The 72,089-nt window shown below is 38.9% G+C and overlaps 1 protein-coding gene and 1 long non-coding RNA gene across 2 annotated transcripts; both read right to left on the minus strand.

Annotated features, from left to right (window-relative positions):
- Positions 1 to 26,560: 26,560 nt before the first annotated feature.
- LOC121389221 (histamine H2 receptor-like) lies at positions 26,561 to 49,545 on the minus strand. Its single transcript, XM_041520823.1, has 4 exons — positions 49,299 to 49,545; positions 29,249 to 29,323; positions 28,204 to 28,721; positions 26,561 to 26,812 (listed from the first exon to the last, which is right to left on the minus strand). The coding sequence occupies exons 1-4, from the start codon at positions 49,543 to 49,545 to the stop codon at positions 26,561 to 26,563; spliced, it is 1,092 nt and encodes a 363-aa protein (XP_041376757.1).
- Positions 49,546 to 59,054: 9,509 nt separating this feature from the next.
- LOC121388577 lies at positions 59,055 to 61,122 on the minus strand. The gene is made up of 2 exons (XR_005959985.1): positions 61,024 to 61,122; positions 59,055 to 59,289 (listed from the first exon to the last, which is right to left on the minus strand). It is a non-coding gene; the product is annotated as an uncharacterized LOC121388577 (long non-coding RNA).
- Positions 61,123 to 72,089: the final 10,967 nt, after the last annotated feature.

Below are 72,089 nucleotides of genomic sequence, written 5' to 3' on the forward strand. Positions count from 1 at the left end.
TAAAAGATCCCTTGCTGCTAATTGGAAAGAGTAGCCCATGTAGTGGCGACAGCGGGTTTCCTCTCAAAATCTGTGTGGTCCATAACCATATGTCTGACGCCATATAACAGTAAATAAAATGTGTTGAGTTCGTCGTTAAAACATTTCTTTCTTTCAATCTATTGTGTTATTATTCATACTACAAGCTGCGGGACATGGTAAAGTGCATGGTCGCCTGGTCTAGGATCGATCCCCGTCGGTGGGCCCATTGGGCTATTTCTCGTCCCAGCCAGCGCACTGCGACTGGTAAATCAAAGGCCGTGGTGTGTGTTACCCTGTCTGTATGGTGGTGCATATAAAAGCTCCCTTGCTACTAATGAAAAAATATAGCGGGTTTCCTCTCTAAAACTATGTCAGAATTACCAAATCTTTGACATCCAATAGCCGATGATCAATAAATCAATGTGCGCTAGTGGTGTCGTTAAACAAAACAGGACTGGGACGTAGCCCACTGGTAAAGCGCCCCCAAGATGCGCGGTCGGTGTGGGATCGATCCCCGTCGGTGGGTGCATTTGGGCTATTTCTCGTTCCAGCCAGTGCACCACGACTGGTATATCAAAGGCCGTGGTATGTGTTATCCTGTCTGTGGGATGGTGCATATAAAAGATCCCTTGCTATTAATGAAAAAAAATGTAGTGGGTTTCCTGTTTAAGACTATATGTCGAAATTATCAAATGTTTGACATCCAATAGCCGATGATGAATAAATCAATGTGCTCTAGTGGTGTTGTTAAACAAAACAAACTTCTTCTTTTTAAACAAAACAAACTTTACAATGTTAGAGTGAGAAACAGTGTACGATGATACCACACACTATCATACACACACATTCATATTCATAATATAGGGGCGGGATGTAGCCCAGTGGTAAAGCGCTCGCTCGATGCGCGGTCGGTCTGGGATCGATCCCCGTCGGTGGGCCCATTGGGCTATAATCTCGTTTCAGCCAGTGCATCACGACTGGCATATCAAAGGCTGTGGTATGTACTACCCTGTCTGTGGGTTGGTGCATATAAAAGATCCCTTGCTACTAATCGAAAAGAGTAGCCAATGAAGTGACGACAGCGGGTTTCCTCTCTCAATATCCATGTGGTCCTTAACCATATGTCCGACGCCATATGACCGTAAATAAAATGTGTTGAGTGCGTCGTTAAATAAAACATTTCCTTCCTTCCTTTCATATTCATATAGAAACGTACATACACGCATTCGATATATTGTCTTATTGTTCGTACTATAAACAATGTCCTTCATTCTCTATTGGTTTTATATAGGATTGGTCTGTTTTCAAAGTTACTCGAAATAATTGCTACACAAATACCAGAGTATTGTGATAAAATAAAAGCCCATTACCCAAATCAAATAAAGTATATCTTTAAAACGATGTATGTAAGTAGACGGAATTGTACAACGCAATATTATGTGAACAATGTCACTAAAAATGAAAAATCAATTACCTAATTAAATGAAATATATATTAGCTGTCAATAGCAATTCACTATACAATTCTAGAACAGACCTTCGACTTTGTTGTGCGATCCTGACTTAATCGATTCTAAAATTACGATTTTCAGTAGTTACATAGAGAATTCTAGTACATTGATTTTCATGTGAAAATTGCCGCAGAAAGCTGTTGTAATAACTATTATTAAACATTCCTCAAAAATAGCTTTTACGTAACTCTATTATTTTTATTTTTTACGAAAATATTCTAAACTTAGTATGTCACTTTTTTTCAAATGGAATTAAAGGAACATTCCTGAGTTTGCTTCAATTTTTAACATGTTATCGACTAACAGAGATTTTTTGACGACTGTAATTTCATATCAAATATATTTTTTCTGCATAAAATATTAGTGGGTGTATGTTAAACGTTTTTCTGGTCGTTCTAATATTTGTACTAGGTTAAATTTAATTTTATTTCCTAAAACCGATTGTTTTTTTCGTACGTACGAAATTATGTGAAGACAAAATTCAGTTTTGGTTTCTTACAAATATTAAGATGATCAGAAACACATTGAATATACACACTGATATTCTAAACAAGAAAATATATTTAATATGTAAGTTTAATCGTAGAACTATTTTATTAGTCGGAAAAATCATAATGCAGCAAACTCAGGAATGTCCATTTAAGAATTGCGAAAAACATAATTCTGTTTCGCAGTATATAATATTTGTTCCTTCTATTAAGTCTGTCGTAGATGGATGCAGACTGACGTACAACGACGCAAACAAAAGAACAATGTTTCTATAGCCTACAATGTCAATGAGTTATATAGAGAATACTATATGAGCGACCGTCAGATACCGTTTATCTTACAACGAGTTGCTTAAAAGCGAGTTAGATACGTTTTTAAACGACGAGTTGTAAGATAAATTGTATCTAACGAACAAAAAAATAGTATCCTATTTCTTGCATATCTTCAGAAATCTGTTTTAAAATAAAGTTAAACGCCTTTTCCGACTAAAACCTATGTATACGGCCCTAGCGCTTACAGTTAACTTGTGCGTCACAGACAAGTCAATTTCAAGCTAACGTATACGTCACAGAGTGATCGATTCGACTGTGCTTTTGTTTTCATTGGATGGTATGGCATTGATGACCTGGTGATCACCTAGCAGCAGCCAGTCGTATGTCTATAAAATGTTATCGCAGGTATGTGTCTTAACACTATAAGTGTTAACAAAAATAGCGAATGATGTTCTCACCAACGGACCCGTGTGTTAGAAAAAAATACTTTTTATATGTTCTAGATTAGTGATAGACAGCACAGCGAAGAATGGCGTGTCATGGGAACAAATATTCGTAATATTATTAATGATGATGATGATGATGATGATGATGATAATCATGATCATCATGATGATCATCATGATGATGACGATGATGATGATGATGATGATGATAATGGTGATGATGATGATGATGGTGATGATGGTGGTGGTGATGGTGATGATGATGATGATGATAGTGATGATGATGATGATGATGGTGATGATAATGATGGTGATGATGATGCTGGTGATGATGATGATGATGATGGTGATGGTGGTGGTGATGATGATGATGATGATGGTGATAATAATAATAAACATTTTGTTGATAATGACGATGATAATGATTATAATCATGAAGGTAGTGGTAAAAAAACAGTTTGTTTTGTTTAACGACACCACTAGAGAACATTAATTATTAAAAACAACACATATTCAAGATAGTATAGTTACAAGCATCAATCTCTTCGGGGATGAACCCTTTTCCTGAACCAATATCCCAGATAGCCGAATGCGTGGTGCATGCCCTGGAAGGCGTGCTTGGACTTTGAATTGGATCCAAACACGAAAATCAAGCGAAAATGGAAGAATTTCATTTCATTTCCACCTATTTTCGTGCTTATATCCACTTAAGGTTCAAGCACGCTGTCCTGGGCACACACACCTCAGCAATTTGGGCTGTTTGTCTAGGACAGTGGGTTAGTTGTTAGTAGTTAGTGAGAGAAGAAGGTGTAGTCTTCGTACACCTACCCATTGAGTCGTTAAAACTCGCTCTGGATGAGAGCCGGTACCGGGCTGCGAACCCTGTACTTACCAGCTTTACGTCCGATGGCTTAACCACGATACAACCGAGGCCGGTGGAAGAATGAATTCCTTCCTAGTACCGACCTTGAGCTGCATTAATCCAAATATCTAATGTTGAATCAAATATCGTGTTTATAGTAAATCAAATGCCGTGCTTTGCTATTGACCTCAGTCAATTAGTTACCGACCTTGTTATGCCCTTTGTTCCGCCGTGTGCCTAAGTGATAAGTATACGTTTGGATAAAAACTTTCGATTTCAAACATTTCGCGTACTTTAATTAGCCAAATGACTACGGTATGCTTGCACTTCAAAACTTCGTCCGTCCTACAATGGAGGCGATAATTACTGCTAACATTGGGAAATCACGTTAAGAAAGAGGTAGGAATATGGGTACAAACATCATCTAATGAAAGTAACACTATGCATTAAAGGAACTGCTAATGCACTGTCAGGTGTGTTCAAATATTATATCTGAACGTAAGTGAAGATACACTAACTCTTGTGGAGAAGTATTTTAGTAGACCCACTGTTTGCCAATACATTTATTGAATAAATATTGTAAAGGAAAAAAGAAAAAAGATACACTAACAAATCTAAAATAATTTCTTTTTTTCTTTCTTTTTTTGTTGTTGAAATAATCTTTATTGAATAAATATTGTAAAAAAAAAAAAAAAAAAAAAAAAAAAGATACACTAACACAAATCAAAAATACCTTCTTTTTTCCTTTTTTAAAATAATCTTTATTGTTCTAGAAGAAAGAAAGAAATGTTTTATTTAACGACGCACTCAACACATTTTATGGTTAAAGACCACACAGATTTTGAGAGGAAACCCGCTGTCGCCACTACATGGGCTACGCTTTCCGATTAGCAGCAAAGTATCTTTTATTTGCGCTTCCCACAGGCAGGATAGCACAAACCATAGCCTTTGTTGAACCAGTTATGGATCACTGGTCGGTGCAAGTGGTTTACACCTACCCATTGAGCCTTGCGGAGCACTCACTTGGGGTTTGGAGTCGGTATCTGGATTAAAAATCCCATGCCTCGACTGGGATCCGAACCCAGTACCTACCAGCCTGTAGACCGATGGCCTAACCACGACGCCAGCGAGGCCGGTTTGTGATTACTAAGCTAGTGTTCTATAGATATTTCTATGTTGATACCAGATCCTGTCCATGACATGTATACATGTAGTAGGCCTAATTGTGTATTTGTACTGTCGTCTTCGTGCGCATTATGGGGTGCGGTGTAGCTCAGTCGGTTGAATGCTCGCTTGAGGTGCTTGCGTCGCAGGATCGAACTACGTAGGTGGATCCATTCAGCTGATTGGATTTTTCTCGTTCCCACCAGCACACCACAAGTGGACAAATGCCGGAGGTATGTGCTTTCCTGTCTGTGGGAAGTGCATATAAAAGATCCTTTGCTGCATTAGGGAACATGTAGCGGGTTTCCTCTGATGACTACGCAGTCTAATTAAAATTAGCTCCACTGGTTAATAACTACTTCCTGTGGATCTAACAGCAGCCCGTTGGAGCTCATGTCCAGTTGACCTTTCGTTCGACCAATCAAAACCTTACTTGCAGAATCATGCCAGAGACGTGAAAAGAATTTGAAAACTTTCGGAATTATGCCGAGGGTATACGAAATGATTCTGGTGAATTACGAAGTATGTCGGAAACTAATTTCAATATAAAATTTTGATGTTCAACTTTCGTTTCAAGACGGAAAAAACGTGTTATTACAGCCATAAAATAGATTAATTCTAGTACAAAATTCAGAGTTTATTACTGGACTTTCCCCCCGTTTTTTAAATGTTGAAATAGGCCAACAAGTTCGCCTATTGCTTAAGCGGCAGTCTAATTGAATTGGAGTTCGGCTATATAAACCACGGTCGTAACAGCTGAAGACTGCGTATGTAAACCCAATGCAAAACGGTTATGATTATTATTTAATCCCGGTGCCATAGAAATGAATCAACGTTCGGCCATAGTGTTAAAATAACTATTGTGACGGTACATGCTCCTAATTTCTTTTCGCCTGTGGCGATATTAATTGTTTTAGAGGACCGTGTGCAGTTCCAAATGCACTTAGCCCAGATGGGCAACTTGTAACGTGTTACCTTTGCGCGACGGTCGTCGAGCGTCTAATACACACCCAGCGCAGGTGTGGAGGCCATGTGGCCAGTAGTTACGTAATAACTCCGGTAGTGCTGTTTATGGCCAGGGGATTGCTCGCGGAATGGCGACAGCCAGTCTGACGATCAGAGAAAAATATACCGACTCTGGGAGAGGTGGAAATATCAGATGATACGTGAGGTACCGCCTTGTACCCCCAGGCGATATTCGCTGTCTCTGAGAGTTTTGAATAAATAGCTAGGGTTTTAGAGATATCGGGGAGAAACATATTGGAAGGCACCAGGGAACGTTAGTCCGTTTGGACTTGGGAACTATCATTTCTGCTCTGCTGTGTAACCTTGATGTGATTGATGTGACTTTAAATATTTTAATACTGTATTATACCAATATTATTTAGACGGTGCTGCCGGTCATCTGACGCAGTAATCTGTAGGCTCACTGTCCTAATTAATTATAAAAAGCTTAACCAGTCATCCTAGAGGACCTAGGTAAACTGTAGGTTATTGTCTTTATTGTTATAGGTACCAGTATTAAGTCTGTATTACAAGGTTATTGAATGAGTAGTTAGGGTAAATTAAAAATTAACCAGTTAGGAATAGAGTTGTAATTCCTTTATTAATTAAGTTCCCCTGGAAGCGTTTCTCAATTATCACACGTGTGGGTGTTGTGTCACGGTGAAGTGATTAGCATATTGTATAAACTAGACACATAGAGATTAACTAATTAAGTGATCAGTTCTGGGTTGTTATTATTTGTTGTTGTTAATTAACTACTGCGGCAGTACATTTGTCAGCGTAGGTTAATACAGATTCCAAAGTGTATTGTGTTTTTGTTGTGTTTTCTAGTGAACTAAACGTGCTATATTACATATACTTTATATAAGATCGTATCTCTGATCATACCTAGACGAGCCACAAGCGGGTATAACTGCCTGTTACAGAGAGATCTAATAGATATACAGTTAGGAGAGATATTTGGACAATCGTGTTTCATTCAGTTACGGGTATTATAGGATCCCCGTGACAACTATCATTATGTTAAACACCAGTAATTTAAAATGTACTAAGGCCTCAAACTTTCTTTTCATACAATTTAAAAGATACGCCCATAAAATAAATAATATGGTGGTATATTTAGGATATACTGGTACACATTTGTTTTTCTTACTTTTAAAGAAACTGAACTTCGACTTATATCTCGAAATCTTGACTTTTTTTTGTCGAATGCTTAACTTATTATTTTGAAATGTCGGCATATTATCACAAGATTTTAACTTATAATATCAAGCTCACGACCTGTTATCGTGACTATATGCCACTGAAGGTACGTACGCATTGACAAGAGGTAAGTATAGGATTTGACAATATAATTGGAGAGCTCAAGATAATAGGTTCAGCCCTCAACATCAATGTAATAAGTCGAGATCTCAACATAAGGTCCACTTTCCATTAAGGTAATCTGCGCGTGGAAACGTGCATTTTCATATCTACATTTTCGATATTTGACGTCATCAAAGTATTTTTAAGCCACGAGTAAACATCGATCGACGTGGGCGGTTTTCTGCGCATGCCGAATGCACACTCGTCTTATTATCTCGAGCTCTCGACTTATTATCTTGAGCGCATTGTTGATTATCTATATATTATCTACTTTATTAGATATATATATATATATTGCAGTTGAGCAGTCGTCTAACCCGGCCAGTACGTATTGATATGGTTCGCGGTACGGCGGCCGGATAAATAGTCTCGCCAGATAATTTTAGAATTTGTATGTTCCCAAATAACGTTATAAAAAGCGAAGTGTGATTGGTCGATATTTAATCGATATTTTAAGTATTATTTACAGACGAAATGTCACCTGGACATGGGAGTCCATGCAATGCTGTTAGATCTACTGGTAGACTATTAGAGCTCATTTTAATCAGATTGATGACTACGAGTCAGAATTACGAAATGTTTGACATCCAATAGCCGATGATTAATTAATCAAAGTGTTCCAGTGGTGTCGTTAAACAAAACAGACTTTGTTACACATTGTACTTTATCTGAGTGATGTTTAACAAATTTTGAAATAGTGTAGGTGTACGAGTCGCTATATTTTTTTTTCCATTAGTAGCAAGGGATCTTTTATATGCACCATCCCACAGGCAGGATAGCACATACCACAGCCTCTGATATACCAGTCGTGGTGTACTGGCTGGAACGAGAAATAGCCCAATGGGCCCACCGACAGAGATCGATCCCAAACCGAACGCGCATCAAGCGAGCGCTTTACCACTAAGCTAACCCCCCCCCCCCCCCACACACACACACACACACATGCTAAATAAAACAGTTGTAAAGAAAGTTAAATTTTCCAACTAAAATGTGTGCACGTCGCTAGCTCTTGAAGTTAGCTATGAGCAGTTTTACGCTAACGTATACTACTATTATCCTGTTCAATTATTTAGACCCAAAGTTTTTTGCAAATGTTACGTTTATTTCCTATTCGATATTTGTTTACTTTGCATTTACATGAAAACAAACCCAAACCCTGACAGGTTTTATATACAAATCATCATATAACATGCACGAAGTTGACTTAATTCCATTTTTTTTAAATCTCTGTGTTCGGAATGCACGTTATTTCTCCTATAAATAACTAAGGTCATTTGCATATCAAAACATTGGGATCTGAGGCTACGTGAAGGCCATTATAGCTTGTTTCACTAAATCAAGGTTATTATTGTTTTGCAGTGTGTAACAGCATTGTCTAATCTTTCCGTTAAACATAGATGTAAACAAACAGAACATGTAACCCTTTCTTGTAGGTGCATTATATTTAATAAATTTAGCTAATGTAGTATGTCCCCTGTGTGTGCTGTAACCTCACCGTGGTGCAGGGGTGTAACATTCTCTTTGAGAATGGCCAATACAGCACAAATTGAAGTTTAGTGTAAAATTCGGTGTCCGTAAAATTCTGTGATATTTGTATTTGTATCTTTGCACAGTTCTTTACACTGTTTTTGTTTAAACCTTGAATTTTTATATTGATGTTGATCATCACTTTATTTATTTGCATTACCATAGTTTGACACCCAATAGCCGATGTATTTTTCGTGCTGGTGTGTCGTTAAACATTCATTCATTCATTCATTCTAATGTATTATGTATTTTTATTTTATTATATCAATTATATATTAGCATACCATACCTAACCTAACACAACTGAGGTGTAGCACAGTAATAAACACAAATCACCTCACACACCGCAGGAATGTGCTTTCCAAATTTATAAATACATTTAATGCAGGGCCGGACCCAGAAGACCGGGGGGGGGGGGGGGGGGCATAAAATGTTAAAGGCCACCAACATCAAATAATAATAAAAATGTTATTTAATTTGCCTCTAAATTGGGAACTCATACGTATATATATATATATATATATATATATATATATATATATATATATATATATATATATAGTATTTATGGTGGTGTTGGGTGGGGTGTTACATTTGTAATGCGAAAAACCAAAGGGTTATTGTTCGGACTCGTATGGGTTCAATCACTTTTTCATCCCGCAGACACAGCCCTGAATGTCCAAAATACGATAGCATTGCTTGGTCAATAACATCATTATTTCGATCTATGACTGCACGTGCTATTGTAGCGATTTGTAAACCATGTAAAATACAAGTTAGGTAGGGTATATAAATTCATTGAAAATGTATTAGTCGACATTCTTGTTATTGTTATTTGAGGAAAAATATGGGTAAATCGAAAAACACTTCAGTTGATGTAAAATCGTGTATTAAGAACGTTTTCGATTATTGTGAAGATGAATATCAGCGCGGTAGACCTAGGTATGCTTCTTATTGAATTGTCGATCGAGTTGCCGCTGCACTTAAAGTTTCGGTTTCAACAGTAAAAAGAACTGTGACAAATCTAAGCTCTACGAATCCGAGCACAGAAATCACTGTTAAAAAACGCGACCGAAAACTTATCGATTTATTTGATAAAGATGTTATTAGACGACGAGTATACAGATTTTATAGAGAGGGCGAATTACCTACATTACATAAGATTAACGTGGCTTTAAGGGAGGAATGTGGAATCAACATATCCATATCAACTTTACGAAGAACACTCCATGACCTCGATTTTAAATACCAACATATGTCTACAACCGGAAAAGTGATTTTTGAGGACGCCAATATATCAGACAGGAGACTGTCTTATCTCCATGAAATATCCAGTTTACGAGAACAGGGGTATTTAATAGTGTATCAAGATGAGACCTGGGTGAATGTCAACCACACAACATCCCACCACTGGACAGATATCCACCCGGGCACAAGTACCGCCAATCACCTGCCGAAATCAGACGCTGCTGATAGAGTTCCTAAACTCTGTTCGGTGACTGGGAAGGGAAAAAGACTTATTATTTGTCATGCTGTCTGTCATAAATATGGATTGATAGATGGCTGTGAATTGATCTTTGAGGCTAAAAAACACAGACGGAGACTATCATGGTGAGATGAATCATGACAATTTCATCAAATGGTTTGAAGAACAACTTATGCCTTCTCTACCAGAACCTTCTGTTATCGTGATGGATAACGCAAGCTACCACAACAAATTAACTGAGATTACACGATGGCCTGCACTAAACGCTAAAAAGGAAGAAATTCAGTCGTGGCTACGAAACAAAAATATACCTTTTGAGAGTAACATGACAAAGCCAGTTCTTTATGAAATTGTGAAAAGTAACAAATGTGCACAGCAATTTGTTACTGATGATATTGCTGAACGCCATGGGCACTTGTGTCTAAGACTGACGCCAAGACATTCTGAACTCAATCCGATAGAACTGATCTGGAGTCAAGTCAAAGGGCACATAGTTCGTCATAATGATGGTAAAATGACCACGGTGCGGAGAGAACTTGCACATGCATTGAACTCTGTCACACCTACACACTTCTCTGACGCAGTTAAACATGTAATAAAGATCGAAGAAGATTTTAGAAAACAAAATAGTTTTATAAGAAATAAAATACCCCCTGTGATAGTCCCCCTTAACGAAGATAGTGATGAAGAAATGAGTTCGTCGACTGATTAAGTTATTTCTCCATACCCATCAGGAGTATTACTTTAATGTATGCATGAACTCTTTAACACCAAAAACAATTTATTTCCATATCATTCACTATCAAACAACCTAACAACCTATAAACTAATCGACTAGAAATGCATATAGACTACACATACATACGAGAGAAATGTTTATTTAACGACACACTCAACGCATTTGATATACGTTTATGTGGCGTCAGACAAAACGGTTAAGGAGCATTATGACAGTGAGAAAGAAACTCGCTACCGCCACATGGGCCACTGTTTCCGATAAGCAATTTTGATAAGCAATAAGGGACGTTTTATATGCACCATCCCATAGACAGGATAGCACATACCACAGCCTTTATACATCAGTTGTGGTGCACAGGCTGGAACTAGACACAACCCAATGGGTCCACCATGTGGGATCGATCAGTCGACCTACCATGAGCGAACGCTTTACCTCTGAGCTATGTCCCGCTCCATATACAAAAGAAGCCTTAAGTGGGGTTGGGGTTGTGCAGAGGGTCACACCTCCACCATTCGCATGCATACCATATTCTTCTCTCTCTCTCCCTATAACCATATAACCATAGATTAAAATATGTTGAGTGCGTCGTTACATAAATGACGTCTCTCTCTCTCTCTCTCTCTCTCTCTCTCTCTCTCTCTCTCTCTCTCTCTCTCTCTCTCTCTCTCTCTCTCTCTGTATGTATGTCTCTCCCTTCAGCGCGCGCGCTTGTGTATTCCACAATATAATTATAATATTTGATACATATTTTTTTTTCAAACTGAGATTTTGTCACTTGAACTCCCCACCTGAATCCGCGCCTGCTTTATGTTTACAGATATTTTCTTAAATATAGGTCATACTACGAGTTGTGCGTATAGGACGATAGAACCGAACATTAGTTTGAAACGCACTATAGAATGATGCTTTTGATATGCAAATGACCTTAGTTATTTATAGGAGAAATAACGTGCATTCCGAACACACAGAGATTCTTAAAAAGTGGAATTAAGTCAACTTCGTGCATTTTATATGATGATTTGTATATAAAACCTGTCGGGGTTTGGGTTTGTTTTCATGTAAATGCAAAGAAAACAAATATTGAATAGGAAATAAACGTAACATTTGCAAAAAACTTTGGGTCTAAATAATTGAACAGGATAATAGTACACGTACATGCATCAGCTTGGAAATAGCAATCTCTTTATTTATCATTTTCCTTTCTACAAGTCAAGCCTTTTAAATTCTACGATTAATCGCTGCTCGTCCCGGCTACCTGGTATATTCCTATACACGGGGATGTGGTTTACAATATTCCATACTCATTAGGCGACATTCGTTATCGATTCAACGCCCACCATCGATGACGAAAAAGTCATGATATATATCTGAAGACAAATTTCAGTGGAGGGATTTTCTTGTTGTTGACCATCGCTCTATCTGTACCATTATGATCCTTAATAAGGACACTAATAAGCGCTTTCAGCAGTATAATATAAGTTGTAGAAGCATCACGAGGGGTATATGGCTTTTTATGTACCCTCTGAGTGTTCTTTTACCCCGAGCCGAAGGCGAGGGTGTAAAAGAGCACACAGAGGCTACATAAAAAGCCATATACCCCGAGAGTTGCTTCTACAACGAATTTATCTTGCCGACATGTTAAACCATATAGCCAAATAATCAAAATAACGCCAGAAAATAATTGTTAACAATTTATTAACGGAGCCGTACCACGCGGACGCGAACGAAACCACTTGCCAGTGACGAAAAATAGTTCCGTCGATAAACGAGTTTTTAACTTCAAATGTTTGTAATACGAAATTGTCTGAAACAGATATTAATAAAAAAAATAAAAAACACTTTTTTTTAATTAGAAATGTATGTAGTAAAAAAATAAAAATATTAAAAAAAACAAAAAACAACAACAACTGTTGCTAATCGCGCATTAATACAATAACACCATGACCGTAATTAGGTGGCCGAGTTCAACATTGCAGCTTTTAAAAGTATTGAAATAGTGTATTTTATAGTAAAAATAAAATTAATTATGTATACTTGGTTGATTATCAATGTTATTTATAATCTAATTATTGCTTTAGCATTAACTGGGGCGGCTGGAAACTGTTGGAAATTACAGACGGGGTATAAGAGAATTTGGCTCCGCCCACAGGGGGATAAGGGATTTGTCCAACGGCAAACAACCAATGGGATTAAAGAATTTTACATGAAGGCGAGATAATATATATTGTTAGTCCCACCTATGTATTAGTCAGAAACATTAGTAAGTGACGTCATTTTGTGACACATGCGTACGTCCTCTTATTCCGTAAACGTCAATTAAAGAAGACGAATAATAAAATGTGCGTAGGTTCAGACAGTTGGGGGTTTTTTTTCCGCTAATGCATTTGCAAACCATTTTCACAGGTTCACGAAAGGGTTATATGCATTCGATTTAAAGGCGCAGACCCTAGTTTTAACCCGTAAAAAAATTGACACTTAGTTTAGTTAATTTACAAACCTGTAACTCAATTGGATAAAGTTAAAATAGAGCGAAAGAATAGTCTGTGACGTTAAAACGGGAAATATCCTTAAAAATAGACTAGAACTCGAATCAACAAACCGCTACTTCTCAGACGCACGTGTGTTTTTAAAAATATGAAAAATGCTATTTTTTGGTATTAGAAACACCAGGATGACCAGAAACAAGGAAATGGATAATCTAAAGAATAAAATATAAGTAATATGTGAGTTCAGTGATCATAAACGGCTCTAATAGTGAAAAATATGCTGTAGTGTTTGAAAACTAGGATCTGTCCCTTTAATGGCAGCGTAAATTTAAAAAAAAAAAAAAAAAAAAAAATCAGTCTAGCGAACGTTAGCGAAAAGCGATTGACTTAAATAAAGTGGTAATCCGGTTTCCTATATAGCGTAAAAACCAGTCTAGCAAGCATTAGCGACAAACCGCTGGCTGAACTTAATTAACTGGTGATGCATGCTCTCTTTGTCGTATTCTTGGATTATATGAAGACAGATGAATGCATGTAAAACTGAAGTTTGTTGTGTTTAACAACACCACTAGAGTACGTTGGTTTATTAAACATTGGATGTCAGAAATTAGATAATACTTAGTTTTTATTAGTAGCACTTTTTATAAGCACTTTCCCACAAACAGGACAGCACATATCACGGCCTTTGATATACTAGTTGTGGTGCACTGGTTGGAAAGGATAAACCTAATGAGATTATTACGTAATATGTGTCAGTGTGTGTGTGCGTGTGTGTGTGTGTGAGTGTGTATGTGCGTGTGTGTGTATGTGCGTGTGTGTATGTACGTGTGTGTGCGTGTGTGTGTGTGTGCGGGTCTGTGTGTGCGTGTGCATGTGTGTATGCGTGTGCATGTGTGTGTGAGCGTGTGTGTATGTGCGTGTGCGTATGTGTGTGCGTGCGTGTGTGTGTGTATGTGCGTGTATATGTATGTGTGTGTGTGCGCGCGTGTGTGTGTGTGTGTGCGTGTGTGTGTGTGTGTGTGTGTGTGTGTGTGTGTGTGTGTGTTTATTTTTTTAGGGGAGGGGAGGTCAAACGAAAGTCTTATTAGGGCTGAAAACTCAGGATAGTCTCTTGAAGTTTAAGTTTCCCTCGCAATACTTTTATAAAACTATGCTTAATATTTAATTTTATACTAGCCAGGCACGGCGGAAGCAAGGAGACATTGGGGGTCTGACTGAGATCGAGGGGGCAAAGCGCCCTAGTTTCTAGGTGGTTTGGGGGTATGCTCCCCTGATTCGGAATTATTTGGGAGGCTAGAGCCTCACCCCCACCCACCCCCACCCCCACCCCCCACCCCGCATCACCCTTTGTTCGCCGTTCCTACTACTTCAAACAACCTTGTACATATGAGTAGCCAAAGCAAAAACAAAAGAACAAAAAAGCAAAAAACAACAAAAAACCCAAAAACAACAGCAGTTCCTTTTGTTGTTTAATATACAGTTAAACTTTATTTTGTTTAACGAAAGACACACTAGAGCATTGGTTAATAAATCACCGGTTGTTGGATGTCAAACTTTTGATGATTCTGACTCGTAATCTTCCGAGAAATCCCGCTACATTTTTTCCATTAGTAGCAAAGGATCATTTATGTGTACATTACCACAGAAAGGGCGGTACATACCACAGCCGTTGATATACTAGTGGCGGATTATTGGTTGCCCAATGATTCCATCGAGGAGATTCGATCCTACGACCCAAGTACTTCAGGTGAGCGCTCTACCGACCGAGCTAAATCGGGCTCATGTATCAGGGCTCGAAATTACGCGTTGCATCCAGTGTAGACGGGTGGGGGTGGCGGGACGTAGCCCAGTGGTAAAGCGTCGGCTCGATGCGCGGTCGGTCTGGGATCGATCCCCGTCGATGGGCCCATTTGGGTATATCAAAGGCCTTGGTATGTAGTACCCTGTCTGTGGGATGGTTCATATAAAAGATCCCTTGCTGCTAATCGAAAAGAGTAGCCCATGAAGTGGCGACAGCCTGTTTCCTCTCTCAATATCTGCGTGGTCCTTAATCATATGTCTGACGCCATATAACCGTAAATTAAATGTGTAGAGTGCGTCGTTAAATAAAACATTTCCTTCCTTCCTTCCATAATAACCGTAAATAAAATGTGTTGAGTGTGTCATTAAATAAAACATTTCCTTCCAGTGTAGACGAGATTTAAATAACTGAGGGAACAACAGTTGGTCCAGTGAATTGGATGGATCTGCTGATCCATCGTACCTCAGGCGAGTGCTATACCGCTGAGCTAGAAAACTGAACGGAACCCATTTCGAATTGTCCACACCATTAGGTCATGCCTCGGAAACCACGCCATAATGCGCCTGAAAATAAAATACATTCATTGAAGAAAAAAAAAGTGACTTTATCTTGCCTTATTGCACTAATCTATTTTAAGACGCATATAAACTGGATGCGGCGCATGCGTGCGGTCGGGCTAAAAAAAAGTCAAAATACATTAATTTCAATGAGAGCTTCGATGCGTACGATGCATGCGTGCGTCTGCAAAACCTTTGCGGCCAGCCGGAACGCAGTTGGCGTATATGTCCTAAACGCAAGCCGCATACGCATCACTGATGCCATCAGACGCAATAGTCGGAATGTACGAACCTTAAAAGTAATATCTCTATTTGGCGGAGATTTTAAGAGATTATGACAAGTTTAAACACTGTCATCAGACTTATATGTCTGATGTTTTGTTTTATCTTTTGCTGTTATTATTTTCTCTTCTTTTTTTCATCTTTTTTATAACTTTTCTTTTTCCTTTAAAGACACTAAAGCATGGTACCCATAAATTCTGTTACAAGTCGCAGGTCACCGCAGATCGCAGACAAAAGTCAACAAAGATAAGAAAAAGTAAAACTCTGTATATAAAGAATACTATTACATGAGTGGCCGTTCAAGTTCAAGTTCTTTATTGCTTTACAATGGAAAGCTTTATAATAAAAACAGAAAATTATAATAAATACATATTTACAATATTCGATAGTGGTGGGGCGCGCTTCAGATACCATTTATCTTACAACGGGTTGTTTTAAAATGTATCTAACGAACGGACGTTTCAGGTTAACTTATATGTCACAGATATATTGATTTTGATCATGCTTTTGTCATTGGATGCTATGGCTGCAGCGACCGGGTTATTATTTGGCTAGTAGCCAATCGTATGTTTTTACATCGATAACACACACATGTGTGTTACAGGTATGTGTTATCATAAATAAATTAAAAATGATGTTCTCACCTTCGAGTGTTTACGAAATACACTTCACGATGGTATGGAAACATAATAATGGAGACGTGTCGTTATCCCGTTCGAGAAATGATCATCTGAGATGCTTTCCGTTATCATACTCGTCGTATCAACATAACGCTGTGCTTCGAATCGGGATCGGGAAACAAGTGGAACGTAGATGGCGAAAAGACGATCCATTTTTATTTTTTTTAAATGAAGGTGGATCTGTTGGTAGAGTTGGTACTGGAATACTAAATAAATAAGCCTAATTCAGATAAAATAAAACTGAACGGTTTGACAATCAGGTCAAAATGAAATATCGAGACTCCAGAGCCTGATTCTCGTAAGTCGACTACGAGAACGGAGACCATTACTCCCAAATTGATGACGTAGACCACAAATGTCGGTTATATCTTATTAGATCGGTTCTCGGACGGGATATCTGCGACTCTCAGCGGTGATCTGCCGCTTATTACAAGTTTTTTTTTAAAAGGGACATTCCTGAGTTTGCTGCATTGTAAGATGTTTCCTACTAATAAAATATTTCTACAATTAAACTTACATATTAAATATATTTTCTTGTTTAGAATATCAGTGTCTGTATATTCAATGTGTTTCTGGTCGTCTTAACATTTGTAAGAAGCCCAAACTGGATTTTGTTTTCAAATAATTTCGTACGTACGAAAAAATAATATTTTAGGAAATAAATGAAATTTAACCTAGTACAAATATTAGAATGATCAGAAACACGTTTAATATACAGCCACTAATATTTTATGCAGAAAAATATATTTGATATGTAATTACAATCGTCGATAACTTCTTAAAAATTACAGCAAACTCAGGAATGTCCCTTTAATAGAAACCAGATTTAAGACAAACTTTGAAAACAAAATGTCCTGTGTCTTCAGACCCTTGTAAATGTCCAAAGGAATGACTAATTTGGGTACTGTGTTCACAATGATGGATTTGAAACTGTCCGCTTCATATTAATGTAAGTGACAATTTTAAACAAAAATAAAAGCATGTTAACATTAAAAATGCATTTATTTCACTCAAACAAATTATGCCTTCACAAATGAAAAAAAATCTAACAACAGAGCAGAAGGAATATTGCTTCACACGAAAGAAAACGTTGACTAATAAAATACTGAAGTCCTATCCTTCACCGAACTGTTCTATACGACAGGAGGGACGGGGCGTGACTCCGTGGGTGAGGCACGCCTCGGGTGGGGGGGGGAGAGAGAGAGAGAGAGAGAGAGAGAGGGGGGGGGACGAGACAGAGAGAGAGACGGGGAATGAGACACACAGATAACATCATGGAAATTACTGTCCTGAGAGAGATGGTGGTGAGGGATAAAAGGAGAGAACTCGAGGAGTTAAAGTTTGTTTTGTTCAACGATACCAGTAGAGCACATCGATTTATTAATCATCGGATATTATATTGGATGTCAAACATTTGTTAATTTTTGACACGTAGTCGTCAGGGAAACCACACTACGTTTTTTTCTTTTCCATTAGCAGCCTGTGATATTTTATATGAAATTTTCCACAGACAGGACACCACATACCATACAGTTGATAAACCAGTCGTCAGGCACTGGGTGGAACGCAAATAAAGCAGTTAGAAGATGGGTCCATACATGAAGAATTAAACCGAAACAGATATGGAGTTGGAGAGGCAGACAGATAAAGAGAATGAATGAATGAATGAATGAATGAATGAATGAATGTTTAACGATGTCCCAGCACAAAAATACGCTTCGGCTATTGTGTGTCAAGTAATAGTAAGTATATGATTATGAATTTATTAGAGACAGACAAAGAGACAGGTGTTTCGAACCGCGTGTTCGACAGTACACGGTCTTAACTACCGGTTAAGTGGACTATAAGATTTTGTCCATTGCACACCACGACTGGTATATCAAAGGCCGTGGTATGTGCTATCCTGCCTGTGGGAAGGATAAAAGATCCCATGCTACTAATGGAAAAATTAATCGGGTTTCCTCTCTAAGACTATATTTTAGAAGCAGCACTAAGATTGATCAATGTTTGACATCCCATAGTCGATGATTAATAAACCAGTGTACTCTAGTGGTGTTGTTAAACAAAATAAACACTACGCCCTCGAGGTCCGTACTCTCGGGCATCTGCTAACAAGACTTTGACATCTGCTAACAAGTCCAAGAGTTCATTAACCAACTAATTGATCCCTTGTGATAATAATGTTATGTTATTCTAGCAATCTTTAAAGTATATTTTTGTAGCATTGGCTGCAGGTCTGTTACACCCTTCTGTACGCCCTTCCGTACTTCCGCCTTCCAGAAAGAAAGTCAGCTGCGGCTATTCTGCATCATACTTCCTGTATTGCAACTGCATACATACATACATACATGCATACATCCATACATCCATACATCCATATATACATACGTACATCTTTTTTTATGGATGACTCGATAGATCAGAACGTATCGTGGTTAGTCTAAAATTTGCGGGCGATTCGGTGCCACAGGTTCGAGTCCCAGCAACGGCATGAGACAATTTGTGAGGCCAGAAACTATTTAATTATCCCCTATGCCAGTGCGTTAATATCTATGTATGTAATAGTCAACCTCAACATACATACAATATATGGATATTCAGACATCAATACATACATATTTATTTACATATACATATAATGAAGGAAAGAAGGACATGTTTTTATTTAACGGCGCACTCAACACATTTTATTTACGGATATATGGCGTCAGACATATGGTTAAGGACCACACAGATATTGAGACAGGAAACTCACTGTTGCCACTTCATAGGCTACTCTTTTCTATTTGCAGCAAGGGATATGTTATATGCACCATCCCACAGACAGTATAGCACATACCACGGCCGTTGATATACCAGTCGTGGTGCACAGGCTGGACCGAGAAATAGTTAATAGTCAACTTCGACATACATACAATATATAAATATCCATACATCAATGCATACATACTTACACACACACACACACACACACACACACACACACACACACACGCATATAACCATTCCCCACAGCTAATATACCTTACAATTTTGGCAATTGTAAATTGTAAATCCCCTACCTTTTTTGAAGAGTATATATATATATATATATACTGACGGAAAACACAAACGCAAGTCCAATTTTGGTAATATAACCTTTTTATCCGTATACCATATGTAGTAACATTTGACATATAGCTACCTCGTTGTACTGTCCAAAGAATCCCTAGTTAAAATTGGCCCAAACGTGAGGACGCACAAAGCTGAATGGGTTTTTTACCGATTTGTCAGGAAAGCGTCCATCCGGGCCACTGTCACGTGCTATGAACACTATAACAAATCGAAGTTTTGAACAGTACACATCGAGTGCACAACATTTCATTTCAACACGATTGAAAAAAAAATGCAGCGAATGTTACAAGTTGATATGTGTAGGGCCATTGCTTTAATTATGCATGGGCAATCGCAACGTCGCGTCGCTCAGCAATTTGGGGTACATGCATTAACGATAGCTCGTTTAGTTGGGCGTCACGGAGACAGGAAGAGTAGCCGACCGTCCCAGGAGCGGACGTCTGCGCGTTACTATGCCGCGTCAAGACAGATGTATACGTCTCGCACACCTCCGTGACGGATTTCAGACGGCTACGGAGAAAGCGAATCAGGTTGTAGGCACTCATGGTCGTCCAGTGTGTCCACGAACGGTTTGGAATCGGTTGCGGGAGATCAACTTAAGGCCAAGACGTCCCTACGTTGGTCCGCAACTTACTCCCAGGCGACGTCAACGTCGATTACAATGTTTGCGTGATCATGCACCAAATCGGTTTCACTTAGCCCGCTGGAGACGTGTGTTATTCACTAACGAATCTCGGTTCTCGCCTTACTGGTCAGATGGCCGACAACGTGTTTTTTTATCCGTCGAGGTGAGCGATATTCAGATGCGTGCGTTAAGAAAAACAACAGGGTAATCTTACAACCGTAAAATATTGGGATCAGGTCAGCAGGCCTCACGTCCTTTCACTTATCCATACGCGTAACCTTACGTTGCAGTAGGATAATGCGAGGCCGCATGTTGCGACGGTTTGTCTTTAACTTCCTCAACGAAAACCATGTCCAGTGCTCGATTGGCTACCCTACAGTCCAGATTTGAACCCGATTGCGCATTTGTGGGACGAGCTGGACAGGAGGGCCAGGAAGCACGTCAACGTCCTCACGCAGTTCCTTCTTCATGAGTGGAATAACATCCCACAAAGGACCGTAAATAACTTGATTGGGTTAATGGTAAGGAAAATTCGTGCAGCGACTGCAGCCCGGGGTTGGCACGCATGCTAATTATTTGGATCAGGAAATGGCGTAGAGTATACACATGTCAACGTTTTCCATACAAAACGTGTCATAATTTATTCAGTAATGAAGACAAAACCTAAAACTCCAAACAAATAATCATCAATAAAACATTTGAAATATTTACCACCAAAAACAAACTTGCGTTTCTTTTTTCCGTCAGTATAATTATATATATATATATATATATATATATATATATATATATATATATATATATATATATATATTAAAAGTGAAAATGTGTTTTGTTCGACGATACCACTAGAGCACCTTTATTCATTACTCATTGTGAAATCGATGTCAGACATTTGATAAGTTTGAGAGAGAGAGAGAGAGAGAGAGAGAGAGAGAGAGAGAGAGAGAGAGAGAGAGAGAGAGAGAGAGAGAGAGAGAGAGTGAGTTTTGATATATGAGAGCGAAGCGGGAGAGAGCATGAGCGTGTGTGAGAAAGAATGAGGAAGAGACAGAGACAGGACAGAGAGAAAAGAAAAAGATGAGACAAATAGATAACGAGAGAGAGACTTTAAAATACCAATACTTACATGATAACGAAGTTAAAGGTCGCAGTTATGACGTCATAATTGATTGTTACGTATGCTTGTCAACGGACTCTCAGCAACGTACAATACGTGTACGCTTATCAGCGCTGGCTTAGTATCGAACGCTTAGCAACACAGCATGTAACTGCTGTTTATTGTGACCTTTACTTGCAGAATCTTATATCATTTTTTATTTTTTATTTTTTTTGATAGAAAGAAAGAAAGAAATGTTTTATTTAACGACGCACTCAACACATTTTATTTACGGTTATATGGCGTCAGACATATGGTTAAGGACCACACAGATTTTGAGAGGAAACCCGCTGTCGCCACTACATGGGCTACTCTTCCGATTAGCAGCAAGGGATTTTTTATTTGCGCTTCCCACAGGCAGGATAGCACAAACCATGGCCTTTGTTGAACCAGTTATGGATCACTGGTCGGTGCAAGTGGTTTACACCTACCCATTGAGCCTTGTGGAGCACTGACTCAGGGTTTGGAGTTGGTATCTGGATTACAAATCCCATGCCTCGACTGGGATCCGAACCCAGTACCTACCAGCCTGTAGACCGATGGCCTAACCACGTGTCCAGAGCTAATGCAACCAATATTTGGGAAAGTGCATGCAAAAGATCCCTTGCTGCTAATGGATAAGCCGATGATTAATAAATATTTGTTCACTAGTAGTATCGTCAACCAAACAAACTCTGACTTTTAGGGGAACTGTAAATGTAGAACATAGCCCTATGGTATGCATTTTGCCCACAACTGTTAAATTGTGGTGCGACTTCGAAACCAAATGTGAAGGTATATTTGTAACTCGATGAAAATATTTAAATAATTTAAATAATACATACAGGATATTTCATGTTTTTTTGTCAAATATGATTTATATCTCATTGAGTGAAGTTTGCAATCACATCTCACTTACACGACGAGTGTGATATGATTGAAAACTTCACGAGATGAGATATAAATCATATTTGACAAAAGACATGAAATATTCTATTTGTTATATAACTACCTTTAATTTACCTTTGTTTTTCAAATGCCATCAGCAAAATAGTACCGGTTTTCTTATTGTGAAGAAAAAACTTTCTACAGTGACGATAACACATTTGAGAGTGAAATTTTCACTCTAAAATGTGTTATTTTCACTGAGTGACTGATAGCACTTTTATTTCACTGATATTTTGAGATATTTCACTAAATGTTATATAATAAATGCCATAATTAATCGATAGTCTACCTCCCACATGTTAACACGAGTATAATCCCTCATCCGATAATACACACACTTTAAAGGGACAGACCCTAGTTTCAACCTGTGAAAATTAACACTAAGTTTAGTTAAAGGGACAGACCCTAGTTTCAGCCTGTGAAAATTAACACGAAGTTTAGTTAAAGGGACAGACCCTAGTTTCAGCCGGTGAAAATTAACACTAAGTTTAGTTAAAGGGACAGACCCTAGTTTCAACCTGTGAAAATTAACACGAAGTTTAGTTAAAGGGACAGACCCTAGTTTCAACCTGTGAAAATTAACACGAAGTTTAGTTAAAGGGACAGACCCTAGTTTCAACCTGTGAAAATTAACACGAAGTTTAGTTAAAGGGACAGACCCTAGTTTCAACCTGTGAAAATTAACACGAAGTTTAGTTAAAGGGACAGACCCTAGTTTCAACCTGTGAAAATTAACACGAAGTTTAGTTAAAGGGACAGACCCTAGTTTCAACCTGTGAAAATTAACACGAAGTTTAGTTAAAGGGACAGACCCTAGTTTCAACCTGTGAAAATTAACACGAAGTTTAGTTAAAGGGACAGACCCTAGTTTCAACCTGTGAAAATTAACACGAAGTTTAGTTAAAGGGACAGACCCTAGTTTCAACCTGTGAAAATTAACACGAAGTTTAGTTAAAGGGACAGACCCTAGTTTCAACCTGTGAAAATTAACACGAAGTTTAGTTAAAGGGACAGACCCTAGTTTCAACCTGTGAAAATTAACACGAAGTTTAGTTAAAGGGACAGACCCTAGTTTCAACCTGTGAAAATTAACACTAAGTTTAGTTAAAGGGACAGACCCTAGTTTCAACCTGTGAAAATTAACACGAAGTTTAGTTAATCTACAAACCTGTGACACATTTGGATAAAGTTACAATTGTGTGAAACATGAGTCTGTGACTTTGAAATGGTGAAATACCTTCTGAAAATAGACTTAAACTCGAATCCATAAATGTTACTTCTCAGATGCACGTGCGTTTTTAAAAATATGTGAAATGCATTTTGTGATATTAGAAACACTGGGATGACCAAATCCACTTCGAATGTATGGAAATTGATAATCTAAATAATAAAATCTAAGTAAAGTATGATTTTAGTTATCAAAAACGGCTATAATAGTCCCTTTATGGCCAGGCGATGTTAACGGACAAACATATGAGAGAGCAGTAACAATATTAACATCTACGACAAGTACGTGTAATATCATTGTATTAATAGTTAGTCTCATATTACGATCCGTTTCAATCCCAACAATCCCTTTGCTGCACAAATCTGTACGATGCGAGGTAGAACTTCAGTTTCTCATTCTGTTTTCGCTTAGCAATATTCCTTCTGCTCCAGCACAGTACAGTTACATGTCAGTTATTTAGGGGCCGTTCACAATTATCAATGTTCACGAGCATACGAATCGTACGTTATGTGGAATGGGGTTACTGTTGACGTATGCTTTTAAAGAAACACAATATATATATATATATATACACACACACACGCACGCACACATCTTTGGAAATAAATTAAGCACCAACAAGTTTTGTCCATATTTTAACTTATTCTTCGCAAGTAATTGAGAACATTTTGTGGATTCAAAAAGGTTCTGCGTATACAGATGATACTGAAAGAGACAGCAAGTGACACTGTCGTTACATCAATATTTAATGTATTCTAGTGTGTGTGTGTGTGGGGGGGGGGGGGGGGGGGGGGGGGGGGGTAAAAAAATTCCGGGAAAGATTATAGAAACATAAAGAAAATCTCTTCTTAACCGTTTAAGGAGTTTTAGACTACTAACTACTCAGTTGCCCCCCCCCCCCCCCCCCAAAAAAAAATAATAATAATAATAATAATATTAATAATAATAATAATCCTAGCTACGGCCCTGAATACAGAATATGTAAAAAAAAAATATATATATATCGGTATCTGGTTTAAACCAGTTTCGGCACAGGCAACCACGCCTTTTTCGCTGCAATACAATTCCGGTGGTGCTTAATTTATTTTCATTTATTACATTTGATAAAAATATTCTTTACAAAATCAACATTTTTTATGTGCGTTCTTTAGGAGTAGAAGTAAAGGGTACACAAAAAAATAAAAAAACGAAAAAATATACAAAGCATACTTTTTGTACGCGCTTGAAAATATTGAAAATTATGAACGGTTCCATAGATAAATATTACACATTTCAAAAAATAGCATTTCCACATTCTACAGCAGTTTTAGTCTTTCAACCCTATTTTACACATATACTTTTTCAATTAAAAGTATGGCATGAGATCTATATAACAAAGGCCATTCTACGTAACAAACCTGTAGAGGGTGGCCTGTACCATTATAAAGCCTTTATATATGTGAGGGTGGAAATATGTGTTATAACAGGTGGTTCGTACGGAAGCGTATTAGTGCCACTACACCTTATAACATAACTGTTACTTGCTAACATATATGATGGCACGAATACGCTTCCGTAGGTTCGTATAAAGCGTGTCGTTTGTAGAAGGCTTGACACCAAATCACGTGAATTTTGTTTTGTTTTGAAACTCATGACACACATTTTATAATGCATTTGCACGAAACTCTCAACAGTATATCAAAAAGGTAATGATACATACTGTATGTGTCTGTATGCTCGCGTGTGAGGCTGTGTGTGCGTGAGTGCGTGCGTTTGAGGATGTCTATCCGTGAGTTGAGTGTGTGAGGCTGTGTGTGTGAGAGTGCATTCGTGTGAGGCTGTCTGTGCATGACTGCGAGTATGCGAGGCTTTGCGTGCGCGATTGCTTCCTTGTGTGTGCGTGCGTGTGTGTGTCTCTGTGTGTGTGCGTGCGTGCGAGTGTTTACGCACGTATGTTTGCATTGATTTCATTTTAACTTTGTTTTGTGCTTATATCTAATTAACATTCAAGGACGCTGGCATGGGCACACACCTCAGATATCTTGGTGGTTTGTCAAGAACAAAGGGTAAATGTGCACTTATTAACAATAAGTGAGAGAGAAGTCGAAGTAGCGATTGTACTGATCCCAATAGCAAATAAAATCCATCCCGGTAGGAGCCGATAGCGGGATGCGAACCAAGTACCAACCAGTCTTTAAGTTCGATGGCTTAATCACACCTCCGTAGCCGGTGCGTTTGAGTGTGTGTGTGTGTGTGTGTGTGTGAGAGAGAGAGAGAGAGAGAGAGAGAGAGAGAGAGAAGAGTTGGAGCCATCCTGCTGTGCTGGAGAGAGAGAGAGAGAGAGGAGAGATAGAGAGAGAGAGAGAGCTATGTGTGTGTGTGTGTGTTTGAGAGAGAGAGAGAGAGAGAGAGAGAGAGAGAGAGAGAGAGAGAGAGAGAGAGAGAGAGAGAGAGAGAGAGAGAGAGAGAGAGAGAGAGAGAGAGAGATGTGTGTGTGTGTGTGTTTGAGGAGAGAGAGAGAGACAGACAGACAGACATACAGACAGATAGACAGAGAGAGAAAGAACCAGACAGACAAAGAGAGACAGACAGACAGTCAGACAGACAGACGGACAGACAGAGTACAGATAGGCAGTTTTTTTTCTGTTTGAGAGACAGACAGACAGACGGATATAAAGACAGACAGAGTGTGTATATATGTGTGTTATTTTATGTGCTGTATATAATATCATGTGTGTTGTATATGCGTCTATGTATATAGTTTTGTGTTATCACAATATGGTGTGTGCCTGTGTGTTGTCATGTGTCCTTATCTTTGTCTAGTATCCTACAATTGTCAGTTTTTCACAGTTTCGTCTCTATCAATGTAGCTCACTTGAGTTGTGGACCTGGCTGGAGCATGGCTGGAGAAGTTGGACGGAACGACGGCGTTCTTACACTGCAGGATGTTGATCAGGCCGTGGCGGTATTCCCTGCTGAAGATTAAGTACAGCACTGGGTTGGAGGTCGTGCTGAGGGCCACAAACAGCTGCTTCAGAACGTTCGATGTGCCGCCCGCAGCTGTAGAGTCGTCGGTGCCCGTTATTTCCTGGAAAACAGCAACGGTTACAGTAAGCCTAATGCGAGTGGGTATATATACTATAATACTATCAAATTATCTGACTGATATTCTGTGTAATTTGTTTATTTATTTTTATTTATGCCTGACAAATGAAAAACAACATCAGTTACATTAATGCGGGTGGATATACTACAATACCATTAATTCATCTGACATAATCTGTGTATGTTTGGGGGGTGGGGGTGGGGGGTTTATGTATGGGGTTTGGGGGGTGGGGGGTGGGGGTTGTGTTTTTATTTTTGTTGTTGTTGTGTTTTTTGTGGTACTTATGCATATTATTGTACCCAACCATTTAGTTATAATATATTCACTATGTTATGCAAATGTCAGTTTATTCCGTAGACAGTGCAAACAAGTTAACTTCTGTTCACACCAGGTAGACAAGCATACAGGAGGGCAGAAAGCAGACAGGATGAAGCCGCCAAAGACAGACATATAAGCAGGTACTTAGTTATATGCACTTTCCTACAGACAGGATAGTACATACTACGTACCTCTCCCTTTGATATACCAGTAGTGGGGCACCTGCTAGGGTAGGGGAAAACATAAGCTCCGCCGAAGAGGTTCGATCCTACGACCTTACCACCTCGGGCGAGCAATCTACCGTCTGAGTTAAATCCCGCCCCCTTGGTTTGTTAGTGTTAACTATGAAGTCCGATCATGTACGTGGGGTGTGTGTGTGTGTGTGTGTGTGCGTGTGTGTCTGTGTGAGTCTGTGTGTGTGTCTGTGTGAGTCTGTGTCTGTGTGTGTGTGCGTGTGTGTGTGCGTGCGTGCGTGCGTGTGTGTATGTCTGTGTGTGTGTCTGTGCGTGCGTGTCTGTGTCTGTGTCCGTGTCTGTGCCCGTGTCTGTATGTCTGTGTCCGTGTCCGTGTCTGTGTGTGTGTGTGTGTGTGTGTGTGTGTGTGTGTGTCTGTGTGTGTGTCTGTGTATGTGTGTGTATGTATGTGTGTGTGTGTCTGTGTGTGTGTCTGTGCGTGCGTGTCTGTTTCTGTGTGTGTATATGCGTGTGTGTATGTGCGTGCGTGTCTGTGTCTGTGTCCGTGTCTGTGTGTCTGTGTCTGTGTCCGTGTCTGTGTATGTGTGTGTGTGTCTGTGCCTGTGTCTGTGTGTGTATGTGTGTGTGTGTGTGTGTCTGTGTGTGTGTCTGTGTGTGTGTGTCTGTGCGTGCGTGTCTGTGTATGTGTGTGTATGTGTGTGTGTGTGTCTGTGTGTGTGTCTGTGCGTGCGTGTCTGTGTGTGTCTGTGTCTGTGTCCGTGTCCGTGTCTGTGTCTGTGTGCGTTTCTGTGTGCGTGCGTGCGTGTGTGTGTGTGTGCGTGCGTGTGTATGTGAATGTGTGTTTCGAAACACTTGACTTACCTCCATAGTGAATAGTACAAAGAAGGGCAGCCACAACAGCGCGAACACCGCCGTGACCGTTATGAGCATGCGCAGCACATTGACGGTCGCCTTGGAGACGACGGACGTGACGCTCTGACCCATGCTCGACTCTCGCGTGACCTTCTTCAGAAACGCCACGACTCTGACGTAGTTGATGATGATGAGTGCCAGTGGCAGGAAGTAGCACAACGCCACCACGCACGAGGCGTAGATCAGTTCAAAGTTCTCCTCGATCCCGTGCGAGCCGCACGCGACCTCCGTCTCGTTGTCGTCTGCGTCGAACTTGTGGTACGTGCTGTACTCGTAGATCTGGGGTCCGGTCATCGCCATGCTTATCATCCACACCAGCCCCACCAGCAAGACGGCCTGCATCTGTGTGAGGATCTTCTGATACACGATGGCCACGTGGCGGTCGAACGACATCACCACCATCGTCGTTATCGAGCACGTGATGGTCAAGAGAGGGCCAGACATGATGATCTTGCAGCCAATGTTACCTGTGGAGGGGTGAAATGAGACATGACTTTTATGAAAGATTACTATCCTAGATATGATGATTTTGCAGACAATGTTACCTGTGGAGGGGGAAATGAGACATTACTTTTATGAAAGATTACTATCCTAGATATGATGATTTTGCAGACAATGTTACCTGTGGAGGGGGAAAATGAGACATTACTTTTATTGAAGGGTTTGGTCTAGCCATGATGATCTTGTAGCCTATGTTATCTGTAGTGGGAGAAAATGAGACATTACTTTTATTGAAGGGTTTGGTCTAGCCATGATGATCTTGTAGCCTATGTTATCTGTAGAGGGAGAACATGAGACTACTTTTGGTCTAGTCATGACGATCTTGTAGCCTATGTTATCTGTGGAGGGAGAAAATGAGACATTACTTTTATTGAAGGGTTTGGTCTAGACATGACGATCTTGCAGTCTATGTTACCTGTGGAGGGAGAAAATGAGACATTACTATTATGAAAGATTACTATCCTAGATACGATGATCGTGCAGCCTATGTTACCTGTGGAGGACGAACATGAGATTACTTTTATTGAAGGGTTTGGTCTAGACATGACGATCTTGTAGCCTATGTTACCTGTGGAGGGAGAAAATGAGACATTACTATTATGAAAGATTACTATCCTAGATACGATGATCGTGCAGCCTATGTTACCTGTGGAGGACGAACATGAGACATTACTTTTATTGAAGGGTTTGGTCTAGTCATGACGATCTTGCAGCCTATGTTACCTGTGGAGGGAGAAAAGGTGAAACAATATTGTTTTTACGAAAGAGATTCTTCTAGATATGGTCATCTTACAGGTAATGTTGCCTGTGGATGGGAGAAATAGAACATTATTTTTAGAAAAGAGATTGTGTTCTAGTTCTTTCCATCAGGGAACGTCATTCTCGTACTATGATGTTTACTACAAGTTATTTATTTCTGAGCCGATTGTTCCCTAAATTACACATAAAAATAGTGTGTGGGGTCTTTTATGAGGATAGGCATTTGTTATTAGTACTGCTACTGTTGTGTTTTGCTCTCCCCCTCTCTCTCTCTCTCTCTCTCTCTCTCTCTCTCTCTCTCTCGCTCTCTCTCTCTCTCTCTCTCTCTCTCTCTCTCTCTCTCTCTCTCTCTCTCTCTCTCTCTCTCTGTGTGTGTTTCTCTCTCCTTCTTCTCTCTCTATCTGTGTATGTGTGTGTGTGTGTCTCTCTCTCTTTCTTATCTCTCTCTCTCTCTCTCTCTCTCTCTCTCTCTCTCTCTCTCTCTCTCTCTCTCTCTCTCTCTCTCTCTCTCTCTCTCTCTCTCTCTCTCTCAAATAACGTCATTAACAATTGGAACAGGCGAAGTTGATGATGCAAGGGTCTTCAGTTAGATTATAGCCAGGTTTTTTTTTCAAGAAATACCAAATATACAGTTAGTTCCGTAGTAAAACGATTCAGTTTACAATGGACATAACCATATTGAGATTTTAGATTTGCGGGTGTTATTGTCTATTTGATGTTTCGTTGTTAACCTCAGGTTAACGCCTTCTGTCAAAAATAACATTTGCGGGATCAAATACACCCGCAAATCTAAAAACTCCATATGGTTATCTCCTAATTAGTAAATCAATTTGCTGTAGTGGTGTTAAAGAAAACAAACTATTTTTACATGCAAACGGTACTGTTGCGATCTGGAACTTTACACACTTCCAAGAGTTCGATTTATTTGTACAGAATATTCTTAATTAAGACAAGAGTATTGAAGATAATGCGTAAAAATAAAGAAGCCTGAATTACACAGCAATGCCGCTGACATGTTTGACATTTATTTCAATAATGACATTTTATTCGGTTTTATTTTTAGTCACAGACCGACAGACTAACGGACAGATGATTGACAGATATGTGGTTATTGTTTTTAACGTTCGTTCGCGAGTTTTTCTCTCCGTCTGAAATAATAACCGACAACTGAATATTTCAGCATTAGTCAATACGCAATAGGGGTTGGGATTACAACAGGAGTTGTAACAATGTACCAGGTTATTATTCTGGTAGTAGATAACATTAAAAATTTAAGCGAATACAGGTTATTATTAATACAAAGTCGGCTTATTACTAGAAGTGGTCTTTTATACAGGGCATTAATATAATTAGGTTGCATCGGCAAAATCTGTGTGCAACGTGTGGGGCTGGGGTGGGGTGGTGGGGTTGTGTGTTTTTTTGAGGGGGTGTCCTCCAGAGGTCTAGAGATTAAGAGAAAGGAAACCCGCTACCATCACACGGGATACGCCTACCGGAAAAGCATCAAGGGATTAGTTATAACATAACATAACATAACATTACATAACATTACATGCCATCGCATCGCATCGCATCGCATCGTATCGCATCGCATAGCATAACATAGCATAACATAATATAATTATTATTGCCAAGAGATGGGATAAACAAAAGGTATATGGTGTTAAAGCATATTGTTTTACAATATATTGATAATATGTAAGAAATAAAACTGTTAAATAAACATTTATGCCTGTCGCACTGTCAAACAATATTGTTAAGATAACATGTTCTTACATCAAGAGCCAATATAGCAGTATTTGGCCAGAGCGAATGCTATTTCATTTTCATTGGTCATTATTAGGCTATTTCTCGTTCCAGCCAGTGCACCACGACTGGTATATCAAAGGCCGTGGTATGTGCTACCCTGTTTATGGATGGTGTATATAAAAGCTGCCTTGCTAGATGTAGCGGGTTTCCTCTCTAAGTCTTAGACTAAGACTATATGTCAAAATTACCAAATGTTTGACATCCAATAGCCGATGATTAATAAATCAATGTGCTCTAGTGGTGTCATTAAAGAAAACAAACTCTATTTTGCACATAGTGGGGCATAGTTTTTTTGTTGTTTTTTTGTTTGTTTGTTGTTTTTTTGGGGGGGAGGTTTGTTTGTTGTTTTTTGTTGTTGTGATTTTTTTTTTTTTTTTTGCGGGTGGGGGGTGGTGGCTGCTGCGCAACCACTCAGGTAGATCCTACCCCGAGTCTATCCATTCACAAAATTGATACAACACGGTATCAGGCCCAGTGCTTATACAATATTAGAGTCTAGACCCATGACTCTAACAGAATCTGAGACGTTAACATTATGACAACGCTATACACATTGTGACGTCATTAAACATTTGAATCCAGGGCCCATATTTTCGAAGCTATCTTAGCCTACGAAATCGTGAAATCATCGTAAGCTATGACGTCACTATGGCGTGCGCTGTAGTAACGTCACAACCTACGACGGTTTTACGATTTCGTAGCGCTAAGATGGCTTCGAAAATAGGGCCCCAGGGCTCATATTTTCGAAGCTATCTTAGCCTACGAAATCGTAAAATCATCGTAAGCTATGACGTCACTATGGCGTGTGCTGTAGTGACGTCACAACCTACGACGGTTTTACGATTTCGTAGCGCTAAGATGGCTTCGAAAATATGGGCCCAGACTCGGAAGTTACCATAAGTACGGGCCCAGGTAAAAATAATTTGTTTTTGTTTTATTTGGTGTTGGTTTTGTCTCTTTCTTCGGTTGGTTGGTTGTTGTTTTGTTGGGGGTTTTTTGTTTTGTTTGTTTTTGTTTTTTGGGGTTGTTTAAATATTGTTTTATTATTATAAAAATATTCGAAATGCAGGAATTTCTATTTTTTATGACAAATATTCAATTGTTTGAAGGTAGGTAATAAATAAAATACCGCACTCGTTTTCGCTAGACATAATTTTTACGAAATTCGTGAACTTCCCAAGGTATCTGACCTCACTTTCGTTCGGTCAGATACCTTGGGAAGTTCACTTGTTTCGTAAAAATGATATCTAGCGAAAACACGTATAGCATTCTATATATACATTGTGTACAATATTTACAAGCACCGTAACTACACAGACTTGCGTGCTTACTGGCGTGATTGCTTGCTTGCGTGCTTACTTGCTTGCTTACTTTACTTGCTTGCTTTACTTGCTTGCTTATTTAATTGATTACTTACTTGCTTTACTTGCTTACTTGCTTGCTTTACTTGCTTGCTTATTTAATTGATTACTTACTTGCTTTACTTGCTTACTTGCTTGCTTTACTTGCTTGCTTATTTAATTGATTACTTACTTGCTTTACTTGCTTACTTGCTTGCTTTACTTGCTTGCTTCACTTGCTTGCTTACTTGCTTCACTTGCTTGCTTTACTTGCTTGGTTACTTGCTAGTTTTACTTTCTTGCTTTACTTGCTTGCTTTACTTGCTTGCTTATTTAATTGATTACTTACTTGCTTTACTTGCTTACTTGCTTGCTTTACTTGCTTGCTTCACTTGCTTACTTGCTTGCTTCACTTGCTTGCTTTACTTGCTTGGTTACTTGCTAGTTTTACTTTCTTGCTTTACTTGCTTGCTTTACTTGCTTGCTTACTAGCTTGCTTTACTTGCTTGCTTACTAGCTTGCTTTACTTACGCGTTTTACTTGCGTGCTTACTTGCGCGCTTTACTTGCGTGCTTACTTGCGCGCTTTACTTGCGTGCTTACTTTTTGTTTGCCTTGTGTATTACCTTGCTTGCCTACTTGCTTACTTGCTTGCTTACTTGTTGCTTTGCTTGTTGCCTTGCTTGCTCACTTGCATGCGTTTTGACTTGCTTGTTTAATTGCTTGTGTACTTGCTTACTTGCTTGCTTGTTGGATTGAGTATTGTAAAGATGATAACAGATAGATGGAGTTGAAAACGCAAATGGCACTCGTTCGCTGTGACATTTGAAGAGATATAAAAAATTGGCCAGCTAAGTCAATAAGCAAATATTAGTGCACGTGTTGACGGAATTTGGAATAATTCGTGGCGCATGTACTACAGGAAATAGTCATTGATTAATGCCGGTGTGTAAAATAGCAATTGGATTAACAGTGCAAATTGACACATAATTAGTTTATTAATAGTATACCCTGTTGTAATGACATCCTTCACATAATGGATTGGTCCATAATTCCTTCCTTGTATCAGCAATATTGAGAGAGGCATCAGTAATATTGAGAGATGTATATAAATATTTAATAACCTCGTTAGGCTTGCACATAAAAAAGATGTCCAAGAGCCCGGCCTCAGCCGATATGAAAACATATTGTTTAATTTCTAGATGTAGCCCGTACTCAAAACGGGAAAATTTACATGAGGTGTGTTGGCCTTACACTGAGGTCTGCCCCCCCCCCCCCCCCCAAAAAAAAAAAAAATAATAATAATTAAAAATTAAAAAAATACGACCGTCGAGTAGATAGCCAGCCCTCATTAACTGAGGCTATATGCACGGACCCCGTGTATATAGCAATTCCTATGTTAGGTCACAACGATGGTGGCGTTGTTTATAGAATCCATCGTTGTACTCACTATGTATTATATACAACTATGTAACATGATATTGCGAAGTGCGGCATCGGGTAAGATATCGGCAGTGCATATTAAAACAGAGAAAGTGATCAGAACGATTATACATTATTAATATAAAAATTTCTTGCGTATATATTATACTTTTTTTTTAAATTATTTATTGCATTTTATAAAAGTGTTTTTGTATTAATTCCAAAATGGGTTGTTATAGTTTACAATCTGTTCAGTTCCCCGTTGGGAAATATGTCTTGGAGCCACAGATATGGATACTATACTGTAACATAGCTCAGAGTCACTTAGACTGTAGTCATTACATGCTAGTACATTATTCATGACTACGTCGTGAATTTGCAACGTCAGTGTTTTTGTCAAGTGCTCTGTTAGATTTGTTCAGGAAGGCAAGTGACCGCGGTCTCTCGCTAAAAATGTTTTGCGCCTAATGTTATGCTAGGATGAGACCATCAACTGTTACGACGGAGTTGGCCGACGGTTGCGTTGTAATGTCCCCAACTCCCAACTTAACGGCAGGTGCGCTCAGATTAACAACCACTGGGTTATGTGAATGGGTTATGCGACAGGAATCGAGTTTAAGAGCGCAACTGGACAGTCGTAGAAATCGTCACAGCAGAAGGTTGGCCAACTTTGTGCTGATAGTTGGTAGTCTGACACTAGCATTAGATGAATGTGATATAACAGAACACGATCTTACCGCTGTCCACTGGTAAAAGTGCTCGCTTGATGCGCGGTCGATCTGGGATCGATCCCCATGAGTGTGCCCTGTGGGCTATTTCTCGTTCCACCCATTGCACCATGACTAGTATATCAAAGACCGTGGTATGTGCTATCCTATATGTGGTATAGTGCATATAAACGATTCCTTGCTGCATATAAAAGATTCCTTGCTACTAATGGAAAAATGTTGCGGGTTTCCTCTCTAAGACTATATGTCCAAATGAAAAAAGAATTGACATCCAATAGCCGATGATTAATAAATCAATGTGCTCTAGTGGTGTCGTTAAACAAAACAAAACATTAACGATGATACCAGTCAAAATGTTCTGTATTAAACAGCCACGTTTTAAAATCCCTCGTCATGGTTGTTTAACATAGGTTTCATTACAAATATACTTTGTTGTTGTTGTTGTTGTTGTTGTTGTTGTTGCTACTGCTACTACTGCTGCGACGTATTGATTATGGACTTCTCACTTCGGAGCAGCATTAAGTAATAAAGTGAGTTTTGTTTAACGACACCACTAGCGCACATTGATTTTTTAAAACATATGCCAGGATTTCTTTCTTTTTTTTCTTTTTTTTTCTTTTTTATTGTTGGTTTTTGTAATTCACATTCATGTATCTAACGAGTGCGAAATGAAACATGCACTTCTTTCATGTTGTGACTTCGCAGTGCTTTTAAACCTTTTTCTCTTGTCAATCAGTTTCTAATGTTTTTTATCCACTTTCTAAATTTACGTCTTTTCAAGAGTTGTTATAGCATGAACCAATTCCTTTTCTTTTTCATTACTTTCTCTCTTTTTTTTCTCTCTCTCTTTCTCTCTTTATTTTCTTTATTTAGGTTTACCACGAATATCCATTAGCGGAGTTTCAAAAATTAATTGATCATTAGTCACAAAAGATAAATTTGTTTAGGAATTATTGTCTATTAATTTAAAGGTGCTATGTCAAAGTTGCAATAATGATGGCTCCCACCAGAAATATTTCAGTTATATGTCTAAAATATTTAAAAAGTATAACCAAATAATTCCATTTACATGGGGAAATCGTGAGAATGTGTCACATGCATTAATTAGTGACGTCATTGTTTTATGAGTACATATTCAACACACTAGGTTTTCCCAGAATTATTTGCAGTCAACTAACAAAAGAAATATATATATATAGCAATTTCTATGTTAGGTCACAAAGATGGTGGTGTTGTGTTTATAGAATCCATCTTTGTACTCACTATATATTATACAACATGATATGTGTACGGTAGATTATAGGACCTGAGCGCAAAAAGATATATGCGAAGTGCGGCATCAGGTAAAATATCGGCAGTGCAGATTAAAACAGAAAATTATCAGAACGATTACACATTATTAATATAAAAATTTCTTGCGTATTATATATATATATTTTTTATTGCTTTTTGTAAAAGTGTTTTTATATTAATTCCAAAATGGGTTGTTATAGTTTACAATCTGTTCAGTTCCCCGTGGGGAAATATGTCTTAGAGCCACAGATATGGATACTATACTGTAACATAGCTCAGAGTCACTTAGACTGTAGTCATTGCATGCTAGTACATTATTCATGACTACTTCGTAAATTTGCAATGTCAGTGTTTTTGTCAAGTGCTCTGTTAGCTTTGTTTAGGAAGGCAAGTGACCGCGGTCTCTCGCTAAAAATGTTTTGCGCCTAATGTTATGCTAGGATGAGACCGTCAACTGTTACGACGGAGTTGGCCGACGGTTGCGTTGTAATGTCCCCAACTCCCAACTTAACGGCAGGTGCGCTCAGATTAACAACCACTGGGTTATGTGAATGGGTTATGCGACAGGAATCGAGTTGTAAGAGCGCAACTGGACAGTCGTAGAAATCGTCACAGCAGAAGGTTGGCCAATTTTGTGCTGACAGTTGGTAGTCTGACGCTAGCATTAGATGAATGTGATAGAACAGAACACGATCTTACCGCTGTCCACTGGTAAAGCGCTCGCTTGATGCGCGGTCGGTCTGGGATCGAGTGGGCCCTGTGGGCTATTTCTCGTTCCACCCATTGCACCATGACTAGTATATCAAAGATCGTGGTATGTGCTATTCTATATGTGGGATAGTGCATGTAAAAGATTCCTTGCTACTAATGGGGAAATTTTGCGGGTTTCCTCTCTAAGATTATATGTCCAAATGAACAAATGTTTGACATCCAATAGCCGATGATTAATAAATCAATGTGCTCTAGTGGTGTCGTTAAACAAAACAAAACATTAACGATGATACCAGTCAAAATGTTCTGTATTAAACAGCCACGTTTTAAAATCCCTCGGCTTGGTTGTTTAACACAGATTTCATTACAAATATACTTTGTTGTTGTTGTTGTTACTGCTACTACTGCTGCGACGTATTGATTATGGACTTCTCACTTCGAAGCAGCATTAAGATTGACCAACGCGACCTAAATGATTCTAAACCTGTAATAAAGTGCGTTTTGTTTAACGACACCACTAGCGCACATTAATTTATTAAACATATGCTAGGATTTATTTGTTTTATCATTTTTTTATTATTTTTTTATTTTTGTAATTCACATTCGTGTATCTAACGAGTGCGAAATGAAACATGCACTTCTTTCATGCTGTGACTTCGCAGAGCTTTTAAACCTTTTTCTCTTGTCAATCAGTTTCTAATCTGTTTTATCAGCTTTATAAATTTACGTCTTTTCAAGAGTTGTTATAGCGTGAACCAATTCCTTTTCCTTTTCATTACTTTCTCTCTTTTTTTCTCTCTCTCTTTCTCTCTTTATTTTCTTTATTTAGGTTTACCACGAATATCCATTAGCGGAGTTTCAAAAATAGTTGATCATTAGTCACAAAAGATAAATTTGTTTAGGAATTATTTATTAATTTAAAGGTGCTATGTCAAAGTTGCAATAATGGTGGCTCCCACCAGAAATATTTCAGTTATATGTCTATAAAAAAAAGTATAACCAAATAATTCCATTTACTTGGGGAAATCTTGAGAGTATGTCACATGCATTAAAATTAGTGACGTCACTGTTTTATGAGTACACATTCAACACACTAAGTTTCCCAGAATTATTTGCGGTCAACTAACAAAAGAAATAAAGATGGTGGGAATGCTATATTTAGCCACCAATTATTGGGGAAACCCATCTTGTTGTCCAGTACAAGACTTTTAGAAATTATTATTCTAGAGTTATGTGATCGATTAATGTGTAGTTATTTATTGCAAATAAATGTGAAAATAACGAAATATTGTTGTTTAAACACTGACATAGGACCTTTAAGTTGTATACGATAAAGCATATTGGTATATTTTGCTGCTGCTACTGCTGTAGTTGCTGTTCTTGATGTAGTTTTGGTTTCGGGTTTTTTTGTGGGGGGTTTTCTTTGTGTTTTTTTGTTTGTTTGGTTGGGGGGGTTTTGTTCGGGGTTTTTGGGGGGTTGGGGGATGTTAGTGGTGTTTCCTTCGTGAGGGTTGAGTTATTGTTGCTGTTTATTTGGGGGTTTTGTGGGGGGTTTGGGGGGAGTTTTAAGTGGGTGTTGTTTGGGTTGTTGTTATTTATATTAGTACTAAGTGTCTGACTATTACCTACAAGAGGACAATCATTAAACAAATTTGGATAAAGTCAGTCTTTTAATTACGGCAATTTTCCCTACTGTTGCTTAAGAACGTTTTTACCATTGTTCAACTTTTTAACTTCTGTTAGCTTAGCGTTATTTTATTTCTTGTATTTGATAGATATTAATAGAGAATCGCACACCAAGAACTGTAAATTCAGTCGTTCATTAAGTTTAACTTATGTTTTGGACACATTTTTCTATGATCATTTCTATCCTTGCCTAATCTTATTATATTTGTTTTATCTATATTAACTTTTAGAACTGGGATATTTGTAAAATAGCGTAATCTTTCCATGGATTTTGTAAGAGATTTTTCATACCAATCTAATGGTAATGTTTTATCATCGGCAAGTGGCGATATTTTAAATTCCTTACCGTTTATCTGAATCCCTTTTTATGTCGTTGTTATTTCTTACTATGATCCCAAGAATTTCAGCACACCATCCTATTCTCCATTTTGATTTAAATTTCTAAATTACCAATTAGTATTCTGTCCCCGGCCAGACCACTGGCTATCCAGAGGCCGGCCCCGGGATGGACATGCCCGAAACCTTAGTGGTATAGGGGCATGTTAAAAGGTACTCTCTCTCTCTCTCTCTCTCTCTCTCTCTCTCTCTCTCTCTCTCTCTCTCTCTCTCTCTCTCTCTCTCTCTCTCTCTCTCTCTCTCTCTCTCTCTCTCTCTCTCTCTCTCTCTCTCTCTCTCTCTCTCTCTCTCTCTCTCTCTCTCTCTCTCTCTCTCTCTCTCTCTCTCTCTCTCTTAACACACCAAATAAAAATATAACACGATTGGTTGGGTTGTTGTTGTGTGTGGGGGGGGGTGTTCTTTTTGCTGCGGTGTTGTTGATAGTGGTTGTGGTGTGGGAGGGTTTGGGGATGTTTTGGGGTTGTTGTTGTTGTTGTTGTTGATGCTGATGTTGATGCTGCTGCTGTTGTTGTTTTCTAAAAGATACATTTACTACTATACTTTATTATAGGATCTATCCTGAGTTTGCAACCAGTGTAACATATTACCAAATAATAAATGTTTCTATCCACTAAAGTTACATCTTGAATACAGTTTATTATTTGGAATGTTAGTGTGTGTATATCGAATGTGTTTCGTCGGGTTGTCCTAACGTTTATAATAGCTCAAATTTCATTTTGCTTTTACTTCCCAATATAAATGTTTTCTTGCGTACGAATTTATTTGAAGGTAAAATACCATTTGAACTACTATAGACATTAGGATAACAACAAACACATTATATAAACAGACACTGACCTTTTAAACAAGGAAATGTATTTATGTATGTCGTCATTTTTTAAACATGTTTTATAAAAATAAAAAATAAAGTGAAAAAAAACACCCAGTTAATTACAGGTTGTCTCTCGATTTGTTTCTTCGTATGACGCAACATTAATTATATACACACAAATTTGTCCTAAAGGGAAAAAGGTAATTTTGTTTAATGGCATCAATAGATAGCACTGGCTATTGGATGTCAAACATTTGGTAATTTAGACACAGTGTTCAGAGGAAACATGCTATATATTTTTCCATTTAGCAGCATAAAATACTTTTATATGCACTTTTCCAGAAAAAAAGGACAGCACAAACCACGGTTCTTGAGATCCTAGTTATGTGGCACTGTTTGGGATGGGGGAGGCAATATGTTTGCTATGAGGAGTAGATCCTATGACCCCAAGAGCCTTAGGCGAGCACTTCATCGACTCGACTGGATCCCGCCAAGCACTAAATGAGTGCGTGTTATAGGTATATAACAAACCAATTTTTACAAAACATCGTAAATCTAATTTTACACGTAAACGTAAATCTACGACTAAATCACAATTCTATTCTTACTAATATTACTATAGACCTGTCCTGTTCAATGGTGTAGACCTTAAGTTTTTTGCAAATGTTACGTTTAATTCCTATTCCACACTTTTTCTTATCATACACGTGAAAACAAACCCAAACCCCGACATATTTCATATACAATTCATCATCTAAAATGCACGAAGTTGATTTATTTCCATTTTACAAAAATCTCTGTATGTTTTGAATGCAGGTTCTTTCTTCTATAAATAACTAAGTCTATTTGCATAACAAAAGCATCACTCTGTAGTGTATTTCAAACTAATGTTCTTTTCCACATTCCTAGTGGAATATATTGTAGTATGACCTATATTTAAGAATCAATTTGGAAACATAAATCAATAACCAATTCAGGCGCGGATTCAGGCGGGGAGTCAAGGTGACACGCCCTCCTCTATTTTTGTCAAACAATATATATTATCCCATCCACCTGTTCAAAAGCAACAACGGGTTTTGGGCCCCCGATATTAAAAAAAACCGTCTAGATCCGCGCCTGCTATGTTATTAATGTAGTGTACTGATACAAAAATATATAAGTTTGGGTGCTATTCGCGATAAAACACTGTAAAGTAACTATAAGATAGGTTGATACATTATGACTGTTACTATATACTATTTATTATTTACAAATGCACGGGAAAGTGTTCAGCATACGGCCACGTTCCCTTTTAGTGAGGGGGGTTTGGGTGAGGTCTTAATCTCGTGATGTCCATTGTGACATATTGCACACACACGTGGCCAGAATAGTGTATACCCGCGATTGGTGGAGGCGTGGCCCTCTGTCCTACCTTACACCCACGCATTCCCAGTCTGGAGCTCCACGCGGTAAGACGTGTTTGTTTCGCGTGTGCACACTGCACGTGCTTTCGTGTGCTCGACTTGGGGGTCCTTCATTTTGTTGTTTTTGTCAGCGAAATGAAGTTTTGTACTGGGATGTATGCGGCCATTGGAACTGATTGAACGCTGGAACGCTTCTCGTTTCGACAGCCTGCACCACCAGGTTGGATTCTTTTTTAGCGAGATTCCTTGCCTCCGCGTCATTTCTCTGTCTGACTGTCGACTTGTTTTTTTTCGTGACTCGTATGACGGCCATTCTGCAGAACGCCACGGTTGTTCGCATTTAGTCTCTACATGTCCGAGCCTGTCCTAGCAGCACTGGAAGATTGACCGCCCCACTCTAAGAAGAAATAGGAAGCGGGGTCGGCCCCTACTACTCTTTTTCTAGACTTTACCTTGCTTTATAGTGATACCATCTCGTATCCTCCGGAGTCGGGCCCGTCCGCACCACTATACCAAACCATGACGACTGGACTATACCCTAGTCTGATACTCTCTCCCGTTCAGACGGATCCGGCTTCTCAAGATCTGTATTTTAGCACAGCACTACACCTTCAACGTCTATCGACTGTCAATCTAGGGATTTTCTTGACGGGATGCAAGCCATCTCGTCCCTTTAAGCTGTGCACCCAAACGGCCTTAACGAGGCCACTCGCGTGGACATATCGATCGGACTTTTAGATCTGCGTTCAAAATTTTATGTCGAAATTACTTCTTTTTTTTAAATATTATTAAATAGTCCGATCCTCTCTTATTTAATTTTGGACTGTCCTTCTAAAATGCTCCAAATTATATAAACATTCGGACGAGCAGTCAATTCTTTTTATTTTTGGATTGTAACCTTTTTCTTTTTTTTCTTTTTTTTATTAACATTTTTACTAATTGCTATTTTCAAAATTCTGCCCATTTTCGTGTTATGTCAGTTATTTTGTTGTGATAGCTTATATTATCCATGACGATGACAGAAGGCTATGGTAAAGAAGGCATAAGCTGTTCTTCATGATTCATCTCACCATGGTAGTCTCAGTCTATGTTTTTTTAGCTTCGTAACCATCTATCGGTTCATATTTATCAGTCATCGAACAGAGTTTAGGAACTGGATGAGTAGCGTCTAATTTTGAGCAGGTTATTGGCGGTGCTTGTGCCCGAATGGATATCTGTCCAGTGATGGGATGTTGTATGGTTAACGTTCACCCACGTCTCATCTTGATATACTGTTGAATACCCCGACCTTGTGTAAGCTGATTTTTGTTTGTTACTACTCCCCAATTGTGTTAGGTTAGATACGGTATGTAAATATATAATTTATAAAATAAAATTCAAATAAATAAGGTATTGCCAAAATTGATTCAATATACTGCATGTACATGGAATGGTTACATGTATTTTTACGTATGTGTTTAAAGAAAAGGTTAAACAAAGCTGGTACACATTTTACATTCCAAAACATTCATAACCTTGATTCAATGAAGCAAGCTATAATGACCTTCACGTAGCCTCGTAGCTTAAATATATTGCTATGCAAATAGCCTTAGTTATTTATAAGAGAAAGAACCTACATTCAAAACATAGAGAAATAAGTCAACTTCGTGCATTTTAGATGATGAATCGTATATAAAACGTGTTGGGGTGTGTGTTTGTTTTCATGCAAATGTAAAGAAACCAAGGATTGAATAGGAATTAAACGTAACATTTTCAAAACACTTATGGTCTAAACAATTGAACAGGACTATAATATTAGTTATATACTTTGAAGTAAATATAATTAATATTAATTTCGTCCTTACAGTTATCTATCTGTCGTAACGATGTAATTTTACTGGGAAATTGGCTCCAGAACGCATTCACAGGATGGGCGTGCCATAACCTTTAGACGATATGTAACTAATTTATAGTATGTCATTTCCCTAGGCAAATACATACGTTTTAGATCCCTTTAAAAGACACTTGCATCTCATATATATATATATATATATATATATATATATATATATATATCGTTTTAAAATGTGTTCAGGTGTCTTTAACCAAACAATCAAAATTCCTCAAATTCACGATCGATAGTACTTTCGAAACCCATTGGAAATGATATTACAATATTGAAATCTATGATATAATTATCCTTTGCCTTTGTCTTTGAACTGAAATAGGGGGGATATATATTAAATGCATTTCTCTGCATAATATATCAGTGACTCTATATTAAATGTAGTTTTGGTCGTCTTAGTGTTTGTACTAGGTCAAACTTTTATTTCTTAACATATATTTTTTCGTATGTGATGAATCATTGGCACTCAACACATTTTATTTACGGTTATATGGCGTCAGACATATGGTTAAGGACCACATAGATTTTCAGAGGAAACCCGCTGTCGCCACTTCATGGGCTACTCTTTCCGATTAGCAGCAAGGGATCTTTTATTTGCGCTTCCCACAGGCAGGATAGCACAAACCATGGCCTTTGTTGAACCAGTTATGAATCACTGGTCGGTGCAAGTGGTTTACACCTACCCACGGAGCCTTGCGGAGCACTCACTCGGGGTTTGGAGTCGGTATCTGGATTAAAAATCACATGCCTGGACTGGGATCCGAACACAGTACCTACCAGCCTGTTGACCGATGGCCTAACCACGACGCCACCGAGGCCGGTTCTGATATTCTAAACAAGAAACTATATTTAATATGTAATCTTAGTCGTTAAAATATTCTGTAAGTCGGAAAGATCTTACAATGAAAGAAAATTAGTTCTGCTTCGGAGCGGAACGTAGTGGTAAATCGCTCGCCTGATGCGCGGTCGGTCCCCGGCGGTGAGCCCATTGGACTATTTCTCGTTCCCAACAGTGCACCACGACTGGTATATCAAAGACCGTGGTATGAGCTATCCTGTCTGTGGGATAGTGCATATAAAATATCCCTTACTACTAATGGAAAAATATAGCGGGTTTCCTCTCTAAGACTATATGTCAAAATTATTAATGTTTGACATCCAATAGCCGATGATTAATAAATCAATGTGCTCTAGTGGTGTCGTTAAACAAAACTCTTTTTTTTTCGGACAATCTGTAATCGTGGATTTACGTACATATACGACCAGTGGGAAAAAAATTAATTCGGCATACACGAGTACATAAAATCATTTCCCTTTGTCCTTAACATGGCCCATCTCTCGCCTTAATTTAATTTTCTGCGTGAAACAGATACCAAAGACATGTATTTGGATACTTTAGTACTTAGAGCGCCTGTCATGTACAGATAAATCAAGTGTGGTTAATGGACGGACCCCCAGTTGTATAGTAGAAATAGTTCACAGCATTAAAGGGACATTCCCGAGTTTGCTGCAATTTTTAAGATGTTATCGACTAACAGAGACTTTTTAACGATTGTAATTACATATCAAATATATTTTTCTGCATAAATTAAGTTTGAAGCACACTGTTCTACGCATTAGCCATCTAAGCTCTCTGTTCAGGACAGTGGGTGGGTTAGTGGTTAGTGAGTTAAAAAATTTGTTTCGTTTAATGACACCACTATAGCGAATTGATTTAATCATTGGCTATTGGATGTCAAACATTTGGTAATTCGACATGTAGTCTTGGAGAGGAAACCAGCTATGGGTTTTTTCATCAGTAGCAAGGGATCTTTTATATGCACCATCCCACAGATAGGATAGCACATACCACGGTCTTTGATATACCAGTCGTGGTGCACTGGCTGGAACGAGAAATAACCCAATGGGCCCACCGACGGGGATCGATCCCAAACCGATCGCACATCAAGCGGGCGCTTTCCCACTGAGTTACCCCCCCCCCCCCCCCGGTTAGTGAGAGGGAAGCAGGTGTAGCGGCCGTACCTCTACTTCACTGAATCTCTAGCCTGAGGGGGCGAGACGTAGCCAGTTGTAAAGTGCTCGCCTAATGTGGGGGGTCGGCCTGTCAGTGGTCCGATTAGGCTATCTCTCGTTCCAGTCCGTGCATCATGACTGGAATATCAAAGACCGTGGTTTGTGCTATCCTGCCTGTGGGATGGTGCATATAAAAGATCCCTTGTTTGTAATGAAAAAATGTCATTCTCGATTTTGACCATTTCCGGGAAGGTCCATTAATCATTGTGGAACATTATTTCTGTCAATCTTTTTCATTCTGTTGATCATACAGTTATTATTGTTTTGTTTTCAGTCATTTTTATTGTTTGAATTTGATAAAGAATACTGATACAAATTTCACTTCCGACCCCAATCGTCCTTCAAGATCTTTGGTGGTCATAAAACCTATTGTAATACTGAACGACCAGTTGTAATGTTTCCCCAATTAATTCACTATTGTCATATAACCATTCATACCTAATTAATTTCATATTTAGGCCTGTTCTAATTCAAATTGCAAATTCCATAGCCTTATTACCCCACCCACCCCCCTGTCTTGGACACATCCACCGGGGAATCTCGGAGAATGTGTCCAAGACAGTCGTGCTTGAACCTTCGGTGGATGTAAGCACGAGTCAAATGGTTGATTAACTGACTGATTGATTGACGTCGCCTGTGTGTAACAATTACAGAAAGGTTAACAGTATGTTGCATTTAACAACACCACCATGCTGCTTGCGGATTACAGTTCCTAATAGAATGCCAGAGTAACTTCCTATTAATAGAGTCAAAAGCTTTTCTGAAATCAACAAATATACAATATAATCGGTAAAAATTTATAAATATTTCTGAACTAAACATTGTAGCGTAAAAAATGTATCTGCTGTACAATAATATTTTCTAAAGCCTGCTTGGCATTCTGGAATCTTTTCAAAAGGTTTTGCAAATCGTTGCAAACGGTTATTAAGTACTGAAGTTAGTGTATTCCCAAAAGTATCCATTAGTGATACACCTCTGTAATTGTTCATACAGTTAACATGGCCCGTCTTATGGAGAGGCACAATAATTCTTCTCTTTTTTTTCTTCTTTTTTTTTTGCCTATTCAGATGGGAAAATAAATACCTGTTGAAATAATATTATTAAATATAGCAACAAAGTATGGCATCAATTAAGTACTACAACAGGTGCAAGTGTTGTGGACAAGCTAATCGTGTCTGTAGCCTATATGGAAAGTCAAAGTACAAATATGTACGAAGTTTCATTACGATGCACAGTGAAACCCCTCAACGCCGGACCCTTGCTAAACCGGAATTCCCTCAAAACTGCAAGTTTTCGGCGGTCCCGTGATTCGGGTATCTTTTAACACGGAGGTTAAACCCTCTCAGTCGGTACCCTCCAAACTGAATATCGGAAGAATAAATAAAGCTGTATCCTAACTGAACGCGAGCTGCGCAAGCGATTATTTTAGAAATCATTGATTTCAATTGTCATAAATCTGTCGCGTCGCCCGCGTGCAGTTAGGATGCGGCAATAGACAATAAAATAATCGCTTGCATCGCTCGCGTCCGGTTAGGATAGAGTTTAAGTCCCAGTGTGCTTATTATGTAAACTATATAAAGGATAATAAACGAGTTATCAGTTATTATCAAATTTATGTCACGAGTGAAATAATTTTCACTTGTCACGAGTTTTAGCGAGTCTATAATCAATTGCATTAAACTACAATTTTATTACAAGTTTAACACTGAAACCAGAAAGACGTAAACTCAAACGCTTTAAACTACGGAATGTTATTGTGTGTGCTTTGCCAAATCGTGATGACGTCATATTTAGTACCAATAAGGTGATTGGTTTGTTGGCGTCAAATCGTCCAATAGTAGTGTACGTTAAACCAATTTACCGGCCTCGGTGGCGTCGTGGCAGGCCATCGGTCTACAGGCTGGTAGGTACTGGGTTCGGATCCCAGTCGAGGCATGGGATTTTCCATCCAGATACCGACTCCAAACCCTGAGTGAGTGCTCCGCAAGGCTCAATGGGTAGGTGTAAACCACTTGCACCGACCAGTGATCCATAACTGGTTCAACAAAGGCCATGGTTTGTGCTATCCTGCCTGTGGGAAGCGCAAATAAAAGATCCCTTGCTGCCAATCGGAAGAGTAGCCCATGTAGTGGCGACAGCGGGTTTCCTCTCAAAATCTGTGTGGTCCTGAACCATATGTCTGACGCCATATAACCGTAAATAAAATGTGTTGAGTGCGTCGTTAAACAAAAAACACTTCTTTCTTTCTTTTTTAAACCAATTCATGATAATTTCTCAGTGGGCAATTATGATTTTTATTTTCCCCGTTATGAGTGCCTGCTGGGGTAATAAACCTTAGTATAGCCCGAGTACTTTGTCGTTTGAGGGGTGGCATTTAGCTCAGTCGGATGAGCGTTCGCCTGACGTGCTTGCGTCGCAGGATCGAACCACCTAGGTGAATCCGTTAAACTATTTTTTTTTCTCTCGTTCCACCCAGTGCACCACAACTGGTAAAAGGCCGTGGTATGTGCTTCCCTGTCTGTGGGAAGGTGCATATAAAAGATCCCTTGCTGCATTAGGCAAAAATGTAACGGGTTTCCTCTGTTGACTACGAGTCAGAATTACCAAACGTTTGACATCCAATAGCCGATGATCAATTTACCAATGTGCTCTAGTGGTGTCGTTAAACAAAACAAACTTCTTCATCTTCTTCTGTCATATGAGAGCTGGATGGATATTTAATTCAAACGATTATGATGACTCTGTTGTCAGAGGTAAATGTATGGCAAAAATACTGGAATGGCTGCCAACCACCGGGTAGGCAATGATTTCTGCTCTAATACAACAGGGGCGGGACGTAGCCCAGTGGTACAGCGCCCGCTCGAGCTATTTCTCGTTCCAGCCAGTGCACCACGACTGGTATATCAAAGGCCGTGGTATGTACTACCCTGTATGTGGGATGGTGCATATAAAAGATCCCTTGCGGCGAATCGGAAAGAGTAGCCCATAAAGTGGCGACAGCGGGTTTCCTCTCTCAATATCTGTGTGGTCCTTAACCGTATGTCTGACGCCATATAACCGTAAATAAAATGTGTTGAATGCGTCGTTAAATAAAATAGTTCCTTCCTTCCTAATACAACAATAACCCTATGTTTGAAGGTCAAATACCTTTACAATGATCATTTTGGAGGTCGCTGATAACAAATATTTGAGATATATTAATCACTAATACGCGCACTACATGAAGAAACCCGTCAGCACCTACGTACTTAACCGGACCATTATTGCAAAGGGGTACTGTCGGGTTTCTTCCTGTAGCTCTCGAACGGCAGAGTACTCGGGCTAACTATACTTCTGAAAACCGGACTACCTGCTCGTTAATACGACTATATCAATATTAATATATCATTTCAATCACCAGAGCACTATTATTACCTCGTTCGATTACGTAGACGGTTAATGCAATATGCGTTGGGTAGAATACCACTTTTTTTATTAATTACTCCATGCAATTCAATATCATTTTTTATGTCAGAATAACTTATCACTTTTCCTATATCAATAAAGAACATAATCAACAAAGAGCTTTTGCAAAATTTGCATACATTTCAAATTACTGAAAATTGAATATTCCTCACCGGCCTCGGTGGCGTCGTGGTTAAGCCATCGGACATAAAGCTGGTAGGTACAGGGTTCGCAGTAAGATACCGGCTCCCACTTCCAGAACGAGTTTTAACGACTCAGTGGGTAGGTGTGAGGCCACTACACCCTATTCTCGCTCACTAACAATTAACAACTAACCCACTGTTCTGGGCAGATAGCCCAGATAGCTGAGGTGTGCGTCCAGGACAGCGTGCTTGAACCTGAACCAAAAACAAAACGCGAAAATAAATTGCATTGGGGGGGGGGGGGGGGATTAACATTAATACAACGTAGTTCTGTACTACTCACTGAACAAAATAAAACGATTTCTTGATCAGGCCCTTTGAGCACACACCACTCACTCCACCCCACCTCACCCCCACCCACCCCCACACATTTTAAACTCTGCACCTCGGGATACACTACCAGAGGGTGTATACTACCAAATGCAATACCATAGACGACAATAGTATCACTCACTCAGGGTTTGGAGTCGGTATCTGGATTAAAAATCCCATGCCGAACCCAGTACCTACCAGCCTGTAGACCGATGGCCTAACCACGACGCCACCGAGGCCGGTCCTGACCTAGAGAGACAGATACTCACCGCCACTGAACCCGTGTTTGTAGGACGACATGGCGGCGTTGTTCAGCTTCAGCGGCAACGCCAGTCCGGCCAACAGGAGGTCGCTAACAGCGAGGTTGATGATGAAGATGTCGGTGCACGACTTGATGGTCCTCTTCAGCGCGGTCACGACGATGACGAGGACGTTGGATAACACAGACAGGGTGCAGATGACGGCTAAAACTCCGATAAACAACAGCGACGTCAGGCCATCGTCTTTAGACGTCATTTTCAGACAAAGACTCTAGCCAATTTTAATAGTCCAAACAGTTGTGAAAACCGTACAAGAGTGTGTGTGATATATATTTTTTTTTATCAAAATTTAGGAAAATACATTTTTTTTCTTTATTCTCTTCTTTTTTCTTTGCTTTTTTTTTCTTTCTTTCTTGGTTTGTTTCTTTCTTCTTTTTTTTCTTTCTTTCTTTTCTCTTTCTTTTCTTTCGTTCTTTCTTTTTTTTGTGGTCAAGTGCGATCCGTTTATGAAATATTTACATTGTTCTCCGTTTTGTTTCCTTTCGTTTCGTTTCTCTTCGTCTTTTGTTTCCAAGTAACTAGTTTATAACACGTGGTACACCGATTTTAACAAAGGAACCTGCCAGAGAACAAACTTTTTAAACACTGATTTGCCACAGAAATCCGCGTGGTGTTTGTCAAAGATGGAACGATCGATGACTTGGTTTACGTTTCTCATCACCTGTGCGGTCAACCAATGATTGTTAATGTGCATTTGCTATCAACCAATGGGTGATGACTGGTATTTCTTTATCGACCAATGGCTGAAGGCTGATATTTTTCTCAATCAATTTGCCGTCTTCTGCATACGTCACTGATTTGGCGAATAATTGTTATGTGTTATTAGGCTGCGTAATATCGATTTGCTGTGGAGTTGTGAATAATATTAGCTCTTTGGTTTATATAAAACGTGTATTTTTTACGCTCAGTGTTACATGCATATGCGTGATACTGTTAAAGAAAGACATCAGTAAAAAAAGACGGGATTACTGTCAGATACTTATTTAATTGCCATGTACACACAACACAGCAATGCATTGATTAATTTCCAACCACACAAGAAATGTATCCCTGTCTGTCGAGTTACTCTAATCGCAAACACGTTGGATATATGGCCAGGCAGATTGCTTTGTCCTAATTAAATGAAAATGTCCGAATCTGGATAACAACATTAGAGGGTATATATTACCAAATCAAATCCAAGAGACGAAATAGTAACCGCAGCGTATCAATCGACATAAACGCCAGGGATATAAATACTACCTCCCATCACCCTTAAAGTGACTCAGAAAACAATTGGGGGTCAAACTGCTCATTTCTGAGATAACGGGTAGCGTCTATGACTACCCTAGTTCTGCACAAAATTCGAGTATTTTACATGTTTCAAGCACAAGGCTACTTTGACACAGTGGTACTTGATGAAATAAAACTGCATACATTTTTTGCCCAGATGAAACTATTTTTTTACAACCAACATACTCGCATTTATCACCAATCACAGGACCTGTGGTGTTTACTTCTCTATCAAAAGTTGGGTGAACCTCGAACTTTGACCCAGCGGGTAGTTATTTGGTTTAGTACTACCTAAAGGGACTGTCCTGAGTTTGCAGCCACTGTAAGATGTTTGCAATAACAGACCTTTGTTGCATGGCGACTACTATTTCATACGAAATACATTGTCTTGTTCAGAATACCAGCGTCTGTATATCAAAAGTGTTTGCGGTCGTATACTAATGTTTGTAGAACTCAGTTTTTACTTTAATTTTTGATATATATTTATTTCCGTACGTACGAAATTATTTGGAGGTAATATCCGGTTTGGGCTACTGCAAGCATTAGGACAACAGCAAACACCTTGTAAATACAGACACTGATATTCTAAATAAGAAAATGTATTTAATTTGTATTTTACGCCATCGAAAAGGCTCTATTGGTCGGAAACATTTTACAATGGATGTAAACTCAGGACTGTTATTTTAAATTCATATTAGAAGTAGATGTCAAACAGCTGTACAGAGTTGCAAACGAGTCACTGTATGTATTGGCACTTAGATTACAACTAATATTGTGGGGAGAATTATGAAAATACTCCTTGAAAACGTTTTAGGCCAGCTCATATTGCTCGAATTCTCTATCGTTTTTTCCCTGAATTTGGGGATTTGCTGGAAAGGCAGTTGGTCCCTGCCCCACCCCCACCCCCACCTCCAACCCGCAGATTGGGCGTTTTCTCGTTCTAACCAGCGTACCACAACTGGACAAAGCTCGTGGTATGTGTTTTCCTGTCTGTGGGAAAGTGCATATAAAAGATCCCTTTCCGCTAATGGAAACATGTAACGGGTTTCTCCTGATGACTACGTGTCAGAATTACCAAATGTTTACCAATAGCCGATGATTAATTAATCAATGTGCTCCAGTGGTGTCGTTAAACAAAAGAAACTTTAACTTTTTAATCATTGGCTATTGGATGTCAAATATTTAGTTATATTTAGTCAAATATTTAGTCATATTTAGTCAAATATTTAGTCAGTGGAAACACGCTACATTTTCCCATTAGCATCGAGGGATCTTTCAAATGCAAAAGACAGAACAGGACATACCACGGCCTTTGGTATATCAGTTATGGTCATTGATTGCGACTGGGTAAAAACCCAATCAGAGAATGGGTCCACCAAGGGGATTCGATCCATCAAACCCTGCACCTCAGGCGAGCGCGCTATCGCTTTAGCTGTCAGTCATATGTTTAACGCCATATAACCGTAAATAAAATGTGTTCAGTGCGTCGTTAAATAGCACATTTCTATCGCTTTAGCTAGATCTAGCTCCCGCGAAACAAAAAAGGTGTAACTGTGTAACCTCGGGAACGAGGGAAAATCGGTGGTGTAGTCATCGGACTTGAGCCTTAAGGTGTTGTCCTACTCTTTTTCACTCCATAAAGGGTACATACATTGCTTATTACCTCTGATTCAAGGTTTCTACCTTGATCAGAGTGATATCGTTCTGGGTTTGTTTCTTTTTTTTCTTTTTTTTTTCTTTTTTTTTTTTTTTTTTTTTTTTTTGGGGGGGGGTGTCTTTTTATGTTTTGGGCACTACCGGACAATTCGTTCTGGTGCACCGTATCTCTGAAACCACTCAGACACTAGTAACTTTGCTGTGGTCACAGCCTTCTGGTCTTTTGTAGGAACAGCCACAGTGAACTTGGTAAACACATCTGTTACGACTGAAACATTTTTTTTTTTTTTTTTTTTCAACTTGAAGATGGTTCCAACGCTACGAAGTCCATGGCTACAACTTCAAGAGGTCTTGTAGCAATAAGATGTCTCAAAGGTAGTTTGATTTTTTGGTTATGGCAGTTTAGCCACCGCACACGTTTCACACTCTTTATACCATTTTCCAACATCTTTGTGCATACCAGGCCAGTGGCATCGTCTTCTAATAAGACTCATGGTTCTTTCAAAACATTGGTGTCCTGTCTGATTATGTAGACTATGCAGAACGTTCTCTTTCATCACGCCTGGAAATACTATCTGCTTCATATTTCCCAAGTTGGGGTCCTTTACCTTTCTGTAAAGCACATTATTTTCAATAAACAATCTGTCCCATCGGCGGATTAAGGTCAACGCATCAGATTCTTCTAACCTTCTCTCAGCCCTCCGTGGTTTCCTACCTCTAACCATTTAATGAAGCACTATCCTTATTAACTTGTCTTTTGCCTGCATCTCCGCTAGCTCTTCTAAAGAGTAGCTAGGACATGATGTTGTGGCTTCTGTAGTTCATGAAACTGTTCAACTGTAAGAGTTGTTTGTGTGGCATCCCTTCAATTACTATGTGTAGCTTGTCTCATCGTTTGTGGAAATTCTGTACCACCAGCAGTAGTTCTCAAAGCAGCTTCCACTGATGTAGACGTCATTCCGTGAAATGCCTTCCTGGATAGACCATCAGCATTCTTATTGTGTTGTGCTGAGCGATATTTCACATCAAAATCGAATGCTGCAAGTTGAGACACCCATCTCTGCTCCATTGCTCCTAATGTCGCAGTACCAAGATGATTTAGTGGATTGTTGTCCGTATATATGGTAAATGTATGTCTAAGAAGATAATCCTTGAATGTTTCAGTTACCGCCCATTTCAGAGCAACAAACCGACCTCGGTGGCATCGTGGTTAGGCCATCGTCAACAGGCTGGTAGGTACTGGGTTCGGATCCCAGTCGAGGCATGGGATCTTTAATCCAGATACCGACTCCAAACCCTCAGTGAGTGCTCCGCAAGGCTCAATAGGTTGGTGTAAACCACTTGCACCGACCAGTGATCCATAACTGGTTCAACAAAGACCATGGTTTGTGTTATCCTGCCTGTGGGAAGCGCAAATAAAAGATCCCTTGCTGCTAATCGGAAAGAGTAGCCCATGAAGTGGCGACAGCGTGTTTCCTCTCAAAATCTGTTTGGTCCTTAACCATATGTCTGACGCCATATAACCGTAAATAAAATGTGTTGAGTGCGTCGTTAAATAAAACATTTCTTTCTTTCTTTCAGAGCAACACACTCTACCTTCATGGAACTAGTTGTTTATGTTCTTCTGAGTTGGTCTTACGCACCGGTTAGCATATGCAATCACTTTCCTTTGTCCATTCTGCCCATGTGACAGTGCATCAGTTTCCACAATAAAAGGTTCACTGAAATCAGCGTACCCTAACATTGGAGCTGAAGTTAACTTCCCCTTCAGTGTGTCAAAAATGTTTTGACAACTCTAATCCCAAGCAACCTTTAAGCATACGTGTTTCTTCTTGTCTCGAAACCTGTTCACCAAAGAATGCAAAGGTCCAACAATATGTGAGAATCCTTTCACATACCGTCTGTAGTAATTGGCAAACCCCAAGAAAGACATCAAGTCTTTTGATGTTTTTGCAACTTCCCACTCAAGAACAGCCTCCTTTATTTTGTCTGGATCTGTAGCTACCCCGTCTCTAGATATCACATGTCCTAGATATTTCACTTCTTTCCTAAGGAAACAGCATTTGCTTGTTTTCAGTTTGAGCCCATGTTGTTTTAAAATTTTAAATACCTCTTCTATTCTGTGGATGTGCTCAACATATGAACTTGCATAAACTACAATAGCATCCAAGAAGACTAGTAATCTCTGAAATATCTGCTCTCTTAAACAATGTTGTAGGAATCTTTTAAATGTGGCTAGTGCCCTTGATAAACCAAAAGGCATTCAGTTGTATTAAAACCCATTGGAGTGATGAATGAAGTTTTTGTCTTTATCCTCAACTGCAACCTGGTTGTATTCACTGGCCATATCCAGTGTAGTAAACCGTTTTGCTCCATGCAAAGCATCTAATGACTCATCTGTTTTAGGAAGTGGAAAGCACTCTTTCCTAGTTTTAGCATTCAGTCGCCTATAGTCCACACACAGCCGTATCGTGTTGTCCTATTTTCTCACTATAACAATAGGAGATGCATATGGGCTATGGCTGGGGCGAACTACATCTTGCTTTATACGTTTCTTGATGTGCTCCTTGACTTCCTCATACTGACTGGGTGGAATTCTTCTGTACGGTTGTGACACTGGTATGTGATCAGTTGTACGTATTTGGTGTTTTACTCAGTCAGCAAAACCCAAATCAAGGTCATCTTTAGCAAATACATTAGAGTATTTGCTAAGTATTATCTTCAACTTCTTCTGTTCATCAGAACAATCACAGTTTGAGATATCAACAGGCAAACTATCTTTGTGACCTGTTGAACTCTCTGTGTAAACTGCTATGTGCTCTAACTAAATCTCTTCTCCTTCTTCTGTCTTTCTAAATCAGTTTTTTTGACTGAGACTCTTCTACCCTTGCCACTGATGACAAAATGCACAGTCTAGTTGGGGTTTGTTTGTTGGTGTTTTTTTGTTGTTGTTGTTGTTGTTTGTTGTTGGTGTTTTTGTGGTGGGGGGTTTGGGGGGGGGGTTGGGTTGTTGTTGTTTTTTGGTGGGGGTTTTTTTTTTTTTTTTTTTTTTTTTTTTATTATTTCAGCCAAATAGCTGTAGACCCTAAGTTTACAACTCGAACATGAAACGGTTCGTTCTGAACACGAACTAGAGTGTTTATAACCATCGAATTCGCAGATAAATATCCCGACTTACCTTTCATTTGCTCCACCACAGCATAGCCACCTGAATTGTGCTTGTCGGTTTGATAGATAGCATCAATTACAGCACCATATAACGGTAAATAAAATGTGTTGAGTGCGTTGTTACATAAAGCATTTCTTTCAATTACAGCAGCAGACTCAGCTGGAATGCAGGCTGGGTGCTCTCCAGTAATTTTGACTGTACCTAAGACGCTTTTTGCTTGTTTGGCAGTCTGTAGACTTGTTATCCAGCTTTGATGTACCGACCTGTTAGTCAGTTTCCTGAAGAAATTCTTACCGAGGTCTTCAGCCAGAAATTCTCCACATTGGCTAATAACGTTCATCCCCAATATGTATGGTACTTGCTCCCTTCATAGCCATGTGGCTTGGTCTTTGTATCTGTTCACAACCAAGATTCCTCTGTCAGAAACTAATTTGCCTAGTGCTTCGATATCCAGTTCAATATATTCACAGTTGGGAATATCCAGTCCATTGACAGCCTTGGGCGAGAGCCATCTTTGTTTCACAAGGAGCTCAATATCAAGTGGGGCAAAGTTGTTGTTGAAGAAATCCTCGGTTATGGTAGTTACCATTGAACCAGTATCTAACAAACAATCAACTTGGATACCTCCCATAGATACTTAACTACGGAACAGTCAGCAACTGTTCTGGCAAATACTTGATCAGAAACAGTATCAAAAAGAGAGTAAGAAAATTATCTCAGTAATTCACCTTCCTTCTGTGATCGATCAAAAAATATTCCTCCTTCCTATCATTCCCTCCCTTCCCTCCCTATACCATCATCATTCTACGCCCTCGCTTGCTGTATGGATAACTCTGGGGTGGTCGAGATGGGGGGGCGCCGTGGTAGGGTGTTTTTGGGTCCAGTAGGGCGTAGGCGGTTTCGACCGGTAGAATGCCTGTTAGGAGGCCTCCACTTCCCGGCACTTCCGTCCCATGGAAATCCGGACCAGCTAACTTGGGCTACCCGCCTGTTGGAACGCCGACCGGATTGGACGCGATGCCTTCCCCTTTGCGAATCCCTAGCCTCCAGGGCTCTAACTTAGTAAATAAATATAATGTTTAAGTAAATTATATTAAATATATTAAAATAATTTTCAGTTTTTTTAGATGAGCCCGACTGAAAACTGCACCAACTAAATTTATATTTAAATCCATAACATAAATAATTACTCTTTTTTTCCTTTCTACTGTTCCTTTGAAATTAAGTATATTAATTGTATATATACCCCCCCCCCCTTTTTTTTCTTTCTTTTACCATTAAAATTTCTAAAACTCCCCCAGCATCTCAACTACTCCCTACTCCCCACCCCCTTCCTGCCCCGGAACCACTCACTGGCTATGTCAGTGACTGGATCCGGGGTAGGCGTGCCTGAACCTATATTGGATATGGGCACGTAAATAGAGTTCCCAGTCCCAGTCCCTGGCTATGTCAGTGACTGGATCCGGGGTAGGTGTGCCTGAACCTATATTGGATATGGGCACGTAAATAGAGTTCCCAGTCCCAGTCCCTGGCTATGTCAGTGACTGGATCCGGGGTAGGCGTGCCTGAACCTATATTGGATATGGGCACGTAAATAGAGTTCCCAGTCCCAGTCCCTGGCTATGTCAGTGACTGGATCCGGGGTAGGCGTGCCTGAACCTATATTGGATATGGGCACGTAAATAGAGTTCCCAGTCCCAGTCCCTGGCTATGTCAGTGACTGGATCCGGGGTAGGCGTGCCTGAACCTTTATTGGATATGGGCACGTAAATAGAGTTCCCAGTCCCAGTCCCTGGGTTGTCATGCCACAAACTGAACAGTTCAGGCCCTTTTAAGGGCCCGACGGGCAACCTAGGGAGACCAACTCCGACCAGGTCTTAACCGCTGAGCTACTCTCGGCCTACTAATATCTAAACCTACTCATAGCTCCTACCCTTTCCATTAGATCTACCGTTCGAAATTGCGCCTAACTTCCTTCATCGAAAACGCGCACCCTTTCTCTTTGAACTTAATCCTACGGGTAGTACTATACCAAATAACTTCCGGCTGTGTCAAAGTTCGAGGTGCACCCAACTTTTGATAGAGAAGTGAACACCACAAGTCCTGTGATTGGTTATAAATGTGAGTGTGTTGGTTGTAAAAAATAATAGTTTCATCTGGGTAAAATAAATGTGCAATTTTATTTCATCTAGTACCAATGTGTCAAGTAGCCTTGTGCTTGAAACATGTATGGGGTACCTGTAAAAAAAAGTACTCGAATTTTGTGCGAAACTAGGGTAGTCATAGACGCTACCCGTTATCTCAGAAACGAGCAGCTTGACCCCCATTTTTTTCTGATTCACTTTAAGTGTAAGGGGTGGTAGTATTTATATCCGTGGCGTTTATGTCGGTTGATACGTTGCAGTTAGGAGTTTTAGCCGCATATGTTACTATTGTCGTCTATGGGATTTGATTTGGTAGTATACACCCTACGGGACATTCCAAATTCCATAGTACCAAACCCCCCTCCCCATGCTACCGACCACGGTCGGGCTGCTGGTGCTCCCTTGCACTTTCCGGCGCAGGAGGTCCCTCCTCCACCCTCTCCCCACCTTTCCTGTCTTGGACAGAGAAACTGACCAAGGCCGGTACCTGTGCCGATGACAGGCGTGCGCTACAACAACTTGCTCTGAACGTGCACGTTAATCATTAGTCCAGTCCAGTCCAGGACGTCGAAGGTTGTTCTTTCGTTCGTACGCGGTATGACAAGCAAGCATTAAAATAGTCCGGGATCCAAGGGCTTGAAATTTGGATGGATCTGACTCCGCACAACATACTTTTGTTTTGCTATTTATTTGTTACAACAGACCTTCAGGGTAAACAATTGGGTGGTCTGCTTTGCTGGAAACATTTCAAACAAAACATATGACCATATATTCCTGTATACTGTTTTCTGTTAAATCGCGGGCTTTATTGAATCGGGGCATTTAAGATTTCATCAACTGTTTTAACAATTAACCCACCTAGAGTTTAATTACTTTCCCAGTTGGACAAGCAGAACTACAGACAGCAGCCAGCCATGAAAATTGAGAGATATGTGTATATATATATATATATATATATATATATATATATATATATATATATATATTATTCGAAGAGAATATCCAGGAAGAGAGAAAGACGTTTGGGGCCAACTCTCTATGTCATTCATATATCACTCTTGCTGGATAGTCTCTTTGAATAAGCCGCTCCTTTTTTAGTAAATTTAAGAAAATGCCCGATGCCATATAATCGTAAATAAAATGTGTTGAGTGCGTCGTTAAATAAAACATACATATCTCTCTCTCTCTCTCTCTCTCTCTCTCTCTCTCTCTCTCTCTCTCTCTCTCTCTCTCTCTCTCTCTCTCTCTCTCTCTCTCTCTCTCTCTCTCTCTCTCTCTGTGTGTCTCTCTCTCTGTATGTATGTGTGTGTGTATATGTGTGTGTGTGTATATACATGTGTGTGTGTGTGTGTGTCTGTCTGATATTTTAGTCGTTAAAAAGGCTCTAGTAGTCGAAAACATCTTACAATAACAAACAAATTCAGGATGGTCTGTTTAAAAATCACAAAAATACCTAAATATGAGTAAATCTGCTAATCATTTATTTGCATTAAAAGATTCATGACGAATTTCCTTCTACACTGATTTTTGAAGAACAGAATGAAGTTCGCTCGTGTCTGCGTTCAGCTTTTCGTTTGGTCAGTCACGTGACATTTTTGGAAAACTAGTTGCATTTGCTGTATAGACCATACTGTCGACAACGTCCATTGCAACACCTTCTGATCCCGTTTTGTGTACACCGTTCACCTCGTCTGATACACTGAAATAACAAGCATTCTTTCAGAATTTCTGAGAGTACTGCTAAAGGTTGTACTATACCAAATAAAATCCCATAGGCGACCATGTTAATGTTTGTGTTTAAAAACACTATATGCAATATATTAACCAAACTATGACCCATAAATATCAGTACTACCACCACTACCTCAAAGTATTAACTGAAGAAAATGGTACCTTTCATGGCTCATTTTCGGTATAACCAGATGTTTTTACAACACCCCTAGTTTCGCACAAAATTTTAGTACTTTCTTTTTGTTAAAAGTACTCCATACATGTTTCAAGCACAAAGCTACTTGACACAGTGGTACTAGATGAAATAAAACTGCATACATTTTTAGCCCAGAGGAAACTAATTTTATTTTACAACTAACACACTCACATTTATAACCAATCACAAGACTTGTGGTGTTAACTTCTCTAACAAAAGTTCCGTGCACCTCCAACTGTGACCCAGCCGGAAGTTATTTGGTTTAGTATAACCTAAAGCAATACATATCCCCTACCGGGGCCAACAAATTTCCGTATCAAGGGCCATAAATCTTGTCAGAAATGGGTAAATCGCCATGAAAGTCAACCTTGATCTGTAACAGTGCGTGTTACATCTGTACACAAATTTGCAATATCTCAAGGCATTGTGAAGAAACATCTGGAATACTATATACATGGGACAAACGGACGGACGGACAGAGGACCAACAAACCGTTTAATTAGATAGGGGAAGGGGCGGGATGTAGCCCAGTAAAGCGGTCGATGTGGGATCGATGTGAGCCCATATATACTAAAAGCCGTGGTATTGCTATCCTCTCTATGGGATGGTGCATATAAAATATCCTTTGCTACTAATGGAAAAAAGGTAGCAGGTTTCCTCTCTAAAACTGTATATAAATATTACCAAATGTTTGACATCCAATAGCTATTTCTTTTTGACTAAGGGAAAAGGGTTCTTGTTGCTAATGGAAAACTATTCCTCGAATAATATGTATCAGGATTACCAAATGTTTCATATGCAAATCAATTGCTCTAGTCAAGTGAAAAATAAACAAATTACCTTTAAGGATTTGTTCAAAGGAGAAAGAAAGGAATGAAATGTTTGTTAATCGACCCTGTATATTTTAAACTTGCATTTCGATTATTTGAGAGAGAAGGGGGGGGGGGGGGGGGGGGGGGAAGGGGAAAGAAAGAAAGAACGAAATGAGAAAGGAAAGGACAGACAGAGTGAGAGAGAGAAAAAGAAAAGAAAGAATGAATGAGCCAGAGAGAGAGGGGGGAGCAAAGAGACAGACAAAGAGAGAGGGAGGAGAGAAGAGACGGGAACAAAGGGAGGCAGAGTGACAGACGGAGCCAGAAAGAACGAAAGAAAGATAATGAGAGATTGACTGACAGAGAGAGAGAGAGAGAGAGAGAGAGAGAGAGAGAGAGAGAGAGAGAGAGAGGGGGGAGAGAGAGGGAGAGAGAGAGGGGAGAGAGAGAGAGAGAGAGAGAGAGAGAGAGAGAGAGAGAGAGAGAGAGAGAGAGAGAGGGGGAGAGAGAGAGAGAGAAGAGAGAGAGAGACAGAGACAGAGACAGAGAGAGACAGACAGAGAGAGACAGACAGAGATAAGACAGAGACAGAGACAGAAAGACGAGGGAGAGAGACAGAGATAGAGACAGAAAGAGTCGTTAAATCGCTCTGGATGGAAGCCGGTATCGAAAATGTTTTAACATAAAAACTCACCCCAATAATACCGCCATTTCCGCCATTTCTTCTCTCGCATCTATTTCGTCGACATCTCATATTGCTACAACACCTACGTCCGTTGTTGTTACATTTCCTACCTTGACCGATGCACTGAAAATTGTTTGACCAAAAAATGATCGTCTACATCTTACTTCTGTAATATGTCAAAATTTTCAAATATTCTACAATCTGTAATCATCATTATCATCTCTATCATCATCATCATCATCATCATCATCATCATCTTTAACAATAACATCATCATCTGACAATAATCTTCATCATCATTAACAACAGCATCATCATCACCATCATCATCATAACCGTCATCATTATCATCATTTTTAACAACAACATCATCATCAGCTGACATAATAATGATCATCATCACCATCAGATCGCGGTTGGAGAGACAAGGACTGGGATGTGGAGGTGGACAGCGAAAGAAGTTGAAAGATAGGAGTTATCAGATCGGGAAGAAATGAGATGGAATTCAAAGATGGGAAACGAAAGGATGCAGTGGTGGTGGTGGTGGAGGGGAAATATATCTGCAACCGCACGAATATGATCACTATTATGATTATGCAGGACTTTAGGAACGGTATCTGGGGTTAGGGGCACAATCCGTATAATTATGCACGCTTTTTTTTTTCGCTTTTTTTTTGGTAGGGGGTCGAGGGTACCAAAAAGGAGTTTGAAATGTTTGATAATAGTGTGTGGTGGGTGTGGGTAATTTTTGGCATGCTTCCATCAGAGAACTGCACGTCAATCGTGGGTACAACCTCTGACTTCGCCAGAGAGTCCTGTCGACGACAGGGATTTTGATAATTGCGAACGGCCCGGCCCCTTAACTAAATGAAAAGCTGTTTTAACATTGCGGCAAAGAGTACCAACCCCTCCTCCTATTCCGCCGCCTCCCCCGTTGTTTCGCCTCTGGCATCTATTCTGTCGACAGGCGAGGTTCCCACAACACTTGGGATATCCTAATTGCTTACAATACTGACCTCGAGATTGACACTGGAAATGAAAATGAAAGTATAAAACCAACTATAATAATTTGAATAAGCTGAGCACGCGAAGTGTATTCCAGAGGAGCACTGTTAGTGAAATTCGAAAAGAAGAAGTTTTTGTTTTGTTTAACGACACCACTAGAGTACATTAATGTATTAACCATCGGCTATTGCATATCAAACATTTTGTATTTCTGACATATAGTCTTAGAGAGGAAACCCGGTAAAAAAAAATTCCATTAGCAGCTAGGGATGTTTTATATGCAACATTCCACAGATAGAATAGCACATACCACGGCCTATGATATACCAATCGTGGAGCACAGGCTGGAACGAAGGTGATGGGCCTATCGACGGGGATCGATTTCACATTGACCGCGCATGAAGCGAGCGCTTTAACACTGGGCTACGTCCCGTCCCTCCAACGACAAAAAAAAATTGAAATAATTTGGCCAAAGGTCATTCCAGATGTATTTATTTTTACAATGTTTTATATTTAAACATGTTGAGATAAAATAACGTTTTAAAAATGATGAAAGAGAAGAATGTGTGTTGGAACAAACGGAAGTCTTGATACGGCTGAAAACTCTTTTTAAGTTCATAAACATGGTTAATATTAATACTAGGTTAATATTCATTTTACTTCCTAACGAAATATTTTTTCGTATGTACGAAATTATTTGAAGACAAAATCCAGTTTGGGCTTCTAACAAATATTAAGACGATCAGAAACACATTGAATATACAGAAACTGATATTCTAAACAAGAAAATTAACCGTAGAATTATTTTATTAGTCGAAAACATCTTCCAAGGCAGCAAACTCAGGAATGTCCCTTTAAGATAAGATAGCGTTTTAAAAATGATGAAAGAGAAGAATGTGTGTTGGAACAAACGGAAGTCTTGATACGGCTGAAAACTCTTTTTAAGTTCATAAACATGCGCAGATTCACATTCTGTTTAACATTCTAAACGTATATACAGAGTTGATTTCGTTTGTTATATATAGAAAAACTCGAGTTCTTATGGTTATCTTCTAAAACAGGCCTCGGTGGTGTCGTGGTTAAGTCATCGGACATAAGGCTGGTAGGTACAGGGTTCGCAGCCCAGTACCGGCTCCCATGCAGAGCGAGTTTTAACGACTCAATGGGTATGTGTAAGACCACTACACCCTCTTCTCTCTCACTAACCACTAACAGCTATCCTAGACAGACAGCCCAGAGAGCTGAGGTGTGTGCCAAGGACAACGTGTTTGAACTTTAATGGGATATAAGCACGAAAATAAGCTGAAATGTAATGAAATGAAAAAGATCTTCTAAATATTCACCACAACGTAATATATACTCTTCAAAACAGTAGGGGAACTCTAATAAGAATTTACAATTGCCAAAATTGTAAGGTATATTAGCTGTGGGGAATGGTTATATGATAATAGTGAATTAAATGGGTAAACATTACAACCGGTAGTTCAGCATTACAGTAGGTTTTATGACCACTAAAGATCTTGAAGGACGATTGGGGTTAGAAGTGAAATTTGAAAGTTGACGCTTTTTTATCAGTGAATCGCAAATTCAAACAATAAAAAATTATTAAAAACAAAACTGTATGATCAACAGAATAAAAACATATTGACAGAAATAATGTTTCACAGTGATTAATGGAAATTCCTGGAAATTGTCAAAATCAAGAATGACACCCCACGGACGTTGTACGGGGCAACTGCGTGATGCATATGCAAACTATGGAATAGGTTTCGGTGTGCTGATAAACAGACCTGAATGTTCTTTACTAGGATGTCTGTGGTCAAAACATATGTTCGGTCTAAGATTAATATTTCAGGTTCCCCTACCTTTTTTGAAGAGTATTCATTGACGTTGTGTTGTCTAGAGTATGACTCGTCCTATGTGGCATTCGTTAGTGTGAAATTAATAAGAGAGTCCTGTCGACGACAGGGCGTTTGATAATTGCGAACGGCCCGGTCCCTTAACTAAATGAAAAACTGTTTTAACACTGCGGTAAAGAGTACCAACCCCTCCTCCTATTCCGCCGCCTCCCCCGTTGTTTCGCCTCTGGCATCTATTCTGTCGACAGGCGAGGTTCCCACAACACTTGGGATTACCCATTTGCTTACAATACTGACCTCGAGATTGACACTGGAAATGAAAATGAAAGTATAAAACCAACTATAACAATTTGAATAAGCTGAGCACGCGAAATTCGAAATTCGAAAAGAAGGAGTTTTTGTTTTGTTTAACGACACCACTAGAGCACATTAATGTATTAATCATCGGCTATTGCATATCAAACATTTTGTATTTCTGACATATAGTATTAGAGAGGAAACCCGGTAAAAAATTTTTTCCATTAGCAGCCAGGGATGTTTTATATGCAACATTCCACAGATAGAATAGCATATACCGCGGCCTATGATATACCAGTCGTGGAGCACAGGCTGGAACGACGGGGATGGGCCTATCGACGGGGATCGATTTCACACTGACCGCTCATGAAGTGAGCACTTTAACACTGGGCTACGACAAAACAAAATTTGAAATAATTTGGCCAAAGTTCATTCCAAATGTATTTATCTGTACATGTTTTATATTTAAAACATGTTAAAGGGACATTCCTGAGTTTGCTGCAAGGTTTTAAGATGTTATCGACTAATAAAATAGTTCTACGATTAAACTTACATATTAAATATATTTTCTAGTTTAGAATATTAGTGGCTGTATATTAAACGTGTTTCTGATCGTTCTAATATTTGTACTAGGTTAATATTCATTTTACTTCCTAAAGAAATATGTTTTCGTATGTACGAAATTATTTGAAGACGAAATCCAGTTTGGGCTTCTAACAAATATTAAGACGATCAGAAACACATTGAATATGCAGACACTGATATTCTAAACAAGAAAATATATTTAAAGGGACACTCCTGAGTTTCCTGCATTGTAAAATGTTTCCGACTAATAAAATAGTTCTACGATTAAACTTACATATTAAATATATTTTCTTGTTTAGAATATCAGTGTCTGTATATTCAATGTGTTTTTGGTCGTCTTAATATTTGTAACAAGCCCAAACTGGATTTTGTCTTCAAATAATTTCGTACGTACGAAACAAATTATATTTTTGGAAATAAAATTCAATTTAACCTAGGACAAATATTAGAACGATTAGAAATACGTTTCATAAACAGCCACTAATGTTTTATGCAGAAAAATATATTTGATATGTAATTACAACCGTTAAAAACTCTCTGTTAGTCGATAACATCTTAAAAATTGCAGCAAAGTCAGGAATGTCTCACTAATATGTAAGTTTAACCGTAGAAATATTTTATTAGTCGAAAATATCTTACAATACAGCAAACTCAGGAATGTCCCTTTAAGATAAGATAGCGTTTTAAAAATGATAAAAGAGAAGAATGTGTGTTAGAACAAACGGAAGTCTTGATACGGCTGAAAACTCTTTTTAAGTTCATAAACATACGCGGATTCACTTTCTGTTTAACATTCTAAACGTATATACAGAGTTGATTTCGTTTGTTATATATATATAGAAAAACTCGAGTCCTTATGGTTATCTTCTAAAACAGGCCTCGGTGGTGTCGTGGTTAAGCCATCGGACATAAGGGTTCGCAGCCCAGTACCGGTTCCCACCCAGAGCGAGTTTTAAAGGGGAATTCCTGAGTTTGCTGCATTGAAACATGTTTCCGACTAATAAAATATTTCTACGATTAAACTTCTATATTAAATATATTTTCTTGCTTAGAATATCAGTGTCTTTATATTCAATGTGTTTCTGGTCGTCTTAATATATGTAAGAAGCCCAAACTGAACTTTGTCTTCAAATAATTTCGTATGTACGAAAAATTTAAGGTAGTACTATACCAAATAACTTCCGGCTGGGTCAAAGTTCGAGGTGCACCCAATTTTTGATAGAGAAGTGAACACCACAAGTCCTGTGATTGGTTATAAATGTGAGTGTGTTGGTTGTAAAAAATAATAGTTTCATCTGGGTAAAATAAATGTTCAATTTTATTTCATCCAGTACCAATGTGTCAAGTAGCCTTGTGCTTGAAACATGTATGGGGTACCTGTAAAAAAAAGTACTCAAATTTTGTGCGAAACTAGGGTAGTCATAGACGCTACCCGTTATCTCAGAAACGAGCAGCTTGACCCCCATTTTTTTCTGATTCACTTTAAGTGTAAGGGGTGGTAGTATTTATATCCGTGGCGTTTATATCGGTTGATACGTTGCAGGTAGGAGTTTTAGCCGCATATGTTACTATTGTCGTCTATGGGATTTGATTTGGTAGTATACACCCTTAACATAGTACAAATATTAGAACGATCAGAAACACGTTTAATATAAAACTACAAATATTTTATGCAGAAAAATATATTTAATATATAATTACAATCGTTAAAAAGTCTCTGTTAGTCGATAACATCTTAAACATTGCAGCAAATTCAGGAATGTTCCTTTAACGACTCAATGGGTACGTGTAAAACCACTACACCCTCTTCTCTCTCACTAACCACTAACAGCTATCCTAGACAGACAGCCCAGAGAGCTGAGGTGTGTGCTAGGGACAGCGTGTTTGAACCTTAATGGGATATAAGCACGAAAATAAGCTGAAATGTAACCAAATGAAAAACAAATTTCTAAATATTCACCACAACGTAATATATACTCTTTAAAAAAAAGTAGGGGAACTCTAATAAGAATTTACAATTGCCAAAATTGTAAGGTATATTAGCTGTGGGGAATGGTTATATGATAATAGTGAATTAACTGGGTAAACATTACAACCGTTAGTTCAGCATTTCAGTTGCTTTTATGACCACCAAAGATGTTGAAGGACTATTGGGGTCAGAAGTGAAATTTGAAAGTTGACGGTTTTTTATCAGTGAATCACAAATTCAAACAATAAAAATGACTAAAAACAAAACAATAACAACTGTATGATCAACAGAATGAAAAAGATTGACAGAAATACTGTTTTACAGTGATTAATGGAAATTTCTGGAAATTGTCAAAATCAAGAATGACACCCCACGCATGTGTATGGGGCAACTGCGTGATGCATGTGCAAACTATGGAATAGGTTTTGGTGTGCTGATAAACAGACCTGAATGTTCTTTAGTAGGATGTCTGTGGTCAAAACATATGTTCGGTCTAACATTAATATTTCAGGTTCCCCTACCTTTTTTGAAGAGTATTCATTGACGTTGTGTTGTCTCGAGTATGTCTCGTCCTATGTGGAACTCATTAGTGTGAAATCAATAAGTATTACATTACTAGACACAATAAGTAAAACTAGAACGCGTCTTTGATACTGGCTGAATTTATGTTTAATCACGCGGTCGCCATTACTCCCTTTACCAGAAATATAAGTAGGAAGTCAAATTATTATGAAAGCAATTTGGTATATTGGTGCAATAATTTAATGAATCCACAGTTCGGTTTTTTTATATTCATTTAGATTATTTTAGCACTAGAGGAACTAATAAGAACCGTCTTAATTTAAGTGAACCCGCCAGTTCGAAAAGCAATATCATAAAAATAAAACTAATGTAAGATTTCCGTCGGATAAAAATAAGCGATCTGTAATATACTACGCAGGGCCTGTTTAATAGTTTCCTATCGTTCTAATCGCTTCTCTTTGTTTTTTCTTCTTCTGTTTTTTTCTTTTTCATCGTTTGCCTGTTTTGTACTTATGTACATGATGCCGTACTTTGCAAGAATTGTTTTGCACTTAGGTCCGGCCAACTACCGCACACACATGGTGCATATAAAAGATCTCTCTCTACCAATGTAAAAATTACCAAATGTATGACATCCAATAGCCGTTGATTAATAAATGCATTTTGTGATATTAAGTACACCAGGATGACCAAAAACACTTCGAATGTACGGAAATTGATAATCTAAACAATAAAATCTAAGTAGAGTATGATTTCAGTTGTCAAAAAACGGCTCTAATAGTAAAAAATATTCCTTAGTGTTTAAAACTAGGGCATGTCCCTTTAACTTTAACATACATACGTACATACATACATACATACATACATACATACATACATACATACATACATAGTATACATAGTATACATAGTATACATATAATCATACATACATACATACATACATACCGGTACATACATACATACATGCACGTAAGCGGGATCGACCACGTAGATTGTAGGCCCCATGTACAGGTTCGAGTCCCAGCAACGGCATGGAACAATTTGTAAGGCCAGAAAGGATTTAATTATCCCCTGCGCCAGTGCGTTAATATCTATGTATGTAACAGTCAACCTCGACATACATACAATATATAGATATTCATACATCAATACATACATACATACATACATACATACATACATACATACATAGTATACATACAATCATACATATATACATATATACAGCAGTTGGGACATTTTGGGCCGATTTGGTACATAATGTTTTGAACGGTACATCTTGGGCGGTTGGGACATTTTGGACTTCAACACCCTCATCCTAGACCGACCGCTTATCAAGCGAGCACTTTACCACTGGGCCACAGGCTACCTGTTAACAATAGTGGGTTAGTTAGTGACACATTGTTAGTGGTCAGTGAGACCCTGTCAGATTCAGTTTGGTATACTGCTACGTCAAAATAAATCATGCATATTTTAGGAGTTAGCGGCTCATCGTTTAGTTTGGCACAGTCAAAATAAATATGTCGTGAGACGAATCCAGAGAGTAACCATGGCCGCCATGCACACCCCAACCCCCACCTCCATCACATATTTTTCATTCACCTTTTATATTGCCGTGCCTTGCAATCAAAACAGGACTTAACAGGGTGAGGTTTGTTTGGGTAATTATTTTCAAAAATGTGAGGGTTCTTTGATTGTGGGGTTGGGTTGGGTTGGGGTTTGTTTGTTTTTTTGTTTTTTTGTTTTTTGTTTTTTTGTTTTTTTGGGGGGTTGTCTAAGGAAATATTTTTTTCTTACATCTGTTTAACATGTATCCAGTGAATATTTTAGCTGGAATTAAGACAAACTTGCTAACTAATTAATTGTGTATTCAAGTGTCTGGGGTGTGAAAAAAATGGTAGCATTTTCAAAGAACAACTGGCCCAGTGCTTATAAAACGTTTAGAGCCCAGCCTCAATCTCTAATGGCGTCATCACACGCATACAATTTTAGAGCCCAGCCTCAATCTCTAATGGCGTCATCACACGCATACAATTTTAGAACCCAGCCTCAATCTCTAATGACGTCACACGCATACAATTTTAGAGCCCAGCCTCAAGCTCTAATGACGTCGCACGCATACAATTTGTATGGCGTTGCCATGACGTTAGTGTTGCACGCTGCTAGTCTCGAGTCTAGTCTCTAAAAGTTATATAAGTTCAGACTTTAATGTCATGGCAACGCCATTCAAATAGCATTACGTTAAAGTCTGTACTTTATTAAAGTCTAGACTTTAAGTTTTATAAGCACGGCGCCTGGTATATTATATAAGGAAGGCTAGGTTTTTCTTACTTGCGATGTGACGACTGTCAATACCGCCGCCAAAACGAGACATATCAAAAAGCAATTCATCTTGTCCGCTGAAAAAAAACCCCACAGAAATCATAATGTATGATATATGAAAGAAAAATTATTCTTAAGTTTGTTTTGTTTAACGACACTACTAGAGCACATTGGTTTATTAATCATCGGCTATTGGATGTCAAACATTTTGTAATTTTGACATATATTCTTAGAGAGGAAACCGCTACATTTTTTTCATTAGTAGCAAGGGATCTTTATTATGCGCCATCCCACAGACAGGATAGCACATACCACGACCTTTGATGTACCAGTTGTGGAGCAATGGCTGGAACGAGTTGGCCGTTGGATGTCAAACATTTGTTAATTCTTACATATAGAGAGTACTTGCACTTGCTGTTTTTCTTTTCATGGGGTTGGGGGTATATAGCTCAGGAGTAAAAGCGATCGCCAATCGGGCTATTTCTCGTTCCAGCCAGTGCACCACGAATGGTATATCAAAGGCCATGGTATGTACTATCCTGTCTGTGGGATGGTGCATATAAAAAAAAAATCCCGTGCTAGTAATGGAAATATATAGCGGGTTTCCTTTACAATACTACATGTCAGTGCTACAAAATGTTTGACATGCAGTAGCCGATGATTAATAAATCAATGTTTTTAGTGGTGTCGTTAATTAAAACAAACTTTAACTTTGAGCTGGACATAGGCATTATTAGTAAATATGACTTAAAATCGATGGCCTGGCTTTATAATAAAATTAAAGTTAGATAAGTACAAATATATTTTAAATAAATATGTTCATTCAAAATAGTTATTTAATGTTGTTACGTGTTCTTGTTAGAAAACTGAACTAATTTTCTGATTATCATTGGAGAAAGAAAACATATATTTTCACGTAAACTAAACCAGAGTTTACCAAATTTGCTGTACTTACAGTTTCTTGATGAGACTTCTCAGGGCACGTTCGTACATTCGGTGTGGCGTTGTTTAAATACACTTTTGAAGTCCATAACTGCGGATAACATCAGACGTTTGATCGGTGGTTATCACATAAACACATCTCTCTCCGGACGTTCCCTGCGTTCTCTATATTACAAAAATGACATCTTTTTTAATAAAAATAAGACGATATTGAAATACTATGGCTTCATTGTGACACGTTTTACATGTGTTGTGAAATTACTGAGTGAGACGCGACACGACATTGAAGATAAATAAATGACCCACTTCATACAGTTGTAACACTGATACTTTAAACACGTCAGCTACTCTGGATTGAACAGTTTAAAGGGACATTCCTGACTTTGCTGCAATTTTTAAGATGTTATCGACTAACAGAGACTTTTTAACGATTGTAATTACATATATATTTTGCTGCATACAATATTAGTGTCTGTATGTTAAACGTGTTTCTGATCGTTCTAATATTTGTACTAGGTTAAATTTGATTTTATTTCCTAAAAATATTTTTCGTACGTACGAAATGATTTGAAGACAAAATCCAGTTTGAGCTTCTTACAAATATTGAGACGACCAGAAACACATTGAATATACAGACACTGATATTCTAAACAAGAACATATATTTAATATGTAAGTTTAATCGTAGAAATATTTTATTTGTCGAAAATATCTTACAATGCAGCAAACTCAGGAATGTCCATGTCAGTCTGTTTCTTTTATAGGTTTGGAAAAGGGTAGGAGGACGGGGGGGGGGGGGGGGGGGGGGGGATATATGTCAGTCAGTAAAGCATGCGCTTGAGGTGTCTGGGTAGTAAAGTCGAACCCCATCGAAGGATCCATAAAGTTGCTTTTCCCTTTCCAACCAGTGTATGTCAAAGGCCGCGGTATGCGCTGTTCTGTCAGATCCTTTGCTGCTGAATGCGATGTGTAAGAAATATAAAGATGTTAACACCCAAAAGCCGATGATTAATTAATCGATGTGTTCCAATAGTGCCAGTCAATCAAATGACCAGAATTTGTACGAAAGTGGTAAATGGGGTGGGGGGGGGGGGGGGGGGGGGGGGGGGGGGGGTGCTGTTTATGGTGAGCTATGGACAATTTGGAATAACACTTGTTGAAAGGAAAGGCAGAATAAAACGGTAATGATCAATTCAAAATTGACTGCTCAGCCGAAATTTTATATAACTTGGAGCATTTCTGAAGGGTAGTACGAAACTAAATAAGAGAAAAGATATCATCAGACTATTTATCAATGTGGTGGGGAGGGGGGGGGGGGGGGGGGGGCTATTAAACAAAACGAACTTTAAGTTCAAACGTTTAATGACAACAATAGAGCACATTGATTTATTAATTATCGCTATTGGATGTCAAACATTTGATACTTTTTACATGTAGTCTTAGAGTTGAAGTTATCTTTTATATGCACCATCCCGCAGACAGGGTAACACATACCACAGCCTGTGATATAGCAGTCGTGCTTTAAGTTCAATGCTGGCTCGTAAAAATTTAGTGGCTCAAGTTGATACTTTT

The sequence above is a fragment of the Gigantopelta aegis genome, chromosome 14 (assembly GCF_016097555.1).
Source record: "Gigantopelta aegis isolate Gae_Host chromosome 14, Gae_host_genome, whole genome shotgun sequence".
In the NCBI taxonomy this organism is placed as follows: Eukaryota; Metazoa; Mollusca; class Gastropoda; order Neomphalida; family Peltospiridae; genus Gigantopelta; species Gigantopelta aegis.

What these genes read in the sequence shown, in the direction of transcription:
- LOC121389221 (XM_041520823.1), bottom strand. Translation starts at nt 49,545, where the DNA reads ATGACGTCTAAAGACGATGGCCTGACGTCGCTGTTGTTTATCGGAGTT. An exon ending in CAAACACGGGTTCAGTGGCG is followed by an intron (nt 29,324 to 49,298) that starts GTGAGTATCTGT and finishes CTCCCTCCACAG; the next exon opens with GTAACATAGGCTACAAGATC. An exon ending in TTGTACTATTCACTATGGAG is followed by an intron (nt 26,813 to 28,203) that starts GTAAGTCAAGTG and finishes GCTGTTTTCCAG; the next exon opens with GAAATAACGGGCACCGACGA.